The sequence below is a fragment of the Amaranthus tricolor genome, chromosome 13 (genome assembly GCF_026212465.1).
Source record: "Amaranthus tricolor cultivar Red isolate AtriRed21 chromosome 13, ASM2621246v1, whole genome shotgun sequence".
In the NCBI taxonomy this organism is placed as follows: Eukaryota; Viridiplantae; Streptophyta; class Magnoliopsida; order Caryophyllales; family Amaranthaceae; genus Amaranthus; species Amaranthus tricolor.
In genome coordinates, this window is record NC_080059.1 from 7,556,481 (window position 1) to 7,620,310 (window position 63,830).

Below are 63,830 nucleotides of genomic sequence, written 5' to 3' on the forward strand. Positions count from 1 at the left end.
TATTTATTTACTTTATGTTAAACACCAAAACCATTTAGTCTAATGACCTACTTATTGCTTGATCTAATGATCTTTTGGGAGGAAATGGCCTAGTTTTTATGCCATTCAACATGCACACAAATTTTATTTAGGTGAATTATATTTTTTTTTGTCATAATTTACCTCTTAAAGTCGTATAAAAGTTATGAAAAGTGACCTTTTAATCATATTTTAGACCATTAATAATTTTTTTAATTAGTTATTATAGTGGCGGTGCCGGTAAGTATACCAATTTAGCACAACAATAATTGTATTATGAATTTTAAGAATTCTTATAATTAAAATCCTAAATTTGCCACTGCATGCAAAACTACCTTAAGTAGGTTATACAGTGTATTTGTTCGGATAGGAAATATTTTTCATAAAAAAGTAGATTGTGTTTAGTTTGAAAAATTCTAATAGAATTGATATTGTTTTTATATGGATGAAAACTTCTTTTTTACTTTAGATATTTTTACAATCTTCAATTCAACCAATCTATTATGAAAATGAAGGAAATAAATTTTAACAAGAATATATATTTTTTTTTAAACCAATACACCCTTAACTCCTAATTAAGTACCCAAATTTTGTAAGTGGCTTCTTTTAATGTTGCTATATGTAACTCAAAGTCTCAAAAAGTTTATCATAATTAAGTGTTAAATATAGTTTTTAATACAATATAAATTGGAATTCTCTTATGTGATCAATTGGTGTTATTAATATTATCAAAATTTGATATTAAAAACTCAACTATTTTTTATCCACTCCAAATATACCCAACTATCAATTAATTTAAATAAGTTTAATAATTAAGGTTATTAGTTTCAAGTAAAAATGAGGTGAAAATCAAGAGAAATAAGGTGAAAATCAAAAAAAGAGTAAAAGCGTTAAGAAGTTATATTTAATGGAAAATTAAAAGAAATATGCTGATAATATGAAAATATAAGTCAAACACATGGATGAAAATCAAAGAAATAATATAGGTCATGGCAAAAAATTAAAATGGCAAATACAATAAAACGACATAAATAGAAAAATAAGACCAATTCTTTAGGATAGAATTCATAAATGTAACTTTATTATTTTACTACTATGTGAATTTGCAAAAATAAATAAATAAATAACAATAAATAAAAGTGGCATACATGGACCAAAGTAGCAAGTAGCAACCCTTGCTTTACCTTTTTTTGTTTTTTTTTTTTTCAAGTTTATTGATAATGTTATTCCTTATTTTGTAATGCAATCTTAAGGTCGCATCATATCTTGGGGTACGTGTATCTAATTTTGTTCCCTTTAATTTTTAATTATTTTTGGTAATATTTTCTAAGTAATTAAATTTATTTATAAAATGGAGTACACCATATTATAGCTTATTCTCTGTTTTTTTCAGGAGTATTAGGTTATTAGTGACTAGAATGTATCAAATGAAAGATGTGATCCTACTTTCTAATAGGGTTACACCACCTTATTTTGTTGTACGTGATGGTGTGCTAATTTATGGAATAATAAATATACCATCATTGCATTTGATAAATACAATGCAAATTATAATACTACACAAATTTGCTATTCTTAATGCATAAAAAATAAATTTGCTATTCTTATTAATGCATAAAAAAAAAAAACAATATAATGCCTTTACTAAAAAAAAGTAAATTTTGAGTCTACTAATATTAGATATAAATCCAACGATTCAATATAATTGAATCTCTTTCAAGCCCTTCAATTATTTTAGAGGGTTATCAAATTGAAAAAATGTAGATTTGTAAAAGTTTTTTGTAAAAAATGTTTGGTTTTATGATAAATTAATAATAGAATATTAGGGTAGTAAGAATTTTCTTGTTGTAAATATTTTCTACTTTATTTGTTGGCTCTCTCATTCTTGAAAATATCCAATTCTGTCTTTTTAGCATTATAAATTTCCATTAAGCTAAAAAAAGAAAAAAATATATCTTTTGCAATTCAAATAAAAAATAATTAAAAAAAAAATATTTTCTTAAAATCATGCTACACACCTTTAAATATTTCAAGTTTATTAGATAAATACCATCTTAATTTTATATGTGGATCGATTTCTTGACATGAAAATTATGTATATATTAATATACATACAAGTATTGATGAGTCAAGCATAATATTCTACTATATCATATATAGATTCATTGATTTGCCAAAGTAAAAAATTCATTAGTGTCAATGTAGGCTATAATTATGTAAAACCCTAATTAACTAATTCAAAAAGCATAAGTTATTAGAAAATTGATTAAAGAAAATAGCAATTAATTAATTTATATTATACAGAAAAAAAAAACTTCAAATGGATGTGGCAGGCTCATCTTTAGCAATAAAAACGGCATGAGGTTTAACATTTACTTTTGATGACTGTTTCTCCATTTGTCCCAACTAAATAATTTTTTTATGTATAAGATGACATCAAATGTTAACAATGAAATGTTATTTTAAACCCAAAAGGATATGAAATTTATTTTAAAAAACGACCATATATTTTCCTAATCCACTGGCCGGATATATTGTTTACATAGTAGGTTTAGAGAGGGGATGAACTAGGTGAGAATTAAATTTAAGAAATTTTTTTAAAAAGTAATATTTGCTCTCTAACTAAAGAAAGATTTGATTTTTTAATCCATTAAAATATAAAGTATATGAAAATCAGGTCTTGTCTCAATTAGAGTAAGTCTTAAGTTTGATTTTTATCTAACTTTTCCTTTCGCTCAATCAATTCTATAATTTAAAATAAATTTAAATATGTACAATTAAAAGATATTTAGAAGTACAAAATACTTTAGTTAAAGGACAATTGACGCGCAAATGACAAATCATTATAGGCTCGGGTGGACAAGCCCACGACCATTAGTGGGTTCAAAATTGTACAAGCTTACATAAATAAAGAGTTGACTACATACAAACTTAATGTGTTTCTTTCTAAAAAAACATATGCTAGCAGAAGGAGTAGTCTACTAATATTATATGATAGTCATTATCTCACTAAATCACCGATATGAGATCACATATGAGGATTTCCTCAACACTCCCCCTCACATGGGAGCCCGCTATTTTTAATGAACTTGTAATGGTCTCGAAAAACGTGACTCTGATACCATATCAAAAGACCAACTCAACTAAAAGTTTAAGTTGACAGTTAAAGCCCCATAAAATACTATGTACTCTATTAGCAAAGATACAGGTTTTTATGAAAATTACATATATAGTAAGGGATTTTGAGGTGATCATTACAAAAGAAGTTGTGGCTTGTACGACCAAGTTTAAATGTTTAGGTCGGTTATCCAAAGTAATAGGAAAATTAATAAAGATGTAACTTATCGAATACAAGAGCGGGGTGGCTTAAGTGGAGAGTGGCCACCTGAGTGCTGTGTGATAAGAAGTTTCCGATGAGGCTAAAAAAAAATTCTACTGAGTTGCTATCAGACTTGCATTGTTATTTATGGGATGAAATGTTGACCATTAAGAAGATTTAGAAATAAAAGGTGGAGGTAGTAGAGATGTAATGCTAAGAGGGATCTACGCTCACTTAATGATGGGTAGAATGAGGAACCTGGAGTTTAGAGAGATGTTAGAGGTTGCTCCCTCTATATGCAAAGTTGCGTGGAATTAGATTGAGATGTTTTAGGTTGGGCATGTGCAAAGAAAGATTGTCGACGCTCTCATGAAAAGGGTAGAGAATATCATTGTGAAGGGTAAGAAAGTCGAGAAAAAAACAGAGAATGTGGGAGAAACAAATCAAAACTGACTTGCATGAGTTGCACATCATTGAGGACCTAGCTAGGAATAATTTTAGTTTGAGACGTCGAATTCGTATCCTAGACTATTGATAAATTCTTTTCACTTATCTTTTCTATCTTCTTGTTGTAATATTAATTTATTTTTTGATACTTTTTTCTCTTGTATTTATGTTAGTTATTATTTATATTTTTCAATGGTCAACCCCTAGTCTAGCTATTGTTGTTTTTTACAGTAAGCTTTTCTTATAAGAACACGATGTTACTCATTTAATGTAGGTCTCTATCTATTTGGGGTATAATGAACATATTCTGCTTTGCCTTATCTATGGAGGGGGTACATATACGAAATGTTTGTCTCTTTCCCCATCTAAACCTTGTTTTTGAATGAAATATTGGATTGATGACTATGATTATAACTATAAATTTGATTGATGTTGTAATTTATAAAAATAGTGTATTCTGCCCATAAAAAATTATGGACATAGTCTGAAGAGGAAAAGACGGCGACAACTCATACCTATAAAGAAGAGCGTGACCAAAGAGTCCCCTTATTTTATAAAATTGTATTGTGATGATGATGATGAAATAAAATGGAATAAAAATAGTATTGTGATGAAATAAAATGGAATTCACATCTAGGGTTTGCAATTGCTAGTGCGTAGTTTCTTAATTAGGTGGTATATAACAATTATATATTTATATTCTACATGTTATTACGCTCATAGCATAAGATTTTATTGACTCAAGTTGCATTATATACGCATCACTTATATACATTGCACCTAATTCAATGTGACACGATGTTTCACGTACGAAACTAAATTGTTAATTAGGATTAATCCCATGCAAAATGAAGAAAATATTTGTATTGGATAAATTGATATAGAATTCGAGCACTTCAATCATAGAGAAGCTATCATATGTATTTCATATAAGTTACTTCAATTTCATTTTAGGTTTATTGTTTTGCTATGATATATGAATTTGCTACTAGTAAAATGATATATATTTTTTTCACAAAATTTAAATCAGGTAAGTGAACCAAAAATGATGAAATAAAAGCTAAAATCCTATAAAAACAATAAAAAATTCAAAGATATAATCACGTGTTTAACTTTGGGTTAGATCACTTTAATTTCGTGAGTGGTAAATTTCTTAAACTTATTAACAACCAAATTTCTATGAAAGCATAAAGAGTTAAAAGGAAAATGTTATTTTCTTCCTCTTTTCTTCTTTTCTTCATAAATAAATACAATAGACTTCATATCGTATTACTTCTTATTTCATTCTCTTCTCTTTCTCGCGGTATCATTTCTTTTTTTTCTTACATAAATTATTATCCAAATAAAATGCTAATGAAATTCAATCTTTAGTGTTTAGCCTTTTTATGAGTTAGGTATACTCAATGACATGGATTAAGGTTAAATTAAGTCAATTAAAAATTAATATGCAATCAGACGTGGACAGACAAAAAAGGTACTTATGACGCGTCACATTCAAAGACGAATATTATCGCCTAATCCTTAAACTTCGCCACCCTTTTCATTTTATCGCCACCCCTAATTTAATGAATTGACAAAAATGTCGCTGGACTTAAAAGTTGTATAAAACACTCCAATCTCACTGAATAACACTTTTGTCACTCTAAAAACACTAAATCAAAACTTAAAGTTTGTGGAGCTAAAGCTAAGGAATTCAAAACGCGAACAATCGCGCATTTCACGCGACTGAGCCGCGGTATATTTCGTGCGTTTTGTGTGACTCAGCCGCGGTTGAGTCGCGCGTGACTCGTCTTTCCTATTTTTATTTTTCTTATGAATATTTGCTTTTTATATGTTATTAATTAATTTAATATTATTATTATTATTATTATTAATTATTATTTGAAAATTAATTATAATAATAATAATAATATTAAATTAATAATTAATAACTTATATAATATATTAATTAAATGCTTATTAATTTAATAATATTTATTTCAAATGTTTATTAGTTTATATGTATGAATTATATTATTTAATTTGTTAATAATTTATATTATGAAATGATTAAATTAATATTATTAATGTAATTAAAATTAATTTAATAATCTTTTTAGCGCGGGGAATTCATTAATGTTAATTACGTAATCGTTTCCAATCATGAATTAATATGGTAATTAGTTATTACTTTTTATTCATGTAATTAACTTAACGTAATATTTTATTATTTTAATTTATTATTAATAGTTAATTAAATTAACAAAATTACAGTGAATGGCTGGTAACCAAGGAAGAGGAAAGAGTTTTTTTATAGGCATGTTAAGCGGAAATAGTTCTAGGCCTACCAGACTGAGAGGGGACCCTCATGAAAGGGGGTTATGGGTTCAGCTAGGCGGGCTAGGCAGGAAGAGGCGGCCAAACATAGTTAGGCCCAACGTTCGAGTACGCTGCACCAAGTGCGAACCCATTTTGAGGACCAGATGAGCCTGCAGAGTAATTCGAGGGCTCCAGTGATGAGGATAGTGACTACGAAGGATCTGTTGGTCGGCCAGTTGATTGGACGGTCGTGCGAGGGCATGCCGGTAAGTTTACAAGGGCAGGCCCTAGTACGAATAGCTGCAGATAAACCCTCGTCTCGATCAGTTACGATTACGTTGGGAGTCTGAGCTTTACCAAAAATATCTCTCAATCTCTCCAACACCCACGAATATGACACAGTTGCCTCATCTCGCATCAAACAAAATGCAACCAAGAAGTTGTGATTGGTTGGTGTCATTCCAATTATTTCACAAAGCGGCCACTTTTGTTTGTTTGTTTTGTAAGTTGTATCTATCAACACAACATAGGGCCACGTACGTATCATCTGGATGGATGTAGGATTTGCAACTAATAATCTACTCAATTCTCTTCACTATCCAAGTATGTCCAAACCACGTAATTATGCTCTATGGCCATATAAAGACTATGTTGAAGCAGAGTCCTACCCTCCATCTCTTCTCTCCTAATTGATTGTCTTACATTATAAATTTGATTCATACGAGCAAAAAATCAGGAAAATTTTGTTTAATTGAGGTCATGATAAACGCAGGTTGCATGCCGGTTGCACTAAGCTCTCGTATGTGCTGCGGAATATCTACAGTCAACCTTTTTGCCCTTACATGACCATCTTTGTACACTAAGAACGGGTGGTTGTGTCTTCCTTTTTCACTAGGAAACACCCTCACCATCTAAGGTTTTTCCCCTGGTTTACGACTACTACATACAATCATAAATTTACACCTGCATGTTCTACTTTTAGAACCAGGTCGGGTAACATTATCTAAGTTATGCAAATCACTCCTAATATTCCCATAGCGGTGACATCTTAAGTACAAACTAACTCTAGAACGTCCTTCTTTTTGTTTATATGAAGCACGTGTAAATTCAAAACCAATTCCTATTGCTATCTCATCGGCCCAAGCATGTAATTCATCTACAGAATCAAATTCCCTATCCGTAACAAATCTACCAAAGTAATCTACATTGTCTCCTAATTGCAAATGTAAAATAATTTTTCAATCATTAATAAATAGTATTTAAAATATAAAATAAAACATAGATTAGGTTAATAAATATTATATAAATAAACACTAGTAATAAAAACATTAGATATTAAATAAGCAATAATTTAGTTTAATAATTAAAATTTCAAATAAATTAACAATAACAATACAAAATATTACATAAATAATAATTAGGTAAATAATATATATATATATATATATATATATATATATATATATATATATATATATATATATATATATATAATAAAATAATTTAAATAATAATAAAATATAAAATAATTTAAATAAATTACTACATTATAAATTATAAATTAAATAAATTACTACAACATAAATTATAAATTACTACAATAATTTGAATAAAAAATAAAAAATAATTTAAATAATTTTAAATAATAATAATAATAATTTGAATTATAAAATATAATAATTTACTACAACATATATTAAATAATGATAAAATAAAAAATAATTTAAATAGATAAGAGGAATAAAAATTAAAAAACAAAAAAAAAGAGGAGTCGCGTGCGACCCACCCGCGGCCCGGTCGCGCGTAACTAGTATTCATCAATTTATGTTTTTTTAAAAAAAATTGAATCGATTGAATTACTTACCGAATCGTATTCATGCTCATTTTGGTTCGCAATTGTGAATCGATTTCAAGTTTGAGCTTGTTTTAATTTAGAGAGTGTTTTTAGAGAAATGTTAGAGTTTTTGAGTTTGTAAATTATAAGAGACAGTATTAAAAATTTATTATATAAAAGATAACGATAAAATAAAAAGGGTGACAAAGTTTGATAATACCGTATTATCTTGTTTATGTATGGATGAATTCTTCCTCTCGTCTACCCATAACGCGCTTTTATGGCCCCACTCCATTTTTCCTCACAAAAATTTCATTTCTTTTTTCAAGAAACAAATTCAAATTTAAAATATTCACCAAAATTCTTTTTATATTTTAAATACTTTTATTTATTGTAATAAACAAAAAACTTGAACCTTTTCGTTTGTACTTTTGCTCTGTTTTAGATGTACCTTCCAAATTACAGGCAGTGTATAAAGTCGTGATGAAGAAGACTAAAAACTGAGGAGGGTTCGTTTTCTGTCATGGTTCTCCTTTCTGGGTTTTGATTTTTTGGGAGGATTATGAAGATATGTAGATATTCTGTATGTAACTGTTATGGTTTTGGCTTTAGACTTGTCTTCTCTTTGTCTTCCTTCATTTATAAATATAATCAACAAGTGTTCGTTTGGTGTCTCATCTTCTTGTTCTAAACATGTCTCAGAAAAGAACCCAAGATGATTGTTCTATTTCTGGTACTAGGATTGATTTAGATGGTGATCTTAGTCCTGATGATAAGCGTAGGAAGGGTACTCCTTCTTTTAGAAGGTTTTGATCTTTTCTTGTTCTGGGTTTTGTTTTTGTTGTTTTTTATGTTTGCATGCTTTTGTTTTTTTCTTTTTTGATTGAATTGGTTTGTGGGTTTGACATATAAATGGAAATTGTTGATACCCATATGTATATAGGATGGGCCGAACACTCACTTTTATATGTATGCCGAATCATTTTGACTAGTATTTTTATTTTAGGGTTTAATCAAATGACTTGAGCCATAGCTAGATAGACCTGGACCCAGATTCTCCTCTGCTTACCTGTTCACTCTTTGTTTGATTGTCTTAATTTTGATTGTTTATGCATCTTAGGAGGAAATGAGGTAATGGGCATGGCTCAATGTTGGTACCCTTTTGTAGGTATTGGTTTATTTATGAGGTATTGGTTCGGTTTGGTTTGGTTTTATTTTTGGAATGAATTTTGAAGAAGTTTTAATGAGTTATTGTATTGCTATAAATCATGTTTCTATATGCTATAAGTTGATTTCTGCACGTTGTGTTGACAAACCTATATCTTCTTTGTTGTAAATATCATCATTGTAGGATGGGGGAAATTAGCTGAATGGGTCAAAATGAGAGGATTGGTGCAATTATTCTAATTATTTGCGTAGTCTAAGTGGGTTAAGCCTTTTGAAGGAGGAGATATTTGATTTCTGTATTAGTAATGATGTTTTGTGATAAAGGAGATTTTTTTGGTGTTTATATATGACTTTATTATTGATAGGATATCATTAGGGCATTCACCTTAAGCTAATAGAAGTCTTTTTTTAGTGCATTAGTACTGTAGTTTTCTCTTAATGGGTGTGCTATTGGTATGAATGTGTCTCTTGTGTTAATTAATGTCATGTATGAAGGGTTAATTATAAACAACTTCTCTGTTATCTGTTATCACTAATAAGGTTAATGTTGCGTACATCTAACCCAAACCTCATTCTGGGTGAGAGCCACTTAATGGCATTTGATAATGGAATTTGTTGCAGTAGATGGTTCTTATACGCCAATCCTCATCCAAGTGAAAGATAGAACTTTTGTATAATAGGGAGTGACTTGAATTTTCGGAAATGGAAAATGCAATTTCTTTCTTGGTTTCTGCAAGTAAGATGACGTTGAAATCGGCATGAATCCTTTGCTTATACTTTTGTGACTTTCTAGCTCCTTCAAAAATGCGGCTGTGTAGTTGTAAGAAATAGATGGATGTAGTTTTGTTAGCATGAGTTCTATTAGAAATGGATGGATGTAGTTTCACTGTTAGCTCTACTTGTACTAATGTGTATGTTTTTATCAGACATTCTCTGCTTAAATGTTTTTTGTGATGTCTTTATTGCTTTGTATTTTCTTTGAGACGATTTAGCATATGGCAGATAAAATTTCTGAAATTTGTGTTTTTTTGTTTGGCATTATAGTGTGGTCCTGGAGGTGATGAAACTAAAGAGTTTCCAGAATGCGTTGGAGCCTATGCTTCGTAGAGTTGTAAGTGCCCACAAACTATTCTATGTAATAAGCTCTGTCCAAGTAATGGCATGCTGCTTTTTCTTTGCCGTTTTTCATTAATGAAACTTTATATAAAATTGCAGTTCATAAATATTGTTTTCCTTCTACCCTGTGCAATAATGACAAGTTTTTTCGTCTCAAATTATAGTGGAATGTTAGATGACTTATTAAATCATATGTATTTCTTTACTTATGTGAAGTTATGTGAAGTTGTAGATGATATTTGCTACCAAGGATCAATCGGAAACAATATTTTCATTCACACTAAAAAAGGTTCAGGTTACATCGGACCCTTCAAACCCTGCTTAGGTGGGAGCCGCTTCATGGCATTGGAGTAATAAAATGTTGTTTTTGTTTACTTATCTTTAATGCGTGCTTTGCTAAGTTGGAATAGCATCAAATGTAATGCTAACTAACTAACTATACTAAAGGTGATTCATTCATAGACTGGCTTGGGATTGTGAAAAATGTTAAAATATCTCAAGCATGTAATATGACATTTAGCTTAGCAGTCCGTCTTATGTGAGACCGTCTCACAGTGAGACAACCTCAAAACAAGAAGCCCATAAGCTAAAAGCTTCTATTATTGGGCTATTTAACCCCAAGTATGAGATGTGTCTCATGGTGACACCGTCTTATACAAGAATTTGCGTTAACTTAGAGGTTGGAACAGCCACCATAAATGTAAAATCCGTGTATTGTGGAAAGTTATGGCTACTTAACGATAATTTACCTTCTTTAGGTCAAGGAAGAGGTTGAATCTGCTATAAAGAAACACGTCTTGAGTTTGAAGCGGTGAGAAACTTGTATATCTTGATGACTATAGTAGTGAAAACTATGGCTATGATTTTAATAAAACTGATATGACTTCCGAAGATAGATATCTTAACAGAATTGTTCAATATTTCCCTTAGGAATTCCGATGAAGATGTATTTTCTTGTGAATTACGGAACCTACAACTGAAGTTCTTGAGCGCACTCTCTCTTCCAGTGTTTACCGGAACTCGAATCGAAGGCGAAGATGGCTCAGCAATTAAAGTGGCTTTAATAGATGCTGCTACTGAGGAAGTCGTCCGATATTCTCCTGAATCGTGTGCAAAAGTAGAAGTTGTTGTTCTCGAAGGAGACTTTGATGGTGATGAGGGAGAAAACTGGACTGTAGAAGAATTTAAAAACAACATTGTAAGAGAACGAGAAGGGAAGAAACCGCTTCTTACCGGAGATGTACATTTATATCTGAAAGATGGCACTGGTTCTGTTGGTGAAATATCTTTCACTGATAACTCGAGCTGGACAAGAAGCCGTAGATTCAGATTAGGGGCTAGAGTGATCGGGAATTATGATGGAGCTAGAATTAGAGAAGCAAAGACGGAATCGTTCATTGTCAGGGATCACCGTGGAGAGTGTGAGTACCTCGATTACTTTAAAGTTACTAAATGCCTCTATACATCTGTCTAATGGAACCCGTAAACTGTTCACGCAAAATTAACAATGCAAAACCATAATAAATAGATTTACTACGACCATTTGTTACAATATCATTTTTACATACTTCCTCTGCTTTTTAATAGTTGTTGGTTGCTATATTTCTGTTTTGCACGCTATCCAATTCATAATTCTAATCTTTAATATCTTTAATTTCTATGATAAAAATTCTAAAAAGTTGGTATTATGAAAATATGCATTAAAACAAATCAAACAAAATCCCAAATGACTATGTTTTACATTATACATTTCTGCTTTCATTTTTTCGAGTTTGGGTGTTTAAACTACTTGGATTAAGTTCTTTCAATGCTAACATCGAACAAGAGTAATTGCATTTGGACCTTACTGTCCCTTGTATCTTGCGTGTTCTATACTAGTTCAAACTAGTATAGAGCACAAAAGATCACCCCCGATTTACCTTCGACAGTCATATGTGAATTTCTCTACCGAGATTCAATTTATTATTATATTTATGCTCGTTCAGGTTCTGTGTGATGATGGTTAATACAGGATTGATACTTTTTTTTTTTATATAATCTCGAGATATAAGCAACCATTTTTTATGACCATGCTGTCTGAGAAAAAGCTTCTTCTTGCAGTGTACAAAAAACACCATCCCCCGTCTCTATCCGATAAAGTTTGGCGACTGGAAAAGATTGGAAAAGATGGAGCATTCCACAAAAGATTAACCTTAGAAAGAGTGAGGACAGTAAAGGATTTCCTGATTTTGCTCAATTTGGATCCTGCACGGCTCCGAAATGTAAGAATTTTGGACTTGCGTTGTAGGCATTTTTTTTCTGTCAAATGATGTTTCTACTAAGGGTCAATCAGAAACAATCTCTCTGTTATCATTAACGAGGGTATGGTTGTGCACATTCGACCCCCACAAACCCCACTTATGCGAAAGCCATTTTTTGGCGTTGGGGGTATGCAATGTTAATGCAGTGAATTAATAATTAGAAGGCCAAGTATTCATCATTGTGTTTTTAATTCATTTTCAGATACTTGGCTCTGGTATGTCTGCCAAGATGTGGGAGGTGACTATAGAACATGCTCGAACGTGTGTACTTGATAAAAGAGTCTTCTTGTATTATTCTCCTATATCTCAGCACAGGAATGGCGTGGTCTTCAACGTCGTGGGACTCGTAATGGGGCTTTTTTTAGATAGCCAGTTTGTTCCTGTAGACAATTTGCCCGAAAACGACCAGGCATATTTCCTTTCCTCGTAATCTAAACGTCAAGAAAGATACATTTTTCTTTATTTTATTGTGATATTATCGATTTTGAATGTCATTAACATAATCGTGATCTAAATCCCGTCCAGATTGATTCACAAAGAATCGTCATCGAAGCTTTTCAACATTGGGACGGAGTGATCTCATTTGAAGATATGGAGTCGCTCATTGCCGTCTCTTCACAGACAACAAGCTCTCCGAAGACTGAGACGTCAGATGCAAGGAAGCTTATGACACCGCAGCAAAGTGTAATCGATTATACGCAACCAAGCACATCGTCTCCTGATAGTTTCTCTCCTCTCTATTCATTAGGATGCTTGAGCAGCCCGGATGATTTTCCCCTGCAGGCTATAGATGGCATAGACCTACGATATGACCAGGCTCTTGATATTCCAGTTCAAATTAGTAACTCGCTGTTTTGCCCATCTCTTTCGATGACTCAGTCTTTCCATGACGACAATCATCTAGGGTTCATGGACATTGACTATCCGTCTATTCAATCGGAAAACATGAATCTGGAATCCCATACGGGATTACAGGATGCGTACAGTGGCTTCGTTAGGTCTCATTCTGCAGGTCTTACTACCAGAGGACCAGCTCAAAGAAGGTGGAAAATGCTTTCGAGTATTCTAAGATGGTTTCAGATACGGAGACTGGTGGTCACTAGAAAAGCGCCTTGTGCTCAAATACAAAAAACTTGGTAATGGGTTTCTCTCGAAGCAATGAGGTACTGATGAATGTATATAACACCATTGTATTTTGGCAACTCTCGAGTCCCCGTCATTTTTTATCAGCAAAGCAACACATTTGGAATGTAGATGATAATGAACCGAACCTACTTGGGTTATGGTGGATCCTGTGTGTCGCACTAATGGTTGGTTGGAATGACAAATGATGTGGTGGTCTTAGGCTGGACTTCCTACTTTCGGGTTTATGGGTTTTTTCTGTAAATAGCTCTGTTCCGAAAAAAATAGGCTTTAAGATCGGCTTCCCATCGACAATAAGGTAAAAAGATTAGGATATGTGAATGTTTCGATTATTGAAGTCAAATATCTTTCAAGCTTGTACTTTGTATAGACGCATAAAAGCATTTCTTTGAGTTATAGCGCCCGACTAAACTCTGTTTAAGTCGAGGCTTGCAATCTAATGGGAAAACAATAATAACTCTTGAACTGATCTGGTTTAGTCGAGTCTAGTCTGTTGATCGAACTTTTAGCTTAATTCTTTGTCAGGAAGGATGTGTTTTTATTCAATTTTGTCAGTTTGGGCTTGTGAGCTACATGAGATGTGTTTTCAACTGCTCCATTCTATATGATGTAGTTTAAAGAAATAATAATGTAATTGTTATTTTTTCCTTTGTAGCTCAATCAAGTGGCCCAATATAAAATCTATACATGACTACTGTTATAAAAGAACATTTCTTTGGTGAGATGGTCTTAAAACGAATAGTTGTATTCTCACAATTTATACTAGTTGGATCATTTTATTTATTTATAGGGTACGTCTCATAGTTAAATAAAATGGGTTAAAATAATAATATATATAAAATTAAGAGAATGTAGAAAGTAAAAGCGATTAGTCATATCTAAAAAAATAATAAATTCATTTGGCATACTACAATAAAAAAATGTGGCAAATTAAGTTGCACACATTTTCCTTTCCTGATCCAGCCACATAAAATTGTTAGAAATGGCTGAATACAAGGTCCTTAGATTCGGTAATTTACATCTCCTTTAGAAGCATGGCTGAACTACCAGGAAAACTGGTAGAAGAATCAGCCTTGGGTTTAAGAATCTGGACATCCCTTTCCTTTGGGTTGTCAAGGGCTGTGATAAGAACAAGTTACCTTCCGAGTTCCTTGCCGCACTCAGTCATGAAACAGGAATTGTTGTGCCGCTGTGTATCTAACTAGAGGCACTTGCCCAACGAGCCATAGGCTGCTTCATCACGCACTGTAGGGGGAACTTGAGGGTACCTTTGGGTGCCATTGGTGGGTCTCCCACAATGGAGTTATTAACCAATGAATGCATAAAATGGAGGATATTTGGAAGGTCGGAGTGAGACCGAATAAGGGTCCTGATAGATTCGTGAGACTGAGAATACAAAGAGGGTTATTATCGAAGTTATGTTAAGATTGAATAGTGGAAAAATTGAGAACTCAGTGAGTTTGAGAAAATATGCCGTAAGTGTAGTTAGCAAAGGCGGGAGCTTTGAGATATACTTAAACAAGTTCTTAAGCACATTGCTGAAAATGAAGCAGGAAAAAAAATTTATATTTATTATAAATAAAATATTTGTGTATTTAGCACAGCAGCTTGTGCAATTCAATTAGTTTACATTTAAATTTACATAAAATAACATTTTTGTATACATCAGTTGTTCTAAGAACATCAAAGTATAAAGAATACCATCAGTTGAGGAGCTCCCTCTGATCACGACCTCCTCATGATTAGGAAACTGATCAAAATAGTTGTTGGATTTGAAAAACTAATCGTTATCTCCTCCTTGATAAATAGATAATCATTTCTTCATCCAATTTCCATAAAACTCTACATCTCTTACTCTTTCTAATTACTTTATTTAATTACCAGATTAATGAATCTCTCTAAGTACTCTTTCAATCTCTTGAATTATTCACTTAGTTCTTTAATTATAATACAAAAAGATCCTCATTTATAAAAAAGAAATTCAAAAAATTAACAAATGACCAAGTTTTAATGTTATCATTCACAAATGAAAGTAATTTTTAATTTAAATAAACCATTCATATCATACAAGTCAGACATCAATGAAACAAGATCATGACTATTAATCAAGTGCATTTTTAAAAAACGGGGCCCACAACTAGATTAATTAGTGCAAATTAAAACTTAATAGAAGTAGTTCTTATCATACAAGTCAAACATCAATGAAATAAGATCATTATGAATATTTTACTTCACACTTCATATCATGCTATTAATTTAAAATACATATAATCTAAGAAAATCTTACTATCACCATTCACCACCCCCTAAATTGAACTTCACAGTTCACACATTGCTTTCCATCAAATTATTATAACATTCCCTGACTAAATTTCATGTAATATGTGCTTTGAAGAATTATGGGAATAGAGCATATGTTGTTGATTCAAGTGGAATAAATATCATTTTTATCACCTACTCATTTACTTCTGACAACCTACCATGTAATAAAAAAATATTCATGAAAAATAAATTAAATTTTTTTGTTTTTATTAGAAGTCAAACTTGAGCAACTCAAATTGGGATCCTTTCTTCAATTCTTACAGGCAAGCCACCTTGCATCTTTGCTGTCAACAAAGGCACATATACGGGTTCAAACCCGTCTTCCACCATTGGAACTACCCGAAACCTCTCCAAAACAGCAGCAACTACCCTTTTCATTTGCAAGAAAGCCATCTCTTTACCAAGGCAAATCCTAGGTCCAGCTTGAAAAACCGGGTAAGAATACGGGTCACGAGGCACAAACTTCCACCTTTCCACTTTAGAGCCGTCTTGAACAACTTCGGGATCCTAAACAAATAATTTATAATGTCGATTATATGTTATTAAATGTTAGACTATATAACATATTATGAGACCTCAACCATCAACTTAAACTTTTGATTGAGTTGAATCCTTTAACATGATATTAAAGGCCAGCATGACAAGAGCTCATGAGTTCGAATCTCAACCAACCCTCATTTAAAGTGGCGTGACAAGAGCTCATGAGTTCGAATCTCAACCAACCCTCATTTAAAGTGGAATATTCGGCGCCAGGTATGAGGAGTGCCTATGTTGCATCCACACTTTTAGCCCAATGGGCTCTCGTGTGAGGGGACATGTTAAAGAATATAACATATTCAAGGTATTTCAACCATCCCCTTAAACTTTTGGTTGGATAAGTTTCTTGACATTAAATATTAATAAGTTATTAATGAAAAAAAAGAGTTATAATCAGATCAGCTCTAAAAAAGAGGTGATCATTGTGCTTACCTTATTGAGACTCCTATGTTCAACTTCCAACCACCTCTCAGGCTGGAACTCAAGCCAATGTGGGCCCCAAATCTTCTCTAACCTTCCCATAGCATAAGGGTGGTAAGTAATCCTAGTACCCTTCTTCACATATATCCCACCAGGAAGGATATCATCATCCATAGCCTCTTTAAGATCAGCTGCAACTGGAGGGTAAAGCCTCATAGTCTCACACAATGCAGCATGGATATAAACCATTTCTTTTGTTTCTTCAAAAACTGAAAAATTTTCTGTTATTTTCTTCTGTTTTCCTTTACTATCAATCTCTTTTAGTATCTCTTCTTCAACTGATTTGTTCTTATGAAGTAGCCAAAAGAACCATGTCAAAGCTGCTGATGTAGTATCTCTACCTGCTAAAATAAAACTAATCACAATATCACTCACAAATTTCTCATCCAAATGTCCAGATTTTAAGAACCTTGACAGTAAATCATTTGTTTCAAATAAAACAGTATTCATCATCCTCTCCTGTTTTCTTTGCTTAACAAGATTATTAGCGAATTTTCGAATCTCAACAATACACTTTCTAAGCCTTTTTTCAGACCCTATATTCAGAAATCTACTAATTTTCCAAAGAATTGGGAAGAAGGATTGATATCTTCTAGAACTTATCATTACAGCATCTTCAAATGCTACTGCAAACATAGCTTCTGGTAAAGAAGGTGATAAATATTGAGGATCATACCCAAAAGCTATCTTACAAATATTATCAAAAGCAAATCTTTTGAGTATATCTTGAAGATCAAGAACTGTTCCATTCTTGGCAGCCTTAAAAAGAATTGGTATAAGACGATTTTCGAGCTCGAATTCGACAACATCTTGTACAAATGTTCTTAATGATTTAGTGTTGAATTCATAGCTAGCAATTTGTCTTTGAACTTTCCAAGTCTCACCATCAGAATTGAATATTCCATCACCTAAAAGGTCTCTAAGAACACCCTTTTGAAAAGGTCCTTTTTGGTAGATTGAGAAGCGAGTTTTGAGGATGTGTTCAACGATGATAGGATCAGCGGTCAGGATGCTCTTGACACCCAATGGACGGTGGAGAATGAAGGTGGAAGATGGGGAAGAGATGAGGAGTTTAGTGAGCCATTGAAATACATTATCCTTTTGCTGGTAAACAGCTATGAAATGACCTATTAGAGGATATGCTTTAGGTTGATTATTATCTTTTGTAGGAGCTGTTTGGAAGATGAAGATTTTGACAAAATAGAGTAGAAGAATTGATACAAGGATAAGTAGTGATGAATGTAAGAACTGAAAAAGATCAAACATGGCTTCTTAGTAAAGGGAAAATACAAATCATGTAACATGTTGCATTAGAATACACATACATTATATATAGTAGTGCTAAAACAATCATGATATCATGGCTGACCTATTATTTGGAAGAAAAGTGACATTAGATTTTGCAGCATAAAATAATAAGGAAGTTCTGAATATTTTCAACCATTAAGAACTCTACCAACTACCCTAAACGGCTATAGAGCATTCCCACTCATATCAAAACTCTTGTAAGAGAGCTTTTAATTAACATGTTATTGTTAAATATATCATCGAACTTATACCCAACAAGACACCCAACAAGACCAGTAGAAACAGAGAGATGACTGCAAACAAGTCCGATAAGTTTTCATCTAAAATCAATTGGTAATAGAAGGAGTAGCTCATCAAGCTTATAGGTAAATCAACTTCTCTCAAATTCTTCGATGTGGATTCCTTCTGTCCCTTAATTTCGATGTGGATTCCTTTTGTCCCTTAGTTTGCTACCAGAGATAAATTGAAAGAGACGGATAATTATGGATATAGTTTTTCCATCAACATGGGACTTACTACACACGCGTAAATCGTGTAGCGTAGCCGTGCAAGTCAACATCGTCATTTAGAAAAAGTATTTTTGGTCAAATTATTAATATACGAAACTATCCATACCTGATAAAGTCACTTTTAATCATTTATACAAAATGGCGAAACCTGAAAAAAAGAAGTGATGTCAATAATATAAAATAAAAAAGTTACAATCACCATCGAATAAATTAAGGCAAATGCCCATGCCGTGTTTTCATATTTTGGAAGCAACGTGTAATGTCATCATTTGACATACTATGAAACAAATCACACTCAAAATAAGTTACACCAGCATCATTCAAAAACTCATCACAAATTTTATTGCGTAAGTCGGTCTTGATAAACTTCATTGCAGAGAACATTCTTTCAATAGTTGCAGCGGATACTAGCAAAATCAACGCCAACTTCAAAAGCTTAAAAAAAGTTGGGCACGACTTATACAAATCAGTACAAACCAACGTTTTAGAGAGATCACCAAGAGTAGCTAAGTTTAAAAATCTCTCATCAGCTAGAAAAATTACCAACAAAAGCATCTAACTCAAAACTAAGACAATCAATGGCCAAATCATCAAAATCATCAGGATAAAGTTTTGCCACATTTTGAGTATGTTCTTTTTTTTACTAGGAGCATTTTTCAAAACAACACTACCAACACTTCTATTTTTTTAGCAAAAAACACTAAGAAAGTAAGAAAATTACCTTTCTTTATGGATGTTTCACTATCATGACCTCAAAAAGGTAATCCAAAAACAAAAGCAATAACATTTATTATGAGTAACTATTTACACCAGCAATATATATAAATACATTCAAACGATTCTTATAATCAATCTTACCTTGCTCCGATTGTTTATGTAGAGCAACTTGTATGGATTGATTTTGCATCATAAGATCTTCACATCTTTTTAAACATTTATTACGAGTACTATTTACGCCATCAATATGTGTATCAAATCTTTTAATATTATTCCAAGTCCTAAAACCAACACTGGCGGATGCCTCTCCTCCTTGGAAACTAGAAGTTCAATTTCACTTGCAAATAAATAACAACACAAACAATAACAAGCATCATTTTTAGGACTATATTCTAACCAATTAGAATACTAAAGATACCACTCTTCTTTAAAACGACATGTCGATCCATGCTTTATTTGCAGATAAAATTTTTCATGATGTTGATATGAAACTCTTTGAATATAAGCGTTTCTTATCTCATCATGATCATTTACATTATAATATGATATTGGGTTTCATGATGCTTGATGTTCAGTTTGTTGAGTTTCAGCAAGTGAACTTGGTGAAATTTCAGACCTTGAACTAGAAGAAAAATGTGATTCGGAAGCAAGTCTTTTAAAATACCTATCCATTTGCAACTCTACAATACACAACCATGAATCATTAGTAATGATTCATAACTATATATTAATCACTATTAATAATCCTAATTTCAACATCAAATTCAAATTCAAAAACCCAATTCATGCCAAAAATTTTACCCAATTCAAAAAATCCCCAAAATTAACAACCCTAACCGTGTATTTGCAAATAAAAAGGTAATATGATTAATTTCAGTATCATTCCAACCTTATAAATTACTACAAAATAATTTTATTAATTTCAGTATCAAGATCAAATGACAATTGCAAATAAAAAAGAAAAAATAACCTTAAAGAAGAAGAGAAATGGTCCAATTAATGATGGAAATTGGAGAGAAGGGCAGAGGGACCGCCGGTGGCTAGTGCCGCATACGGCAGTCGGGCGTGGGCAGTGCAGCAATAGACAATGGTGGTGCCGACAGGAGACAGCAGCAGTGGGGTTTCGGGATTGGAATGAAAGTCGAATGTAACTGATGACCTTTTCTTTGGGAATTGGGGGGTATTATTAGGTGGGTAAAAACGAAAAATAGAAAAAAAAAAATAATTACACCAAATACATTTCTACGCAATTCAATGCGCTTGTTGTATAGTTTATATCTAGAGTTTTTTTTTTTTTTTTTTAGAGAAGAGGAAAATTAAGAATCGGATAAAATCAAATTAGAATAGAAAGCAGCCAAATTGGGGCATCCAACACCCAACCTCATCGCAAAGGCTAGACATAGCCCATCTAGCTAGTCTATGAGCCACATCATTACAATCTCGAAAGCAAAAGAGAGAAGAACAAGAACTAAAGACCTTGATAAAATGAATACAATTTTCAACAAGGGTTTGAACATGAAAACCCCTTCTGATGCTGCCATTCAAAGCATCAATAATATTTTTGCAATCTCCTTCAAAGATGACACAACTAAAAATTTGATATTATGAAAAACGGGACGAGATAAATAAAATAAGATTTCACATGACTATTTTTTTCTTGTATAATAGCCGAAATATGTAAATTACCATAGAATAGTGAATAGTGCAAAACTGTGTTTGGTGCAAGTATATGAAACGGAGAAAGTATTTAAATATTCCCTCCATTTCTTTTCAAACGTCTCGTTTGCTTTTTGCACGTTTGCCAATGCACTCATATAATATTTAATATCTCTAAGTATGAATGAAAAAATTACAAAAAATACGTATTAATACACCTTATGTTGAGATGAATCAAACAAGATCTCATTTAACTATGTTTTAATTCATAAATTAAGAATAATTACAAATTAAGAGTGGCTGATGAATAGTACTCAAAAAGTAAACAGGATGTTTGAAAAGAAAAAGAGATAGTATATTATTTGATTTTATTTTGGATTTGAGTAATATCAATTGACTTAAGATGAAATTAGATAGTTGTCAATAAAAAATTTCTCCAGATCTAGAGTAGATGAGCTTTAGTTATTGTGTCGGATCATAAGGACACAAAATGCTTATACAAGAAAAACTATCTATGTAACTTCAAAGATAGTCACTTCAAGAAGTCAAGATGGATATATAGACTTTTATAAACTTATACATAGATATGGGCACAAACTTTAAAATATCGACTATTGAGTAGAAAGAATAAGAAAATGATCTTGTATGTACTTTTCTCTGGGTGGATAAATTTTTTTTTTTGATTCAATTCAAAGGGACACCAATCACCATTGAAATATTTCAATTTGTGGTTGAAATGTATTAGGTGTCAATTCAATCCATAAGGGCATTGAGCATTATGTACAAGATGAAGATCGAAGAGTATTTTAGATTGTGTGGAGATCTAAGTTATATACTCTAAATTGGAGAGAATTATTTTGAATATTTAGAGAATAATAAGTATAAAGTAAATATAACATGTACTATGAAAATAGTGGGATAAATTAGTGTCAAAACTTAAGTCCAAAAGAAAAGGCAAACAAAAGCAACGAATACTTAAAACAAAGATTAGCGACGACTCGTCACTTATCCTTAGAAAGCGAATGTTGGACAGAACTCAAAGCCGACTCGTCGTCGAGGAAAAGTTAGCTCAACATTTTGGCGATGACTCATCGTTTTCTTCTAGAAGAAATATTTTGCGTCTTTTAGTTGGTTTGTTGATGATTTTGCTTATGTAAAGTTGTGTTCTTTCATGATTTCTGACCGTTGATCAGTTATTTGTTTGGATAAATGATATTAGAAGTGTGCTAATCACTATTTAAAATAGTGGAATTTGCAATGGATAAAGTTAAGTTGCACATAATCTCATTCTCCCAATTGTACATTCATCTTTCATTTTTCTAATGGGCGAAATAATGCTATTAGGAAAACATTCTATGTGTCTCGATTTGGTATCGAGTTTCTGAAGACTTTTTAGTCTAAATGATCTTCGATATTGTGTTGGATTTGTAAGTGCAAGTGTCGATTTCAGTTTCACACGTTTCTTTTCTTAGTGTTTTAATAGGTTGTTCTTTCTTATACATCTTTATTAAGTTTGGTGCTTGTATCATTCTCTTCAAATGTAAAAAATATTTACAACATTTTGCCATTCAAACCTATTTTGGGTTGAGCCATTTTGCATTCATATCCCTTCAACTTAAATATTTATGCAAATTGTTTTTGTACTATTCATTTTGAGCACTATTTTTGGTTTTCTTTAATTTTTCGGATACTAGGTGATTAATACTTGATAAAGATATTAACCTTTTGGTGATAATGGTTTGATAAGTGTTGACTTTTTAGTGATAATGATTTTACTTGTGGTTGTTTGAACGTACATGTTGATTATTCAGAGTTGTTATTATTTTGGTTATTTAGGTTATAAACATTTTTGCAGTAAGTAGTTAGCCAAGGTGGGAGCTTTGAGTCGAACTTAAACAAGTTCTTAAACACATTGTAGAAAAATAAAGCAGAAAAGAAATTATTTATTATTAATAAAGTATTTGTGTATCTAACACAACAGCTTGTATAATACGATAAGTTTACATTTACATCTGGATAAATAATAACTTTTTTTGTATACATTAGCTATTCTAAGAACATTAAATTATAAAAATTAAAGAGGGCTGCTTCTAAATACTCGAGTTGAGGGGCCCCTTCAATCGCGCCCTCCACGTGATAATAAAATTGGTGAACCTTCTTTTCCACCCTCCCCAGATTCTACCTTAGACGGGACTCATTGGGATGATAATAATGAAGCTCTAGAAAACTTCACATTTTACAAGTTTTGCTGTCACCACACATTTCAGCCTGCAGGGAAAGAAGTTAATATAGGTATGCAGTAAATCCTTCTGATACATCTGGAAAAATCAATACAAAAGAAGCTTCTCGACATTCGACAAGTACGATCACTGCCAGATTTACCTTCTTTTTTCTTGATTCGAGTATCTCTTCCATAGGCGGCCGACCTGAAATCACAGGAATATTTGCTAATCAGTGCACAGAAATACCGACCTAGTATTGAAGTTCTCGAAATTGATTAATGTCGATAAAGCTGTACGTTGAGTGAATTCAGTAGGTAGTATCTGTTACCTGTTATCTGAAGGCGATATTTTGCCCACACACCATAAACTGCGTCTGCTATACTCGAAATCTGAACAATAGATAGTTCCTAAGTAACATTAACTCAACATATAGGAATGCCCAGAGTGAGAACAGATGACACAGAGAGATTACCGGCTCATATTTGGTAATTGCGTAAACCCATCCCAAACCAACAGCTTCATACAGTTTCCTGAAAGCCTACAATAAATTTTATACGTGCGATCATATTTTAGTTCAAGAGATATGGTACACCGATGCAACGATAAATGTAGTGTTGCTATCTTTGAAGTATGCAAATCAGAAAAACTAGTCATAGATGATACGATAAGAATGGAGAAAAACCTCAACATCGGTTACTACTGTTCCATCAGCGAGAATTGCATGTATTCTTCCCATGACCTATGAATAATAGCAAAAAAAAAAAAAAAAAAAAAAAAAAAACCAATGTGTCAAGCTGAGAACACGAAGTTGCAACAGCGATAATTCATAGGGTATTAAAGGTCATACGACATTGGTTTGAAAAATCAGTGCAAACTTCATCTTATTCAGTTAAGATGATACTCTTTCCTTATATCAGTAGTCACAGATACATGATTTATATTACATGCCACATGACTTCATATGAAATATATATGTTGATCACAAGAAGATTCATTCATATAATAAATTAATAAGAGATTTGGAGTTGAGAAACCATTTCAACTCAATTATTCGGAAATGCTTGATTTATACTAGCATTGAAAATCCAATAATCACCGATTTTCATCTTGGAAATTGCAATCCTGTTTTTCTTAGGCGATTGCAATGTTCAAGTGATTCTAAGTTGTTCAACCAAAACAATATTTGTTGCTTACTTTCGGTCCCAAGCCCATATAAAGGTTTTGACAACCAACTCAATAAGACATTGTCACTTTCCATGATTATGAACAAAAAATCAATTCTCATGGAGGCATCCTCTACTAAGCGATGTGCTAGACTTCTTAGGCCTAGGTGTAGTGAAAAGTATGCAAAGTTTGCTAGGTAATCGTCTGAAAATGGCACGCCACATTGTCCAAGTGTGGTGTCAAATGAGTAAGGGTAGGTTACTTCTACTAGGCCGTCACCCAAAAAAAGCATGTCACATGGCCGGAGTGTGGTGCCAGATGAGTAAAGGCACATAGAGCATACGCATAGGAGATTGAAAAGAGCCCAAGGTACTAGGTTAAGATTGAGATCCTAGAACATTGGTAGCTTACTTGCAGGTTTTTAGAGTTAGTAGATACCATGAAAATAAGGAATGACATTTTATGCATATAAGAGACGAAATGGTTTAGAGATAGGGTCAAAACGATAATAGGGGAAAGACAAGATTATAAATTGTGGTGCTCAGGACATGATAGAAACCGAAATAGAGTTGGAGTAATTATAGAACGACAAACATCTAAGGATGTGATAGAGGTATGCAGACAGAACGCTGGGATTATAAAAGTGAATATGGTACATGGTAAAGATATTTTGAACATCATAAGTGCCTATGCACCGCAAGGGGGAATAGAATAATCAATTAAGAGAAAATATTGGGAGGATCTCGATGATATGGTGCAAAACATACCGATAAATGAGAAGCTCTATATTGGAGGAGATCATATCTGAATGGGCACATAGGGATAAGTCGTAGTGACTACGAACGCGTCCATGAAGGTTTTGGCTGTGACACTAAGAATGTAGAAGGAAAGTCCATTTTGGATTTTAGTTACTAACAAATGGTTTAAGAAGAGAGATAGTCATTGATGACTTTTAAACTAGAATAAACGCAACCCAAATTGACTACTTCTTGATAGGGATGATAGATAAAAGTAGTTGCCTAAATTGTAAGGTTATTCCAGGAGAGTGTAGCCACCCAATACAAACTTCTTATCCTAGTGTTCGTTTTCAAGCAAGACAAAAGGTATAGAGAGCCAAATAGGAACGTAGGATTAGGTTGTGGAGATTAAGAGACGATAATGTTAGAACTTTTGCTAGAAAGTTGTTAAAGAGGCAGCTTAGGAGATGACATTGGATTCGGAGGATACTTGGGCAATGATTAAATACTGCATCACCCAAATAGCTAAGGACATTATAAGGGAATCAGGAGGTAACATCGTGGTAAAGAAGGATACCACATGGTGAAATGTGGAGGTCAAGACAGTGATTAAAGAAAAGAAGAAATGTTCCTTTCATTAGAACAATGCTTAAATGAAGAAAACTTAGCTAAGTATAAGACAATTAAAGACAAGACAAAAATAGCCATTCATGAGGTATAATTAAAGGCTTTTTTAGAATGTTTGACAAACTAAATTCAAAAAAAGGAGAAAAAAATTTGTATGAGATCAAAAAGGAGGCATGCAAAAACTAATGATATAGGTGTAGTAAGTGTATTAAGGACAAAGATAAGGATAAGGATAAGGATAAGAATATCCAAGTTCAAGATGAGAACATCAAGTATCAATGGAATTAGTATTTTGACAAGCTATTTAATGTAGAACAAGGAGATGTGTTTGGAGACACAACAATAATTCCCTTTGAAGAAAATATGGAGATAGAGGGAGCTCTGAAGAAAATGAAGCTAAAGAAAGTTGGTGAAGATAGTATACCCATTGAGATATGAAGATACTTAGAGTTATTTGGAGTAACTTGGCTAACTGATCTATTCAATAAGATTTGGAGGACAAACAAAATGCCTGATGACTGGAGAAGAAGTTCTAGTGCCCATTTACAAGAACAAGGAAAATATCCAAGATTGTTCCAACTACCGAGGAATCAAAATCATGAGTTATACTATGAAGTTATGAGAAAGAGTGACAGAGATAAGTATGAGTAGATGTATTAGCATATTAGAGGACCTATTTGGATTTATGTCAAGATAATCTACAATACAATAGAAGGAATTCATCTAATGAGACAAATGATGAAGTACTATAAGGCCAGAAAAAGAGACTTGCATATGGTTTCTATTGACTTGGAAAAAGCATATGACAAGTTAGCAAGAAAAGTACCTTAGTGGGAATGACATAGAAGGTATTCCCAATAAATATGTTAATATATTACAAGATATGTATCGAGAGGTGAAAACAAATGTTAGGACATGAGGAGGATCAGATTTTCCAATCACAATTGGCCTTCATCAAGGCTCGACCCATAGTCCTTTTCTTTTTACATCGGTACTAGATGAAATAACTCGATCGATACAAGGAGACGTGTCTTAGTGCATGTTGTTTATTGATGACTTTGTTTGTGTAGATGAGATTAGAGGGAGTAATTACTAAGTTAGAATGATAGGGACTACGGCCGGAGACACAAGGGTTTAAATTAAGCTTGAGTAAAATAGAGTACATGAAGTTCAATATTAACACAAATGAGTAAACGAGAGACACTATAAAGTTGGAAGAGAAAGAAATCGCTCCAAGTGGATGCTTCAAATACCTTGGGTCCATTTTTTAGAGTAGCGAGATAAAATTAAGTGTAGGTGGAAAAAATGGGAAAGCGGTTCTTGGATTATTATGTGATTAAGGTGTGGTCTAAATAAAACTAAAGAGAAAATTTTATCGAACGACTATTAGACTAGTGCTACTATATGGTTCAGAATGTTGAGCTTTTAGAAAAGATTATAGCAGGAAGATGGAGTAACAGAAATGCAAATGCTTCGAGCCTTCGATGGTTGAGTGGGCATACCTTGAGAGATCGAATTCAAAACGAAGGTATACGAAAAGGTTTAGGAGTAGCAAATATTGAAGAAAAGATGAAAGATAATCGCTTAAGATGATTTGAGCATGTGCAAAGACGGAATATTAGCTAATCCGTAAAAAATATGGATAGTTGGAACTTATCGGACTTAAAGACAAGGCGAGAAAGATCGACTTGGAGGGTGGGAGTGGAAGGTAATATGAATGATTTAGACTTATGGAATGAGATGGCTAAAAATCAAAATGAATGAAGAAGAGTTCATATGTAAGATCATTGGAACTAATATTTTGGTTCATGTAGCCAAATCTAACCTTTCAGGATTATGGCTTTGAAATTGTTGTTGCTGTATGATTTTTCTGTTGAGGTTAAGATGGCACTTTCAAGCCAAAACTGTCATGAAACATACCTACTCTACACAAAAATAAAAGTCATTTTATCCCAACTTGTATATTTGGTTTGTATAATAATTAAGGAGCGCAAGGAAAAGAAGGGAAGGGTAAGGAAAGGAGGGGGGAGAATAATAGGGAAAGTCTCCCTTGGTCCCTTATTTGTTTGAGAAAAAGGAAGGGAGAGCAAGAGAAATAAAATTTCCCTCCAAAACCATTTGGGAGATTTAGTTATCAACAATGTGGAGGTTTGATTATTAAGGGACTTGATCACTTCAAATCCCTTCCTTTTAATTCTCCTCCCTCTAAATTTGATATCCAAACAAAGGAAATTATGTCCCTTGAAATTCCTCCCCTTTCTTTCCCTATTATTCTTATTGATTACAAGGTAGGCTACGAAAAGGAGATAGCTACATAAGAATCAAATTCAAAATCTTCCTTAAAAAGTGCTACTTGCTCACCAACTGACAAGACCTATTTCTCTAATTATATCTATTGCAAACCAAATGTGATAACTCTATTCACACAAAGTAAAACAATTTTGGGAACAGATTATATAATGCAAATTCAAATGAAACCATTGTAATATGAGACAAAAGACAATTACAGTAGTGTAATCAAGGCCTTGATTATCCTCAGGTGAGTAATCCTCTGAGCTTATATCAACAAATTTGATTGCTCCATAATCATTATCCCTCTCCCTCAACATCTTTACCTAATCATCCAAAAAAACCCAACAACTCAAATAAATTTCCAATTTAATCAAATAACATCCCCACAAAACACAAAACACAAAAAAAATAAAAATAAAAATAAATAAATAAATTAGAATATACATAATACCTCCCTCATACAAAGCGGGCAATCTCCATCATACAACATTTTGATCTTCCAATTTTGATCATCATCAATTTGTTTCTTTTCTTGAGTATCCTTCTTGGGTTTTATAGGATCCAATGTTGTTCCTTGAATAGCACGAAATGTACCATGTCTAAACCCTTCAAATTTACACAAATCAAGGATTATTACAAGTAATTACCACGCATTTATTGGAATTTGTTGTAAAAATTGGTTTAAAAGTCCGAGAGGAGAGATTTGTACCAGGTTTGGCTTGATGAAGAGGGTGCAATGAACGATGGAAATGGGTGAGAGATTTGGAAGTGGCAAAAACTGATGTTGCTGAGAGGAAGCTATGGTATGTTCGTCTTCCAATGGAAATTGCTGGTCTTAAAGCCATTGCTTTTTTTGTGTGTGTTCGATTCTTTGGTGGGAAAATCTGGTTTTGCAAGGGAAGGTTTGTCAAGGTGTTTTTATCATTGTCACAAACTCATAGTACTTCTCTACGCGTAACGTGGCGAGAGTTGATCCGTATAATTTTTTAAATTTTAATTAAAACTAGTCTAACACAATTGATAAATAAATGAAATGGAATGAATCCTTTTATAGCTAATTAGAAATTCACAAATTGTTAAATGAGACGATTTTATTGAAAGACATATCTTATATATAGGTTAAATAGCTCATTATATATATGTATATATATATATATATATTATGAGAATATAAAACCGTGTTACAAATACAATCTAAACACTTTTTCATCTTTAACACTTTTTCATCTTTGTGGAAATTAATAAAAAATGCATTTTCACTACAGTAAAGAACATGGTATAATAATCAAATAAAACCAAATAAAGTAAAACTCAAAAAAACATAGTTATGAAATTCATGTTGTGTCGAGTCATCTTGGATTGTGTCGAAGCGGATCATATGCTTGGCAGGTCGTGCAATGATGATCTTGGTATCATTCTGAGTTGTATATATCAACCTCAAACAATAAATTGTGATACAACATAAGTATATGTGTCGTGTCACAATTAGTTATATACAAGTGGACTTGGCAGCCTACTTTTGTAGGTCATGTGTCATATCGTACTAATCTCACAAAATGGTGAATTCGTGACTAGCAGTTGGCTAGTCTTCGCAAAATTGATTGTATTTCGTGTCAGGTCATGAGTAGGCATGCAGTACCTGCCCGTCTCCGTGATTATTAAGAAATTGAGAAGGCAATTTTAGTTTTGTCACTGGGGACTAAGGATGGCAATGGGTATTGGATCCGACCCGGATCCGTATTCGGATTCTTAAAAAGGCACCCGTCGGATTCGGGTTGAATCCAAATCCGTTTAAATTTCACGGATCTGGATTTGGATCTAAGAAAAATACCCAGACTCAGACCCGCGGATTTGGAGGACCCATTTTATTTTTATATATTAATTTTATTAAATATATATAATTTTCTAATTCTAATTTTCCCTCCAAGACCCAGTACTCCCCCTATAAGCCCAGGCACACGTGAATCAAGTGCACTTGCTATATTTTCTAATTCTAATTTGCAATAAAGATATATTTATAGACTAATGATGATAATTTATTATCATTAGTCTAAAAATATAGCTTTATTGCAAATTTGCAATCTCAACACCATTTAAAAATACAAAAAAAAAATAAAAACAAATCATACCTGTTTTGGACCCGAATCCGATATTGGATCCGCAGTATCCACGGATCTGGATGTGGGTCTTGCGAAACTAGACCCGCGGATCTTTGTCCCAATCTGGATACTGTACTTGAAAACGGATCTGGATCCGTGTCCATCTGAACCCAGTCCACGACCCGTTGCCAGGACTAGAGACTTGGTGTTCTATTCGCATTTCCTCCTGTTTTTTCTTTTTTTTTATTTTTGCTTTTACTTTTTTCCACCATTTCTAATCCTGTTTCAACATTGATTTTCAGTTTTCATCACAATTAACTCACTAGCTATATTTTCTGGACGACAGAGGAGAGAAAGTATGTTTGCGCAGTCCAGGCGGGTTTTTCATATCGACCTTGGGGAGCGTGAGAAAGCTGTCAGTTTCCCTCCCTGTTTTTGTTATTGAATATGATTTGTTGATGATTTTGAATGAATATCAATCGAATTTATTATATTTTGAGATTAGTTAGGTCTAGTAAGGTACTGCCTTTTGTATTTAGCTTTTATTTGTAGTTAAATCATTTAATTTAATGAAGCTAGAAGTGATATGTGTTAGCTTATGGTTGGATTTGGCTACCCCTATATGATGGATTTGTATGCTTGGGTTTTAAAGTGAAAAATTCTGGATTGATAATAGTGATTGATTGCCATGATTTGTAATCGATAACAAGACACGTGAATTTTACTTATGATTGATGGCAAATAGTTGTTTGATCTTCAATATGAGCTTTTGTAAATTCTGAATCATTATCCTGGAGCAATTTATTTTCTGTGTGCAAATAGATGAAGTTTGGGAGAAGAAAAAAAAATGATTTGCTTTTAGCATCATAGTGTTTTGGAGGAGTAAATATTTGCCCCTAGTAACTTACCCTTGTATATTGTATTGACAGGTGCTGATTTTCTGAATACAATGATCTATTTGAGTTTTCAACTAAAAAGTGTTAAAGGGAGAATTTGACCAATTGTTACTGTTGCTTTGATAGTCTGTTTCCCCTCAATACCTTATTTATAGGGGAGGGCAGGAGGGGGATATAGGTAGTGGATGGTTGGGGAAAAGGTACTATCCCTTGTCTTCTTATGAACATACCATTGTCTCTGAAGATGAATTACTTTTATGATTTGTCATTTGCCAAAAAAGTACATCAACACATCAATGGTTTCACAAATGTCTTTCCACGAGTATACCCTTTTTGCATTATAGATAGCTGAACTGAATTATTGTTATGCGTATTTCAGTTGAACTAGGTGTGGTGCTACGTTTCTAGAAGTTTGATTTGATTTATGATAAATTTATGCTTCATTAGGTGTAAGATTGTGATGGTTTTTGTTTGCTAGCCCCCTTCTGTACATGTCCAGTTATACTGGTTTGCTTTCGATGGTTTTCAATCTTTGTTGTCCAGAACTGAAGTTGATTTACACTCTGAACTTAAAATTCCACTTAACTGATGTGCAATCATGTATCTAAGTGGCAGTGCCTTATTGAGTATATGTAATTCTGCATGATAAAGGGCCTGATAATGCTGGTGATGCGGGGGGCTTTTAAAACTATTCAGTTATTGTTATCTTTGGTTATTAAATAAAATTCTGTGTATACTGGTAAATAGAATTTTATTTGTGACAGGGTTTTTATTGACCCCTTTAAGAAAAATAAAAATCATCAAAACCCTAAAATAGATTTGCGAATGTATCTTCTAGTTTAGACTAACTTAGAGTTCTACATCATATACTTGCTTACTTGGCCAAAGCTAGTGGTGAAAAATCTTTAAGAAAAACAGAAAATGTAAACAATAAACATAACTTCAGCCAACTCAAATACTTTGTAAAAGTTAAATACTTTTTGTGCATAGTGTGTGCACATCATAGACTCAGGCATCAACTTCATACTTATAACTTCATTGTGTTTCTAATATTGTGGTTGCATAATTGAAATTGAACCATTCTATAAATTTGGCTACTTATAACCCTTTTGCACATTCAGGGAAAATAAATTCAAACTAATCCTTAAACTTAAAACTACAGTTAGGCTTTTACTCTTATCATATGTCATATCTATAATCGGATAATCACCTGACTGACCCCAACTTGAGTAATAACTAAAATCGGAACTAGTCAATTATATATTCTGATAATCTTAAATGGAGCATTTAGTTTGAAACAACCCTTCAGAGTATGCACCCTCAGCTCCAAAATGTTTCTGCTTCTAGAATTCACTAACGTTGACCTTTTTCTTGTGTAATAGTATGTTTTATTACATTCTAATGTGAGATCTTAATTATTTTTGAAATATTTATTTTGAAAGTATCAGCTCTGAAGAGTATATAGTAGTACTTGATCAAATATTGGTCTTGGACGCGTTGAGGCAAGTGTGATAAACACTTGGTGATGGAGGTAGTAACAGAAAATTTTAAAAGGTGGCTTTCTGAATATGATGTATACTCTAGTGCCTTACTGGTGGAGTTTTAAATAATATTTAGTTGGCATTTTTTTAGCCTATCACTTCCATCATTGGAGGTTTTTTCTTTGGAGGGCGGGGTTTAACTTTTCTTTTTCCTTCAAATCATACTTAACTGTCAATGCTTTATGAGATAGTTTGGTAGGTGATATTAGGTTATTCTATTTAGTAATTTGGTCTCTTTGAAGACAGTTTTCTGTTAGAAAGTTGTTCATAAGCCACAGCTAGAGGGATTTTTATAATTATTTGAAAGGATGGAATGTATGTTGCATTCTTATTCTGATGAGGTTTTTTTATGCTTTCAACAGTTATTGGAAAAGGATTCAACATTGAGTCAATTCAAATCATATAAGCAGGGTGCAAAACGAATTAAAAGAGTGGGTGATGTTCTCACTGTCATTGTTGTGGCTGGTATGCATCTGCTTTCTTTCTGTGACTTGAGATGTGTTGTAATTTTCCTAAATTTCTTTCATGTTCTCCATCTGGGTAACCAACAATGGCTTCTGCAGTACTGCCTTCTAATTGATGTACTTTCTTATTGGTTGACTATGAATTATGATAAATGTTGCAAGCTCTAAGGTTATGTTGTTCTTTTTGTCCACCTAATTCAAAAGATCCCCCCATTTCTTCAAGTCATAGCTACACATACGAGTTCTCTGAATTATAGCGGTAAAGTTAGAAAGTAGAGAACACCTTGATGATAATAAGCTTGCAATTTACGAGAACAATAACAAAAATACCAAAGCCTAATCCCAACCATGTGGGATTGCAGATTAAGATCAGGAGTATCAAAAAATGCCATTAGCGCTTGCGTTTTTTTTCAACTCAAAGTTCTTTTGCTTTTTATTATTCCCATATCTGTATGAATTTCCAAAATTATTGTTGTCTGAGAGTTTTCTCTTGTATTGTGCTGTCCTAAAAAGAGTTCTGGTTAGTAAGAAGAAAACTAAAGAACAAAAGAATAAAAAGAAGGAAAAAAGTAGTAGTGAAATATGAGGGAAAACACTAGTGTTTGAGAGGAAAAACATAACTAGCAACAACTACAAAGAGTGTAGGCAAAATGTCAAAAGCAACGAGAAACACAACTGTAATGGTGGAAACCTTTGATAGAACAATATTACTTATGTGTAACTCAACAACTAAAATCTTAAATACAACTGTTATAGCTCTCAAGCTCTCTTTAGTGTTTGATCTCTTTCCCTTGCAAGTTTGAAGCAATCGACTTTTTACAAGCTCTTGTATCAGCTACCATCAAGTTTCTTCAATGGCGCTGTCTTACTTGAAGATTACTTCCCCTTCTTGATGGCTCGCTATTCTCACTCTTTCTATAGTGGTTCTCTTAGAGAACTTCTCACTCCACCAATATCACCCAAGGTCTAAGGAATCAATTCCTCAAAAGTACGAATCTTAAATGCATGCGTAGTGCAGAAAACAAGTATCATAGACAAATGTCCGTTCCTGCTAAAGCCACTTGTTAATGCATCATTGCACGTAGGCTTCTCGTCCACATTCCCACTGCTTTTGCCTATGCTCGTGCCAAATGCTCATCCGAGCATAGTCTTGGTCATTCGATTACATGCTTGCTCGTCCAAGCACTGCTCTTCCTCTTTTGCCTACTGCTCTCCCATCTGTCCTGGCTTGCTCATCATTTGTTCGTTCTATTTTAGGTGGTTTGGGTCTTGAGCTTTCATAAATGTGAAAATATTAAGCTGCGGAGTATTTTTTTTGGGAGTATTAAGATCAAATTTATATGCTCATTTTTCATAGGCTTTTGGCACTAGCCCAGGCTGCTAAATTCAATTTCCTTCTTACCAACTGAATTGAATTTACTGTTGGTAGTATGACCTGCTTCATCTTGCACTTGTAAGTCAATTCAATGGTGTCCATCTTCTATTGTCTTTCTTGCAGGCTGTTGCTACGAGATCTATGTTAGGGCTTCAACACGAGCGGAAGCTAGGAGTCAGGAATAATCTACTAGCAGAAATGCATACCTACTATGAGTTTTTGTTACGTCAACTGCAATGATGGATGGTTCAATCTGGTTGGCAGTACTCTGTCCTGAATAAGTAGCCCAATTATGTGAATGAGTGCTTGTAGCATATAGACTATAGAGTTTATTAAATTGGAGAATTTGTGGAATATTATCTTTTCTTAACCATTGAACTCTCCTTTCCTAATACATTTGCCAAACTTTATACAGTATCAGTTGCTGCTAGAAAATGTGAGGCTCGAAATATTGCAGTTTGTAGATTTGCTGCGTGTTTAAGATACTTTGTAATGTGTATCTGAATGTGCGAGTTGTGGATGCCTATTATACGCTACATTTTTTCTGGGTCTGATGTAGATTTAATAGATGCAAACTTTGCCTGTTTGACGGGAAGATAGTAGGCAGAACATTACGCTACGGAGAAGAGCAAACATAACTGTATGCAAACAAGATTTTTGAAAACTAAAATGTCTGCCCTCATAGATGTCTTCCTCTATTGGCTTTTCACTGTATACCATGAAAAGGACCTTCAGAAAAACACTTCTTTATATCCTCCAACCTGGGGACGTGCCGAGGTAAATGAGACTAATACCAACACAACTAGATTTTAACAGCTAGGGAGCAATCAAATGTGTCGTCCAAGGCTCGATTGCATGAATATTGGGTTAGGTAATAGGTTGGTCCTCGGTCAGGACTCAAAACACATAGAAATTGTGCTCCGGACAAGCATACACAACCTTTTCAACGGCTCAAAAATGTTAGAAGTTGATAAATGCTGTGGTTGTGAGTGATTGAGGAAGTTGAAAGAGTTTAAACTAAAAAGTATTTGAAGAAGTATTGAATATGTGTGAGGGAGTTTGAAGGAGTAGAGAGGGCTAAAAAGTACTAAATCTTGGAAACACAATAGTAAAAGACTGATAGACATTATAATAAGATAGGCGACAAACAATTAATTTTTGCCTTAAAATAATCGTTCAGCCGCTGTAAGCTACAACTGTAAGTTGAAGGTTTGTTAACGGTAAAGGTGTAAAATGGTGCTTAAAAAATGAGTAAGAGATTTAGTTTTCATAAATTGTGCTATGTCAATTCCATCTTAGTGGAACTTTTACCTTCAAATGTGTGTTTTTAGTTTATCCTTGGGAACTTTGTGAAATAGTTTTTCTACTTAAATTACATTTTCCATTAATGTTTCTACCATTTTGTACTAATAATCAAACGGACGGTAAAAATTGATTTATCTATTTGTAAGTAATGCTCATAAGTTCTTTGAAGAAATATCTGACTGGCATTTATCCTCATGAACTCGTTTGCTTGGTCCCAATTTAATTTATTTATTTGGACCAATTTAAATTTGATGTAATCATTTACCCATCTTTCAGTAAAGAACTTGGGTACGAATTGTGAACTACTACCTCAGTTCTTCTGTTTTAGTTTGTTGGTTATTGTCAAGGAACCAACTCAACCAACAATAGGTTACAGGTTCAAATCTCAACCACCCCTCATTTAAAATGAAATATTTAGCGTCAGGTATGAAGAGGGTCTATGCTGCATCCACATTTCTAGTCCAAAGGACTCTCATTTGAGGGGAGGTGCTAGAGTATATAACATATCATGAGACCAACCATCAGCTTAAGCTTTTGGTTGAGTTGGTTCCTTGACAATTACACTTTGATCAAAAAGCTCTCACGGTTTTGATCAAAATTTAATCAACAAACAGAAATGGAGGGAGTACAACAATTGTACGTTTGACTTGGGGGTCTGTAGAAAATTATAAACTTCTCAAACAAAGTACCAACTTGGTGACAGGCTATCAACTGAGCAGATTAGCACCCACGTTTGATTTTCTTTCATACTTCTCATTATTCATTTCTTCCTTTTCAAACACAATCATGGCAGAAAGCTTTCTAATGGAAGCAGCTATGGCAGTGCTAACAGCAGTTCTGTCCCGTGCAGCAGAAGATGTGAAATTTGCGTGGAGTTCTAAATTCAAGAATTATCTGAAAGTGCTTGACAATAACTTGAAAAGAATTCATATGCTTTTATGTGGAGCAGCAAATAAGAGAATTTATAATCCTTTACTTGATGATTGGCTTAGCAAAGTAAAAAATGTGGCCTATGAAGCTGACGATTTGTTTGACGAGCTTGTGTATGAAGCTCTTAAGCGAAAGCTGATGCTTAACAATCAATCCCGGTTCACGAAAAATATCCGTACCTTCTTCACCCTGCATAGAAATCCAGTTGTGCTTTACATACAAAGGAGTCAAAAAGTGAGGTACTTGATGTGTTGTATAGAAGATGTTTATAGAGATGCTCAAGTGCTGGGCATCAAACCAGTTGAATTAGCTGCAGGATCCAGCAGAGGTGTGCCTGTACTGGAAGATATACAACTTCAGGTACAGCAGGAATTAGTCAATAGTCGTGGGCTTATTGGGAGAGATCAAGATGAGGCCAATATTGTGAAGATGTTGTGCCATCCTGAGAATGCTGATAGAGATGTAAATGTGATAGGCATAGTGGGAATGGCAGGTAATTTTCTTGCAAACATCAATTTGTAGATTTTTAGCGTTCGAATTACTTTTATCTGGAAAGTTGACTAATAATTTAGGACTTTTGGTTACGGGATACTACTTACATTATCTTTGTCTATAATGGATGTGGATCATTTATAATCAAGGGGGCCATCTTCTATATGATGGTTCTTAATTGAACTTGTCTGTTATCCCTCCATTAAAGTCAGCACTTTGTATTGCTTGATTCTTTTACGTTTTATACACACCGGAAATGTCAGGACATTTCACGCATTTGGATACCAAAAGAGGAGGGAATTGAAGGGGGGAAGTTCCTTACATTTTGTACTAAACAAATCTTTCCAACGTTGGAAGGAAAACTCGATAATCTTCCCTCCCTCGTCTTCCCTTCCGTTCCTTTTCTTTTCTTCCTCAAATGTTATCCAATGTCCAAAGCGCAAACTCACCCTAAGGCTACCTGCATGATATTAAAAGTGCTTGTGCAATGGGTCTAGGGCTTGTTGGTGGTCTTGATCTGGCGCTTCATTAAGACGGATCACATCAGACTGAAGTATCTTGCTCTCTGTTTTCGCAAAATCTTGCCCATTTTTGTTTGGATCGGCATGTATCCGGCCCATAGCACAGGCATCAAATTCATCAGAGTAATCACCAATCATCTCCTGCATCTTCTTTGATAGTAATAGTGACTTTATAGTCCATATTGCTTTCTTATTTGGTCTCTTTAAATTTTTTTCGAACAAAGTCGATAATAATAAGGTTATTCCCTATTCAGTATAGGTCATTTTTTTAATCAACAGCCTGAAGTTGAAATGGATGATCTTGAGACATTGAATACAAAGGACATTGATATTTTAGCTATGACTATTAGAATATTGACCTCTCTACTTCGCACTCCTTTAGAAGTCTAAAGACTAGCGTACAGTAAAGATCATTCTACATTTATAATCCAGATCACCCTACAGTTTAAATCATCTAATGCTCGTGATTACAAAAATCTTGCAGGGCTTGGAAAGACGGCTTTATTCAAGAGAGCATTTGACAGAGATGATGTCAGAAAGCATTTTGAGAAACGAATATGGGTATGTGTATCCCATGATTTTGAAGTGAAGGGAATTTTAGATAAGATGATCAAACTTCTAGATGATGAAACATCTAAGAAATCAAGTTATCAAGCAACAGTAGCCAAACTTGAAATGGAATTGAGAGGGAAAAGATATTTACTGGTGCTAGATGATGTTTGGGATACAATATTAACAGTATGGGAGTCTTTGGGTAGTGTATTGCTGGATATTGGCGGGTCTAATGGGACAGTAGTTTTAGCTACCTCTCATAGTTCCCAGGTGATAGCAGGAATGAAGATTAATAGCGAGGATCAAGCTTTGACTACACGGAATAGACCTCTTATTTATCTATTAAAGGGTCCAACCGCTGTTGACAGTTGGTCCCTATTCCCGAAAAGACTAAAGCATATCATAGATGTGGATAGAGCAGAAAGGATGGTTGCTAAGTGTGGGGGTGTCCGTTTAGCAATAAATGTGCTTGCAGATTTGTTAAGGATCAGTGTTTGGAAGAGTGGAGAGTGATTGAAGAAAGTGAGGTGTGGAAGCTGGAAGATAAAAATGGAATCCTGCCTTCTTTGAGGTTGAACTACAATTATTTGCCATCTGTGGCTATAAAAAATTGTTTTACATATTGTTCTGTTTTTCCCAAGGATACAGTTATCGAAAAAGACTGCTTAATCCAACTTTGGATGGCGCAAGGTTTCTTGCAGCCATATGATAGAATGGAGGAAATTGGCAATGAATACTTCAATATTTTGGTGAACAACTCATTTTTCCAAGACTTGGTACTCGACAAAGAAGGCAAGGTAGCAAGATGTAAGATGCATGATATTGTTCATGCTCTTGCAAAGGTTGTGGCGGGACAAGAGTGTTTGAGACTTTCAGAAAATATCGACAAGATACACATTTCCTCGAGTGTCCGATATATGTCTTGTTGACTGAAAAGGCTCTCCCTTTAAAATTGAAGAAGCTACGATCTTTGATCTCTGATTCTTTACGCATTAGAATCCCCAAAAATCTTCTCACGAGTGCAAATTGCCTGCGGGTTTTGATTTTAGTGGATGCTGGTTTATCTGAACTACCCAACTCAATTGGGTGTTTGAAGCATTTGAGGTATTTAGATATATCTGAAAACGATATCCTGAAGTTACCTCCTACTTTGGGGGAACTCTACAATTTGCAGACGCCAAGACATCTTGAATCATGTTTTCGTTATCTGTCTACATATACCATACTTCCCAAACAACTCTATAAACTTGTCAAGCTAAGGCACATATGCATCAATAATGAGGTTTACGCGGTTCTGCATTTACCATGGTATTAGAAGCTAAATTAGGCACATCAAATAGGCTAGATCATGATGGTAAGTGGGGTGCAAGGATAGCTGATATTAAGTTCCTAAATGATATCACAGGCAGCTTAATTATCAGTCATCTTGAACATGTGCGGAGCAGAGAAGAAGCAAGTCATGTATGTTTCAAGAGCAAAACAAACATTCACCAGTTAGACCTAACATGGTCTTATAATGCTACTTGCATCACCAACTCCAAAGAGGTGCTCGAGGAGTGGCACGACATTACCATCGTGGTTGATGGATATAAGACCCTCGCGACCATCATAACTTAGCAACCTTGTTGAGATGAAAATTTATTACTGCTACAACCTGAAGGAGCTTCCAGCATCTTTTGTGTTCCCTTTTCTCAAGATATTGGTGTTTTGGGGGTGCAACAATCTTACATATCTCCCGGTTTTTGACAGCAGAAATTCTCTCGAGACACTGCAGGTAGGCAGATGCCCTTTGTTGGAAGGTATACCAAACATTGAGCCTTTAACTAATCTATGCAGATTGGAAATACATAACTGCATGAGGATGACTAATGTACCCCAGGGATTAGCTAGCCTTTGTAATCTTACAGAATTGGAGATTGGTCCATTGTGTCAAGATCTCGATTTTTTTCCTTTCCCGGAGGTCACTGGTTCTTGCGCGGTTGCAAAATCCCTTCAGAGTTTGTGCTTTATAGGCTGGCCGAAAGTCGGAAATTTACCTGACGAACTTCAACATTTTACTCAGCTACAAAGATTAACCATAAGCCATTTTGCTCGCGTGAAATTTCTACCAAATTGGTTGGGGAACCTCACATGTTTGCGAACTATAGTTCTTGAGGGTATGGAAAATCTGATATGGTTGCCTTCAAAAAATATGATGCAGAAAGCTACCAAATTTGTGGGTTTCAGCATCAAACCTTATCAGTGCCCAAAGTTGAAAGAAGAATGGATCTCTGGACACAACTGAATGTCCTTCGATCAAGTATGAACACTAAATATAAATAGGACAAATTATAGAGATAAAATATATTCGATTATTCTAAGCAATTAATAGCATTTTACAGAAACCAAGTTTGATTTCTACACTAATTAGATTAGTTTACTATTAATTATAATCGGATCTTATGAGGTCACACGTATAAGTATTGATTGGATAAAACTATGTCAAATAACATAAAATGTTTATTGGTATTATTGTGGTAGTATATTGCAAATTAGAAATATGAAGAGATATTTATTATGTTACTTGGAACATAAGTGATGCATAATTCATCGTGTCATTTTTTCAAGTAATATGCATATGCTCATAAATCATTTTTGTGTCATTTCTTCATCACTTTTGTTTATTCTTTATAACACCATTTCTACATCATAAAAGTAAGAGGAAAAGTAGTTTTCATATTCCGTATTAGTATAGGTGGTGATCCGTTTGGTGCTTGTGGACCAACATTATAGGAACGAACGATATTCAATGTTTTATTATCTCTATTTTGGATATTTCATACTCGGTTACATTACATGGAATTCATGCATCAAAGGTATGATATTCTATTACGTTTGATAATTTATATTATGATATGCATGTGATTCTGTTTAGATTTTAAGAAATAATTTGTTGCAATTCCACTTTATGCGACTATATTCCTACACTTTTGATATAAGGTATTGAAATTATTTTAAATTGTTCTCAGCCTAATGTTTCAATAAATCCATTATTGTTATCATCAACTACTTTATATTCTCTATTTATTTTACTATTTTAATTAGGTTTTCTAGAGTTCTATTTAAATTAGGTTTACCGGGATCTATGAAACTTTTCTTTAACTTACTGATTGTATTCTGTATTCAACTCTCTCCTCAAAGATTCTCTCTCTGCCTGTACACGCAGCTAACACATTGTTAGTGAACCACACAAATCCATATGGGACCTTTATTATTTTCTGTTTATTTTTCTTGCGTTTGTCATAACATTAATAAACAGCACCTAAAGGCATGATGAACAAGGTGACATGTTTTCCAATGAGCAATCATCTAATGCATATTACTGAAATTGAAGAGCGCCTGAAGTGATTCTCCACTCCAGGACATGCTGCATCTAAGCTAAGCTGGTGCAGAACATTTCTGTTTGTGTTGGGAAACCCTTGCAGAAAATGATAAACTGTGAAATGCAGGTACATTTCTGTTTTTGTTTTGATAGATATTCTTGTCATCTCAAAAATTTTCACATTGAAAAATCTAGTAAGCTACCATGCTAAATCTCCCGATCTTCTTGTATGTGCAGACTGACAAACAGCTAGCTGCATTGGATTGCCAAGGCCATTCTTAAATTTCATACAACATTGGCAAGCCACTCTCTTATATTGGTTCATCATAGTGCAAAAAGAAGGTCGCATCAACGTATCACATCCGTATTGTAAAAGTTTATGAGACCGCGAAATCATCAGTGTTGGACATGAAAACCGTTTTCCGACCGTTACCGAAACCATTATCGAAATTGTATTTTTGCACTATGTGGTTCATTGAAGAATATAAAAAGAAATTACTCCTTGAACAATTCGTTCTAGAATATCTTGAAACCATTATTTATAGGGAAAATTTCAGCTCCACAAGCAATCTACAGCTTTGGTGAAGAAAGGAGTTTGATTTCATTCACTTGCTATGTGTTCTGTAAGTGCATCATTTCTTATGGGCATGTAATGTAATACAAAAAATGACGAGAAAATAGGGGTATTTGTGTAACAAAATTACCCATATGAAGGGTAGGGTCTTTGTATCATGCTTTCCTTGTATCACATATGGGTGTATGCTGTGATAAGTCAACTTGATATGAATGATATGAATAAGTCAACTTGATAGAAGTACTTTTTGTATATTATAGTATTTGCACCATTTTGACATTTAGTTTAAACTTTGTTTATGATATGAATGATGGAATAAGTCAACTTGATAGAAGTACTTTTTGTTTCTTTGAATTTGTTATATAATGCAGTTGAAGTGAGATTTTTTAGATATTGAGTAGTATGAGCAAATGGGCAGAGGGAGATAAAAGGGGATAGGGCTGGCCAGACACGACATGCCTGTTGCACGACACGACACAACACAATACGATACTGTTTACGGCACGATTTGATACGACATGATAGGCATCACATGACGGCTCAACATGACACAATTTTCATGGTTAAATCTCATTTTCGGGTGGACAAGCACAACATAACATTGTTCACGTCACAATTTGACACGGTATAATTTGACACGAGACATTACAAACAAGCATAAGTGGCCTAGCACGACACAATTTTCATAATGCATTACCATAAGAAGATATAAATCACTCTTATCTATACTCCAGCCCATATATACCTGCTTTTTCTTGTAATAAAGCCATCATTAGTGATTAGCTCTAAACCCTGCAACTTTAAACTAGAACCTACAATTTCTGAATCTAGACCTAGTAAGTAGTATAAGTATTCTACGAAATCATTGCAAATCACTTGTTAAATATTTATTATTATGACATTATTAACATACTCAAGGAGTAAATCTTCCTTCACATTTTCCCTCTCCAGATATTTATGTCACAAAATTCTATCTCTTGTTTCACCAACTGAATTTCCCGCCAATTACCACCCAACTAACTTCACTACTTTTTCTCATTTGCTCAAACAACGCCTTCCTCTCCCACAATTGAAGCAAATTCATGCTCAAATTCTTACTCAATCTCTATCCTTTAATCCTCATCTACTTTCCTCTCTTATTCACTCTTATCTTTCTTCTTACAATCTAAAATCTGCAACTTTCTTGTTTGATAATTACCCTTTTTCCCCTCCTCCTACTTTATTATGGAATTTAATCATAAGGGCTCATTCCAAAATTCAAAATTGTGTACAACCCATCAAACTTTTGGGTCTAATGCTGTCAAATGATAGAACTTTGATGGTTTTACCAGATGATTATACATTTACTTTTGTAATCACTTCTTGTTCTCATCATAATTCTTCTGTGTATGGAGAAATAGTTCATGGGCTGATAGTAAAATCCGGGTTTGGATCTGATTTGTTTGTTGGTAATTCATTGATCAAATTCTACTCTGTTTTTATGAAAGTAGACAATGCTCGTAAGGTGTTTGATGAAATGTCTGAGAGAGATGTGTTTTCATGGACTAGTCTTTTGGGTGGATATGCCAAATATGGAGATTTTAAGAAAGCTTATGACATTTTCCATGCTATGCCTATACGTAACGACGTATCATGGGCTGTGATGATTTCGGGTTTTGTTTCGAATGAAAGGTTTATTGAAGCATTGAATTGTTTTCATAGCATGTTGAATGATGGTAGCAATTCGAAACCTAATGAAGCTATTCTTGTTTGCGCTTTATCAGCCTGTGCTAATTTAGGAGCTTTTGATCAAGGAAATTGGATTCATGCTTATATGGAGAGCAACAACATTCCAAAGACTACGAACGTTTGCACAGCTCTCATTGATATGTATGCAAAATGTGGGAGGATAGACTCTGCAATCCAAGTATTCGAGAAAATCCCTAACCGAGATGTTCACAATTTCACGAGTATGATTTCGAGCCTATCAATTCATGGTCTTGGAAAGGATGCCTTGAGGGTCTTCTCGGAGATGTTGGGCGAGGGTGTTAAACCAAACGAGATTACCATGCTTGGAGTTCTGAATGGCTGTAGTCATTCAGGACTAGTAGAGGAAGGAACCTCTATTTTCAATGAGATGAAAATTTCATTGTGCATTGAACCAAAGATTGGACACTACGGGTGCTATGTCGACTTACTAGCTCGTTCCGGTCAGTTGAAGAGAGCATTTGATGTTGTTAAGAGCATGCCTATAGAACCTGATGCTGCTATATGGAGGGCTTTGCTTAGTGGATGTCGAACTCATCGTAACATTGCTCTAGGAGAGAAAATCTTGAATCATGTCCAAGAACAAGTTGATTCGAGTGGCCAAATTATGCTGTCAAGTTTATATGCTTATATGGGAAAATGGGAAAGTGTTGATGCAATGAGGAAACAAATGGGTGGTAGAAGGAATAAATCAGAACTTGGGTGTAGTTGGATTGAGGTAGATGGTGTAATCCACGAGTTTCGTGTAGATGATCAACTACATCCCCGTATCATAGAGATTCGAGAAAAACTCGACGAGATTTTGGACAAGGCAAAGCTAGGAGGGTACACCCCTAATACAACCCAAGTGACCTTTGATTTGAGTGAAGAGGATAAAGAGCAAGCTGTTACTTTACACAGTGAGAAGTTAGCTATCGCGTTTGCATTCGTGAGCACCAAACCTGGGAGTTTAATCAGAATCGTAAAAAACCTTAGGACTTGTGAGGATTGTCACTCGGCTTTGAAGGCTATTTCTCGTGTATTTAACCGCGAAATCATTGTTCGAGATCGTTCTCGTTTCCACGCCTTTAGACATGGGAAATGCTCTTGTAATGACTATTGGTAGTCAATGCAGTAGTCTAAATTGCAGACACAAAAAATCACTTTCAAGCCTTTTGGGGCATTGTGGAGGGGCATACAGCATACTCATTACAAACAAGGTCTTTTTTATACACTCTAGACCCAAAGATGAAATGAAGCAAATTGCGGATGTTTTGACCAGCATGAAGACATGAACATTATAGAGCCACGCCCATCAGGTAAAAGCAAAGATTCCATTTATGATTGCATGTGCATGGTCATCAATTTCATATCATGCTTATACCCTTAATGATTGCAATATTAGTCAGCTGATATTATTTATGTTGTTAAACATATTCCTAGAGTATAGGGTCAAATTTTAAATGATACAAAGATATGGTTTGTAATGGGAATAAGATTAGTGGCCCACATTTAGGATTTTTGTTTATCTTTGTGGGCTCTAAAAGGCATCATGTATTATGCACCTAATTGTTCATGCTTACAAAGTGATTAAATGAGCTGGTTGTGGTTGTCCTTTCTAAAGTGATCCATTTTTTGTTAACACATAGCAGAAAGTGAAAGTAATCCTTTGCTTTGATAGTTTTAAATACCCTCGGAAAATTGAAAGTGGAAGAGAGAGGATTTACGGCTTCAACTTAGTAATTCCGTTTTGAATTTAAGGGCGAATTTAGAATGCTAATTCAGGGACAACAGAAATATTCATATTTACAGTGTACTGAACTAACTCGTCAAAGTCATTTTTCAGTGTTATATGTTACACAACTCAATATTTATAAGCCTCTGATTTTGATGGCTATACTTAAATAGAGTAAAATACGGTAACGGTCGTGATTGCGGTAACGGAACGGTGATGCGGGAACTGGAGTGATGCGTTTATCGTAACCTCTAAATATCGATCATAACCAAAAGATATACTTGATACAGCCCAAAATGCGGTTTTTTTTACACCTTTATAACGCAGAAAATATCGATTCGTCATTTCTAATAACCTTTACAACACAGCTGATGCGATGTAGCCTTGTTTTTAGACGATAATTCTAATGTCAAAAATGCAGTATGTATGATAATTGCTAATATTATTAAGAATCTTCTGTATTATCTTAGTTATTTTCTACCCACTTTTAGATCTTGGTTATAGAAAACATTAGAACCAAGTTATTCTGATTTCTGATTCAGATTTAGTGCATATCTTTATATTCCAAACCTAGAGTTGCATCTAGTATAAGCTATAGTGTCATTTCTAAAATAAAGTATAAGCTATATAGTGACTATGGAATGCTGAGAATGAAGAATAATATTGATTTATTTTTCCCACTATATATATTAATATTCTTATAAAAGAACCCTTTTGTTTTCCTGGTATTAGAATTTATCCCTAAAGTAGATTGTATGTGCGATTCCCTCTTCAAAAGTGAAAAGTATATTACTTTCAACAAAAACAAAGATGAAGAAAGAAGAAAGCTTGAACATAAGGCTGCTTAAGCCTTCTTTTATTCCACAAAGGAGAAAGAACTTTCGACTTTTAAGTTTACATTAAGGTCAAAAAAATTCAGACGGGCTAACAAGTTCATGTCACAATTCGAGTAAATGAAATTCATAAACCAATGAAGCAATCAAGCGAACTTAGATGACAAGAAAAGTGTCCATAAATATTATAACCAAAACAAAAATAGACAGATTAATAATAGAAATCACAAAATGATTAAACATGGCTCACTAACAATGTGTTAGCTATCTCCACCAGGACAGAGAGAACATATATTAATAATATGACGGAGAACAATAGATACAGATTTATGAAGATTGATGGGTTATGAATAATACCCACAAATAACATAATTTTCTGATTTTCCTAGACATAAACTAATTAGGTTTAGACTCATTTCAAGCATAAATCTAGAGACTCTTGCCTCCGGACAACTTTAAAGGGAGAGTAAGAAGAATTAGCTCATATTATCACATAAAATTTAGAAAAGTTTCAACAACTTGAGATAAGAGAAATTATAATTCTAAAATAGAAATCTTAATGGCATACATGCAACTATTGACTACTTATTCTCTATTATTGATTGCATTTTTGTTCTTGGACATGGACACCTAGTCTACTAACTTGCTTGTTTAAGTTTATGGCATAATTTTATATTACTTGAAGTACACATTTTGGAGTTTTTAGTTTTTAAGTACATGATTGACCAAAAAAAAGTGAAAAATGTTATTGATTTTGCTTGCATAACCCAATAATGAAGTATGGAATACCCAAAGACCCTTTCTGCTCATTGTCACAATAAAATTATACAACCACTGATTTTTCTTGTTTTTTATTTTTTTGTTTACTTCTATCTCACTTTTAGATGGTCCATGCTTTAAGCACACCCATTTTGCTAATTTGTGAGAAAGAAGACATAGAGCATTGGTTGTGAGTTGTGACACACAAGAGTAGTGGCTTTGAGTATGTACAAGAAAATCAGTATTACACTGCCCCTAAAATTAAGTGCTTTAGATTTTAATTCACGTTAATTTATGTTATTTTTGCTTTAATTTAATTAAGTTGCCATGTAATTTAAACAAACAGAGCCTTAAATTTTAGGAAATTATATTAGAAATAATACAATCTTTTACTTATTTTCCTATAATAATACTAACTTTTGATTAACCATAAATAATACCAATTTAAAGGGTCTTTTTCTTAAAACTCCCTGACATGTTAAAAATGAAATTATAGGAGATTATATGACCAAACTAATTGGTAAATTAGATGATAAACCAAAGTTTGAATTATTCTAGGAAAAAACACTCCTAAGTTGGTGTTATTTATGATTAATTAAGAATTAGTATTAGTGTAGAGAAACTAACAAAAAATTATCATATTTACGATAATTTTTCCTAAAATTTATTGTGTATTTTTACTCTACGCATGGCGATAGATAGTAGACAAAAGACTATACTTTGCATCCCTATCCAACAATCTTAGTTTATCTCATCTTTATTTTTAAGAAAAATATCAAAAAAAAATAAATAAATAAATTAGCCCCATAGTTTTTGAAAAATTGTTGGGATAAAAAGCCTATTAATTTTGAGAAAGAGGAATTATGTTGATACAACAATGTCAATTGCATTTCCTTTGTCATCTATGTACAATTTCAGCATGACTTGGATGATCATCATCTTGAACATATGCTCTTCATCTACCAAACCTCCCTAAATTTATGATCTTTTCATGTCTTCTATAAGGAGGCTTTTTCCTTGATTTCTCCCCTAATTGAAATGTGAATTTATTGATATTATCATCAGCTTGCAGCTTCAGAAATGCTGTGTAAAGAGGGTTGCCATGTTTTTGGCTTAGCTGCTCCTCCATTTGATGCTGATGCTATTTTAGATCGATGCCCATGTCTACTACCCTGTAAATTTTAGAACATATGAGAAAATATTCAAGTTTTGAAAAACTAAAATTGACCCAACAAATTACTGGATCATGATATGATCATATGAATGAGTATAAAATGTAATTTCTTGATTGAAGATTATGAACAGGGGAAACAGAACATGGGTTTATGGTTTTTGGGTGTTAATTGAAATTACTCCTATATTTGAGGGTCAAGCTACAACATGAATAAAGAACAAAAATAATTTTATAACCCAATTAGTATTAATCTTTAGCTTAATCAAAAACTAATTGAACAAAACTACCCTCAACTTTTGCATAATCATCCAAGGAGAGTTTTATAGACCTTATTCCTCTAATCCTCCCTTTAAAGAGAGTATGGGTATGGTTTGTCTGTAATCTTCCCCCGCCCAGACTCTTTTCTCGAGCGGAATATTGGATTGATGATGATGATCCAAGGGGAGTTTTCTTAAAATGTGAATGAACAAGTATTTGCCTTTTGCAAGAACTAGGAAAAAAAAAAAGAAAAATTGTCGAAAATGATCAACTTTTCACTGAATGATCTCCACTCCTCTCCTTTCATACTGGGTATGTTCAATAGGTGGGATTATAGCCGTCGGATGAGCGAAAAATTAAATTATTTTTGAAGAAAAAAAGAAACAAAAATTATTTTTGAGGGTCAAATTACCTGATTTTTATGTTGTTGAGATCTAGCAAAATTTTGAGCCTCTTTAAGACCTTCAGAGTCAGCTAATTCTATACCATTCTTTCTCATTTTTGCTTGTTTCTTTGCTACCAATCCCTTCATAACTTCTGCAATACAAACCAACCCAACAAAAGCATCACTAAACCATGTTAGTTCACCTTAATTCCTGTACACTAATCTAACAAATACAACAGAAAGAAGCAGGTAAAAAGATAAAAAGGGTGATGGAGTGACAAACCTTTGCTGCTGATGAGCCTGTAAACATGACCTAGTGTCAAAGTATCAGTCGGACGGAGCAATTTAACTCGAGTAATCCGCACCGTATTCCGCCCATCTCCTGTGCTTGTGCTGCTGTTTTTGTCGTTCTGGGTGTTTTTGGTGGTGTTGCTTCTAGTGTTGCTGTTTTTCTGGGTGTTTTTGTTGATGGTGGTGTTTTTGTGGGTGTTAGGATCAGAATGAGGCTCTATTTTAGGGGAAGTGTGGCAGACAGTGGTAGTAATGAGAAGAGCAACATAATAACCAGGGTTGATTTTCATGATTTCACTAGCAGGAACAGGCCAATACATCTGATCTACTTTACCATTTGGGTGTTGGACTACTAGTGTTGCTGCATCTATGGCTTGGCAATTCCCCATTTCTTTCTCTGTTTTTCTTTTTCTTTTTCTTTTTCTCTCTCTTGTTTCTTACAAGTGTTTGTGTGTTTTTAAAGACCAAAATACAAGGAGGTCAGGCAGGCAGAACCAGGCAAAGGTTGGAAGGCAGCCTAATACTTCTAGTTCAACAGTTTTTCAGACTAAACTACCCTGTTCTTCCTCACCTCTCCCTATCTCACCTTTATAGTCAAGTACCCACTATAGATTAAAAGCGGGCCGGTCGGGCTGGATGGGTCGGGTGGGCCTTAAGCCCTAAATAATACAGATTTTTTAAGGCATGAAACAGTGTCGTTCCTGATAATTTTTGAGCCCTTATATAAGTAAAATTTCGTTTTTTTTTCTCCAATTATGTAGTTCAATAGTTATGCGCTTAACTAAGAAATCTAATATTGTAAGTTCAATATATTCTAAATGCTACTTAATTTTTATTATATAAATTAAGTCAATTTAATTTGAGTCTCTTCATGATCTGGGTTTTAGGCGGTTGCACCTTGAAATTCCCTTTAAAAAGGCATTGACATGAGCCCGAATTATGTAGCTTGTTTGGCTCGACATTACTATGAGATATGGTGTATTTTGCAAATAGTTATTTGCTGAAACTATTGATTGATTTAACTAGTTGAAATTATTTTTTTTATTTGACAAATTAAAAAGCTAACTAAAATCAATTTAAAAAGTTATTTATTAGATGCTACTATCACTTTAACCCGTAACTCGTAACGCGCCTTTTTGGGTCAACCAGTTACCATCTCTAGGGTCTAGCACCCACCAGGAGTATTTAGTAGTAATTCAGAAATTAATGCATGCTCAGGCTTAGCTATTTGTATTACTCCCTATTTTACTAATTACAAGACTTCACCCATGTGTTAATAATAATATTCACTGTGCCTGAACTCTGAGCAAGTATGACACCATCATATGGTTTTTCTTTTTTGATAAAAAAATTAGTTCTATGTGACTCTAAGATAGTAGGAGTAGCAAAGAAAAAATTGGATATTTTTTTAATAAAAATAATATTTGATAATAAATTAAGAGAAAATAAATATTTGAATAAAGTTAAAATATATTGATAAGATTAAAAATAAAAATAATCGCAAAATAATTAAGAAAAATTATTTTGAATAATCTCATTTATTGCGCATCTATTGAGAATAATCCTTACTATTGCCCAATATTTGTATGTTTTTTTGTTGATAGTTCGTATTTCTAATTTTTAATCAGCTACTGTTGGTACTTACTAGTCGTTAGCCAATAAAAATGTGTCAAGGGTTAATATCAGCAAAAAATATACAAATGTTGAACTATTTAAAAATAATTAATAATTGAGATTATTTATAATAAATAGATAAAAAATGAGATTATTTATAATAATTTTTCCAAATGAATAAGATAGAAAAAAATAGAAAAATAATGTTAGATGAGAGAGGGGAGGGAATAGTAGTATAACCTTTGATGTTTATGGTATATTTACAGGTATGCCCGTCCATGTGAGTGAGATCAATGAGCTGTAAAATAATTAATTAGTGACAGAAAGTTAAGATCAGATCATCTGGAATGTTTAATCAGAGTTGAAAACTTGCTATTTAGAGTAACTAATACTGGTTAAATGTGTACTTAATCACTAAACCAACTTCATTACATGGAAAGATTTTTTGCCTGCCGAGGAAGATTAAAGGAAAAGGAAAAGGAAAAGCTGGTGCCCATTGGGTTAAACCGTAAAAGCAAAACTTTGAGTCTGTTACCATCCTTTATTTTATTTTATTTTCTTAAAAATTTGCTATAAATTTCAATGTCTTATGTTAAACTACTTACGTTTTCATTTGTTCTTTTTATTTATTTTTTACGTAAATTTCAATGTAAATTTAAAATTTAAATAATTTTAATTTTGAATTTTAAAAATTCTAAAAAATTCATATTTAGAAAATATATATCGAGATATTTTATTAAGATCCCACATAAATATGTTTTTTCATATAGATTAATGGTAAATCATAGTCAAAGTTTTATACTAAAATTTGTAAAGTCAGTTGAGAAAGCATATGGAGTAATGAATTTGTTATAACTTTTATCTCAAATATATGTTTATATTTTGGTTGTTTGTTAAACAGCTGATAGTTGATACTTAATAAAGTTGTAGATTTTGAGCACTCTAAGGAAATTAATTTGTTTAAAATTATTTGATTCATAATATGTTTCAACCATTTAAATCATCAAGCATTAGCATTAGATGGTTTATTTAATCCTCAAATTATCTATTTGTACCTAAGTTGGTTAAAAGCGTCCAACAAACAACACTGCCAAACACTCCATTATCTTTTCTTGTTCATCTATTAAATATATAAATGAAAATTAAAAAACTAAATTAAATTATGATAAAAAAAATAAAAAATAATGTGTCAAGCTTGTGGCACAGACAATACTGGTTTTCTCTGAACGAATTGACATGCTCTATCTTATCTTATTGGGTGAAAAAAATATTCATTCATAAATTTATTTTTTTTTGGTTTTTTTTTTTTTATTTTTACTTTTACATGGGAATGAATAAAGTTTAGTTAGTCACATTACTCTTCTTCTTTCACGTTATTTCTTGGGTGGAGTCACACAATTTAGTCTTTTTCAGTTAGATAATATGTATTGTGTCACACTCTCTTCCTCGCCTCAAAACGTAAAATAAGTTGGGCAAAACCTAACCATGATATAAGTCCATGCTTCAATTGCAAATTTGGCACTAGAAAGACATCATAATGTCGTGAGCATCTAATGATAACGGGTATTTTAAATAGACTTGATGAATAAATTCGACCTTGTAATTAAATTCGATTTAACCTTACTTATAAAATGTATTTATAATTATCCAAAAACCAAAATTGACACAAGACTCAATTTTAAACCGATCAAAAACTTTTGACCCGAATGAACTCCTCTACCTACAACATAAAACCTTTACTCCCTCTGTCCAAAAGAAAAGGCATCAAGTTCAAATGAAGTGATCAAAATAAAAATTGTGGGTAAAAACGGATTAAAGTAGTATATTCTATAGAAAATTAGAAGAAATGTGTGGATGAAAATTTTTAAAAAGTGATAATTATGTCCAAAGTAAAATATGATGAATTTAATGGGACAAATAAAAAATAAAATTATTGTCAAAAAATAAAAGGTCAATTTCAATTTAAGGGTATATTTATGTTTTTTTTTAAAAGGAATATTTATGTTTATCCCTTCTTTGTTTATCTTCTTACTATCCATAAGATCAGTCTTCCTTGATAGAAACACTTTTATATTCTTTTAATTTAATCAAGATAATTATTATCATCGCCCCGCTATGTCTTGCCGATAGAATTTAGTAAGATAATATAAGATATATGATTGTCCAATATATATTAGAAATCATATTTTTATATATGAGAAATTAAGTTAGAATCAGCATATAGTATAAGTCTTGGTGATTTTGCATCTTTAAATGTTCATTAAATTATTTTTCGAATATTAAAATATTTAAGTATGAATATAATTTATGAGCGTTTACTATAAAACCTTAATGTGTTCAGATTATATGTTTGAATTATATTGTTAGAGTATATAACATATTTTTAAGCCTAAGTTTATATATAAAAAAAATTCAATATCATCACTAAGTATGAAAAGGATATTAGGTTGAATTAACTATAACCTCATGACTTCTGATTGTTTTCCTTATCTTTTATAGATTTCATTTAATAATTATGATGATTTGTGACATATTTTTTAATTTAATTATATATTTATTTTGTTATTAGAGTTTTTCCAAAAAAAAAAAAATCATAAAAAACGGTACAAATTAAAAATCATGAATTAGTCTAGTAATTCTTTTCAAAATTTTACAAATATAAAAGATTAATTTTTTTTCTACATTATATTTAGTGATTCTCTAATATATACTCCAAATAAACAAAATATATATGTAAAAATGATACTAAGAAGGTAGTAGTTTTATTAAAGGACGGTTTACAAGCATAAGTCAACACCACTTAAATATGTTGTTGATGTGGAACTCATTTAATAACATAATTGACATAATCATCACATAATTTAACATGTTAGAAACAAATAAACAACAAATATGTGCCTCATAATTTCATCTTTAATATTGAAAGGACGGCAAAGGGGCACCCAAAAAAAAAAGAGATGAGATAATGCATACTTCATTTGTCTCTCTCAATATATATTTAATACTTTTTGAATGAAATTAAATAAAAATAAATAAATTTAGTTAGAGAATAAGACGAAATATAAGTAGATGACATAAATAAAATGTTAAAACAAAGAGATAATAAATTTATGATTCACATTAAAAAAGAATTAGACCATTACTAAAATAAATAACGAATAATGTGTGAACAAATTAAAATAAAGGACATATAAAGTGATAGTGAAGAGGCACCGAGGCAAATTATCCCAAGCTACAATTTGTGGCCTTTTGTAGCTAGGAGACGCTGGATGTTTGTTATACGGCTGATAGCTTAGCTAGCTAATAACTGATAGCTTTTTATTGATTGGTGTAGTTGATCTCTAATTAGACAATCTGAATTTAAACCTATTTATAAAAATAAATTATTTTAATCGTGCAATTTACCAAATACAAATTCTTGACTATTTGAAACCATTGTTAAATTAAGCAAAAATCTTTCAATAAACTATTCAAAATATTCCTTTTAATTTTTAAAAACTAATAAATGTTGGATAATGATTTATTTTTAGGAAGAAGAAAAAAAATATGAAGCGTGAAAAATAGTGAATAAAGAGGGACCTACCTGGAGTCACAGAGAGTACCACACCACTCAACTTCCTCAAAGTGTGTAGCTCGTCATAAGTGCGTGTCGCATGTGAGTGATCTCTTGTGCCTTCACACGCTCACAATTATTCAATCTAATCTTGTTTTTACCTTTATGTCACAACATGAGGAAATAACTTAATGACAAATAAATATATTTTTTTCTTATTTTAATCAAATATCCGATTTGGTTTTTAAGTATTTAACGATGCATTATTTTATTTCTAAAAATCTTTAATTGTGTTTGTTTGAAAATTATAAAAAGTTAATATCAACTTATAGATTAAAAATAAAACACAAACTAATAGTGATTAGTCAACATCAACAATAAACAAATGAAAATTTTGAATAGAATGGAATAGGCTATTTGTTGTTGGTGAGTCAAATTCCGCTATTTATTAATGTCTAGTTATAATGAGGTGTTTACTCAATAGGAAGATGAAGCAATGTCTCAAACACGATATTAGGATTCTTTGTACTTTCGATATTTCTCCTCGAGAGGTTTAGATACACATCAATAAAAAAAAGGAGAAACTGAGTATTTAGTAGGGTATGTGGTAGGGCAATCTCCTTTAGTGTAGTAAATATAGGTTTTAATATAAGAAAAAAAGTTGTATAAATTTTACTGAGATATTATAAGTAGAATCATGTCTAAAAATGGTATTATGACAAACTAGGTAACATAGATAATAATAATAATAATAATAATAATAATAATAATAATATATATATATAGCAAAATCTAGGTGCCGAGGTGCTGGATTTGATGTTAAGAAATTCAATATTGGTTGTAGGTAGAGAAATGAACTAAATAAAAATAAAAATATGACAAACTCTAATGTATGAAAATTGTTTCCAGTTACTTTAATTATTATTCATATATTTTTCTTTCTTTTAGTATTATGAACACATTTTTGGTTTGGTTTTTAGCCTAATTTAAATATTTTTTTCTCGGTCTATCTTATATTAATAATAATATGTATGAAGTGTAACATGCTAGTGGTGTAGTGGACTAGTAAGTAAAGAGTTTGTATTGTGAATTGTGATGAATAAAGGATACGATCATATGAATTATATTAGTATTGCGTAGAGTAAGGAGCGATGCATGTTAAGATATGAGATGTCATCAGCTGCTGACCAGTACAAGACAAGCAGGTTTTAGCATATATAGAATTAGTTTTATAGATAGTTGTTTTTTTTCTGTTGGATAGTTTGTTAGGATATAACAAACTTGTGACTGTTTTCTTCCTTCTCATGGGTTTACTTCTATATATAAAGGAGTCCATCCTTTTCTTTGTGATGTGTAAATATTAATTCAATCAATGTATTCATTTGTTTTTCTTTCTCTTTAGCATTTTAACAATGCATAATTAAATTAATATTCTCTTAAATTAACATTCTCTGAATCTATATCATATACTTCACCTATTTTAAACAGCTTACATCTAAATTCAAAATTAAGGAATCTAATTTAAGATTTCTCGGATATTTTAAGACAGTGTGTATATGACATGAATTCGATATTTATTTACAAAAATCTAATGAATTTTTTACAAGACATGTAGGACCTATTTTGTAAGCCACAATATTTTGATAATCATTATTAAGTACGTTTCCTTGTAAAATTTGCAAGTTAAAAGGAAATTGCAAGTAGAATTAGATCGAGAAAAATATATCAAGTCACATAGTTTGTTCAAAAGAAATTTCTAGGATTCGTTACTGTTACTTCCTTCATTCTCTAATACTAATTAAGGTACAAAATATAATAATTATTACTTAATTTTTAAATTTTAATTAATTTTTAACCACTCTGTTGTAAATGTGGTAGCTAAAACCCTTTAGATTTTTGTTTGTCAAAAGATGAATTTAATAAAAATATTATAAATGATATTTTTATTATTTTAATCTTCTTAAGTGTTTTTCGTATGGAGAAATTGGAATATTAGGCTCTTAAAGCTTTTTAAAAGTTTGACCATTACAAATAAATTATTGTTTGTTATAACCAAAAAAATAATATTTAAATATAACAAAATTTATATGAAAGTAACTATAAATATTTTGAATGTCTAAATATTCATATAAAATATTTTTTACAAGTATTTCTTGATGTAGAATCTCTAACAATAATATGGACATTAATACACTAATAAAACTTGTTTATCTTTATGAAATAAAATCATGTGTTTCTTAATTTTTATATTGGGGCGGCTGAAGGCGAACACCTCTCTCACTCTATTCCAAATACGATCCTAGTGATATGATCTTTACATTAACAAAAAGATAAAAATAAAATATCATTTAATAACTTCACTTAAAAGAATTTGAAATATCAAAATGAGCGCGTGCAAAAAAATTGAACACTTCTTTCTTCGTCCCATTAAATTTGAAGTATTTTTTATTGTTGTGCAATAGCGAAAGAAAAGTCGATGAACAATAATGAAACAATAAGAAATTCAATGCAAACAATAAGAAAATGACACGAGAGATTTAACGTGGTTCACTATCAATGTGATAGCTATGTCCATCGGCACCGAGATCAAAGATTTTCGCTATGATTGCAAAAATTTTACAAGATGAATTACAATCACACTCACAAATTTTAATGGCTCTCTTGTGATCTCTCTCAATTTGTGAATCATAATTCCCTAGTACTAACAAGAGGGGGTATATATAATAAAACTATCTTGAAAGACAACTTGGGGCCTAAGTATCCACAAATAACCGACCACAAATAAAGGTAACCGTCCCAAAAGACACCTCCCGTGAAAAGAAACCGCCATTTCGCGAGTCGTGTAAAACTATGCGAGCCGCGAAATAGATACAGAACGCACTCCGCGCCCCGCGGACTGAGGCAGCAGCCTCTCTGCACCCCGCGGAGTTCTACGCACCCGCTGGACTGCCTCTTTGACCCATACTCATCTACTTCAATGGTGCTTGCTAATTTGAGTTACCGTTAACAATATTTATTTTGGATCCGTGACACTTAATTTGCATTATTTCTATTTTTGGACAATGGTCTTCCACTTTCTTTTAATTTGATCATACATTTTAACTCTCTTTTTATTTCATCCACACAATTACTTCTTCTTTTTATTTTTATCACTTTTTTAAAAATCTCCATCTTTCTCTTTAATTCAATTTTATCAGAACGGATGAGTATATTGAATAAATAAAAGTACAAGCTAAGAAATTGAGACTAGAGAGAGTTCTTTCATTGTTATTATTGCAGAACTTGAGTTTTAACTTTTAGTAAATGTGTAAAAAAACAAACATGAATAGGTCTAAATGTAGAGCGTATCATATATAGATTCATAGTTATATAGGCATCATATCCAATGGGTATTATCAATTATCCACAGTATAATCACTTTTTTTAGAGTAAATAAATTGAAAAGTAAGATTTTTGCAATCAAAGTCTATTAAAACAAAGTCAAACATTGCAAATGGAGTATCATAAATGAGTTAAAATTTAGGTATAACTTCTGCAATAAATTTGATTGCATTATTATTATATCAATGTACGTATAAATCACTTTGTTAAAGAAACGAGGAAGACTTTTACACACTAAAGTCAAACATTATAGTTTAATGTCAAATTCCATTTAATTAAATTAATGATTATATTTGAAATATTTTATACACGGACAGAAAAATTTTAAGCACGTAATTTTTATAAATATAAAAAGTTAAAATATATTATTCATGCATGTTAGTGAAGAAAATTATAATGATACATTTTTTAATTTTTTTTTTTAGTGTTTTTATCAATATCAAGACTTGAATTATACTTGAAAAATGTGTAAAAAAAGTCAATATAACTAATGTTGTGAAAAATAGGGAATATTTACCAATTATTTTTTTATTATATTGATAATTTTAAATTTAACCTAAAAAATTTATATTTATATGTCATCATCATTCTACCCGGTGTATCCCGCTCATAGAAAAACTATGGACAGGGTATGGGGAGGGAAGGACGGCGGCAACTCATACCCATAAAGGAGAGTGCGGCCAAAAGAGTGTCCCAGCTCGAAAAAGATAAAGAAACGTAACTATACGGAAAAGATAAATTAAATGCTTACAAATAAAATAAATAAGTAGAACTAACTACAAAATAAAAGAAAAAAAAATAATAAAAAAAGTAATAATTACATTTATGTGTAATTAAGGTATTTTAATTTTTAATGGAACTGATCAGTAAATATTTGTTTCTTTTCACTTATTTATATTAAATGAGATTAATATTTTCTATAATAAACTTAATTTTACTAAACTAAATTTTTTTAGTACTTCTAATTTTAAAAAATATAAACAGGAAGTTCCTTCATCAACCTCAATCAAAACACTTACGTTGAATTTTTTTATTTCTTTTTTGAGGATACGCTTACGTTGAATTGATCCCACATTTTATTCTATTAATGTATTAGTTCCTTCATAAACCTCTACTTTTTTTATAAGAGAAACCTGATATAAATATAGATGGGAAGTAGAAAACCCTAATTTCATTTCTAATATCCAATTTAATATACTAAAAAGTATGACCTCTTAAAACTTACTTGAATTTTATTAAGAAAAAGAGATTTTGAGGCGAATAAGTATGATTATTAAATTTATTAAGAGATATTCCTATTAAAATTACACTAACTTTTCATTATCATTTTCACTATTTAGTATCGATTATCAAACAGATTGTAGAAGTAAAAAAGGAAAGGGATGAAATGAGGATTAACCGATTAAGTACGATTAAAATTTAAACATATGGGTGTCATTTGATAGCAATGCACAATCAACTTTGTTAATAGTGGAGGACAATAGCAACATCGGACATTGTTGTTTTGTGCTTCATAGGACGACACGACGTCGTTATCCACTGTTTCTTGGTCTTGAGGAATTTACTTTTTAGTTTTGTGTTTGTAAGCCATGTTAAAATTTTTTTCTATTGACAATCTCCCACTAAACATTATAAAGGGCTGCTTTCATGGTTTTCTACTACTTTCTATTTACTTTTTTCTCTCTTGTCTCTTCTTTTTTCAATTAAACTCATGTTCTTTTAAATTGTTCTCATCCTAACGACAATGATGTTATTTATAACATGCATGGCTTAGTTTTTGTCTTTGGGCATGTGTTTCGAATTTTGGTTCTTATGGATGTATGAGGTTTTAGTTGATTCTAATTTAAATGATAACCTCAGTATTTTGCATAAGGCAGAATTTAAATGGGTTTTTTTTTTTTTCTGAAAGATATAGACAAACTATATATGTTTCTCTTAAGGAGGGAGTACAGAGAATGCGCACAGTCAAGAAATCCCCAACTGATACTTGCATCCAGTAGGGGTCAAACCCCAAACCTTTTACTCAACACAGATGCTCTATCCAATAGATTAGTCGATTCTAATCTATTGGAATCAAAATTCTAACATTGAATGAACGTATGAGGTATTATGATCATGCTAACTATTCATTTAACTTTTATATTAGATTTATTTATTGGGTCATTGCGTGCAAATGTTTCGATTGATAAAGGAAATCCAAAATTTACACGAAAAGTCATACATATGGTGATTCCATACGTACCATAGCATACCAATCGTACCCATTAAATTACGCTAAATAGCAGGGTTCAAGGGTAGAAGAATAATATATATGCGATAGTCATATCCTCTCCAAATAGAGGGTATGAGTAATATAGTCAAAGAGACACTAAAAAAAGAGAGCCATGCACCAACAGCAATAAGTAGTGTCGAGTGTGCAAAAAGAAAGAACCCGTTGGAGCCAACACATAAACAAGCTATAGGCACAAAATGTAAAGAAACAAATTTAAAAATATATATTATATAAGTACACACCAGTGCGAAAGTTGTATGTACATACGCTAAAGGATAATGTCTAAGAAACAAATACATCGTTTCCTACTATTTCTATTTGTAGTCTCTGAGAAGTGTTGTTTCTGCAAAACTAAATTATTTGTTTCTCCCAAATTCTCTTTGATCTACCTCGACTTCTTCTATCCTTTACTATGAGACTTTTCATCATCCTCAAGTGTGTCATCAGTGGATTTTGTAGAAATAAATATTTTCTATATATTCTCTAGTATATTAGATGATCTTATTCTCTATAATTATGTATAATATCATAGGGATATTGTTATTTCCTTTCTTAATTTCCTAGGTTTGATGTATAAATTGGAGGATTATTTTACTCATGAATCAAGATAGAATTAAAACCCTAATTTTCGCTGTCATATTTTCAGATTTTCTCTTCACATGTCTGAACCATCGTAATTTGTTTTCACACATTTTTTCTAATAATGGGGAAACACTTAGACTTTTTATCAACTCTTGATTCTTATTCTATCCTTCTTTGTGTGTCTGCACATCCATCTCAGTAGCCATGTGTATTTCCATTACTTTCATCCTACGTTAAATCATCAACTTCTTAGTAGGCCAGCATTATATCTCACACAATATAGCATGGCTAATAACAGCACAGTAGAATTCTTTTTTCGGTCTAGTTGAGAATATCACATATCACCAAATCCCTGCTCTCCATTTTAACAGGTCACTTCTGTATCTTATAACATCTTCACCCATCTTCACCATTCTTCAAACTTTGTAAATAGAGTTGGAAAACATATGCAATACACACACAACCAAGATTAACTCTCTTCTATGAAGAGATTTGTAAGAGTCTAATGTATTTAACATTACCCTTGTTAATGATAAAATAAACAAAGAGGTTGTTTCTGATTGACTCTTAATAACAAACATCATGTGCAACATCACATAAGTAAGAAGTGCACGTGATTTGATTTGTCATTTTACGTTAATCTTAGGGTTGTAAATAAATTACTATATTAGAAAATATCAATTCACTTCAACAAAACATGCTTTTAGTGGGATATATTTAGTAACATATAATTTAAATGTCACACTTTAAATTTCTAATAATATATTTAGAGTGGATTTAGTGACATTTACGAAACCTTTAGTAGCATAATTGAAAATCATACTAAAACTTTTTGCGGCATAAAATGTAGTGAAATTTCTCATAAATGTTACTATATAAACTATAGTAACAATTATATATGTCACTAAAGGCTAAATAAAGTGTCACTACATCACTTTATAGTGTAACTTAAAAAAAAGACCAATAATTATTACACTAAAAATATAAATCATCAACATTTTTTTTAATGTCACTAAATCCTATATCGTAAAAAGTTAATTTTATTGTAGTGATTATTAATAGCTCTAATTGTTTTTTAATTTTCAACTTAATTTAATTACAGAAAATATATTTACTGCTTATATATAGATTTAAGGTTACATATATATCTTGTATTCAATTGATTTAATTAATTATTAGTAACTTGCCGCATATCACTACAATAAATTTAATTTTTTGCCATATTGGATTTAGTGGCATTAAAAAAAGACACTATTTTATATTTTAAGTGTAATAATTATTGGTTTTTATTTTAAGTTCCACTATAAAGTAATTTAGCGATACTTTATATGGTCTTTAGTAGGCATGGCCACGGTCCGGGTTGGTCCGGTTCCGTTCCGGTTCCATCCGGTTTCGGTTCTACCCGGTTCCGGTTCCGGGCGGTTCCAAACGGTTCATTGGCGGTTCATGAGGCGGTTCCGGCGGTTCATGAGGCGGTTCCGGCGGTTCCAACTCACGGGACGGGCGGGTCGGACCATCGGTTCCATTTTTATTTTTTCTTTGAATATTTATATTATAAAAAAATACTATAATATCGCGGACGTACCTTTGATGATTACTTGATTATTAGCGAAATTCATTGCATGTCAAGTTGTCATCGTTATTGAAATATTTACTAAAAAGAATGAAAAAAATAAATTAATAAGAAACGAATCAATGATAATGTCGATAAAGATGATTAATAAAAAAAGAGGGAAAAAATGGACTTGAACCTAGTACCCAAAGGAATACTAAGCTGCCTACGTATCCTGAAGGAATCAAAGCCCACGTAGTTCTTTGTCATACCTTTTATTTATAGTTGTTGAATGTTGATTTATCGTTGTCAGATTGATCCTATTCGTCTTCATCATCATCATCTGGTTGGTTAGATGCTTCCGCTGACTCTCCTCCTGACGATGATGCAGATGTATCCATCATCATCCATGGCTCATCATCGTCGTCTTGATCATCATCATTCCTTAGTCCTTGTGTTCGAATCTCCGCTTGATCCCAATCTTTCTTGCAAACACATATTTGAATACTATGTGGAGCAAGACGAGATCTCTTTTCGTCCAAAACTCTTCTACCTGCACTAAAAGTAGACTCCGACGCAATTGTTGACGCAATTGTGTTCGAATCATCATTATGTATGTATAAAAAACTTAAAAAGTATTTAGCTCTGGCGAAATTGTATGAAACTAAGGGCTTTACTCCTTGACTTTCACAAATTTGACAAGTGCATAAGAAAATATCTGGATTCTCGGTTGGTTCTTTTGTGAAATACGACCACACATGTGAAACAGCTCTACCACTAGGAGGTGGCATTGCCGGAAAAGGTTGTCTTACTGGTTCATCTTCATCTAAATAAATAATTTAAAATTATAAAACTATAATTAAATAAATAAATAATTTAAAATTTAATTAATTTGAAGAATAAAATTATAAAACTAACCGATAGTTTGAAAATTGACTCGTTTACCACGAGCTTGTCTTTGTTGTTGTTGTTCTCCTTGTTCTTCATGTGATCTTGTTGATGACTGTCGAGATATATGTATCCCAATAGGGGTCGTTGGTTCCTCTTCTTGTTCTTCTTCTTGTATTTCTCTTTCCACTTCTTCTGCATAATTTTGTAATTCTGGGTCGTACCCTTTTGGATAATTTGGTTCATAATTATAATTACTAATGGAAGGTGTTGTTGATACCGACGGAGTAGAAGTGGCCTTTCTTTTGGAGGAGCTGGAACCTCCCAATGATTTTGCCACTTTAGTAACTTTTTTTGAGGCTTTTTTCAAAAATGAAGACATGATTTGATAATATTGAAATAATAATAGAATTAAGAAATAAATAAATAATTAATAGACTAATTATGTAATTAACTAAATTAAGAAATAATTAAAAGACTAATTATGTAATTAAGAGAATAATTG

General features: G+C 32.5%; 8 protein-coding genes across 13 annotated transcripts; 5 read left to right on the forward strand and 3 right to left on the reverse strand.

Moving 5' to 3' along the window:
• The first annotated feature begins 8,307 nt into the window (after nucleotides 1–8,307).
• Nucleotides 8,308–14,302, forward strand: LOC130798660 (calmodulin-binding protein 60 A-like). Of its 3 annotated transcripts, XM_057661743.1 has the most exons (8): nucleotides 8,308–8,499; nucleotides 8,619–8,722; nucleotides 10,128–10,194; nucleotides 10,958–11,010; nucleotides 11,130–11,620; nucleotides 12,300–12,460; nucleotides 12,702–12,908; nucleotides 13,025–14,302. In XM_057661743.1, the coding sequence occupies exons 1-8, from the start codon at nucleotides 8,479–8,481 to the stop codon at nucleotides 13,637–13,639; spliced, it is 1,719 nt and encodes a 572-aa protein (XP_057517726.1). In that variant the 5' UTR covers nucleotides 8,308–8,478; the 3' UTR covers nucleotides 13,640–14,302. The 3 variants fall into 3 exon arrangements, with proteins under 3 accessions (XP_057517726.1, XP_057517727.1, XP_057517728.1); XM_057661744.1 differs by lacking the exon at nucleotides 8,619–8,722 and having other exon boundaries at nucleotides 8,309–8,499; XM_057661745.1 differs by lacking the exon at nucleotides 8,619–8,722 and having other exon boundaries at nucleotides 8,320–8,425.
• Nucleotides 14,303–15,722: 1,420 nt separating this feature from the next.
• On the reverse strand, nucleotides 15,723–20,817 carry LOC130798661 (cytochrome P450 94A2-like). Of its 4 annotated transcripts, none has more exons than XM_057661749.1 (3): nucleotides 20,486–20,817; nucleotides 16,934–18,946; nucleotides 15,723–16,471 (listed from the first exon to the last, which is right to left on the reverse strand). In XM_057661749.1, the coding sequence occupies exons 2-3, from the start codon at nucleotides 18,245–18,247 to the stop codon at nucleotides 16,196–16,198; spliced, it is 1,590 nt and encodes a 529-aa protein (XP_057517732.1). In that variant the 5' UTR covers nucleotides 18,248–18,946; nucleotides 20,486–20,817; the 3' UTR covers nucleotides 15,723–16,195. The 4 variants fall into 4 exon arrangements, with proteins under 4 accessions (XP_057517732.1, XP_057517731.1, XP_057517730.1 ...); XM_057661748.1 differs by having other exon boundaries at nucleotides 16,934–19,835; XM_057661747.1 differs by having other exon boundaries at nucleotides 16,934–19,852.
• Nucleotides 20,818–23,083: 2,266 nt separating this feature from the next.
• Nucleotides 23,084–29,185, reverse strand: LOC130798662 (uncharacterized protein At5g50100, chloroplastic). The gene is made up of 8 exons (XM_057661750.1): nucleotides 28,923–29,185; nucleotides 28,665–28,819; nucleotides 28,429–28,536; nucleotides 24,076–24,132; nucleotides 23,866–23,931; nucleotides 23,722–23,782; nucleotides 23,554–23,597; nucleotides 23,084–23,439 (listed from the first exon to the last, which is right to left on the reverse strand). Exons 1-8 carry the CDS (start codon nucleotides 29,056–29,058, stop codon nucleotides 23,401–23,403), a joined length of 666 nt encoding a protein of 221 aa, XP_057517733.1. The 5' UTR covers nucleotides 29,059–29,185; the 3' UTR covers nucleotides 23,084–23,400.
• Nucleotides 29,186–29,918: 733 nt separating this feature from the next.
• LOC130798765 (succinate dehydrogenase subunit 7A, mitochondrial-like) lies at nucleotides 29,919–35,126 on the forward strand. Its single transcript, XM_057661862.1, has 5 exons — nucleotides 29,919–29,928; nucleotides 30,378–30,517; nucleotides 30,608–30,727; nucleotides 33,112–33,214; nucleotides 34,712–35,126. The coding sequence occupies exons 1-5, from the start codon at nucleotides 29,919–29,921 to the stop codon at nucleotides 34,771–34,773; spliced, it is 435 nt and encodes a 144-aa protein (XP_057517845.1). The 3' UTR covers nucleotides 34,774–35,126.
• Nucleotides 35,127–35,310: 184 nt separating this feature from the next.
• LOC130798663 (putative disease resistance protein RGA4) lies at nucleotides 35,311–38,909 on the forward strand. The gene is made up of 2 exons (XM_057661751.1): nucleotides 35,311–37,316; nucleotides 38,321–38,909. The coding sequence occupies exons 1-2, from the start codon at nucleotides 36,680–36,682 to the stop codon at nucleotides 38,899–38,901; spliced, it is 1,218 nt and encodes a 405-aa protein (XP_057517734.1). The 5' UTR covers nucleotides 35,311–36,679; the 3' UTR covers nucleotides 38,902–38,909.
• A 159-nt stretch (nucleotides 38,910–39,068) lies between these two features.
• LOC130798766 (uncharacterized) lies at nucleotides 39,069–40,672 on the forward strand. Its single transcript, XM_057661863.1, has 3 exons — nucleotides 39,069–39,230; nucleotides 39,326–39,696; nucleotides 40,006–40,672. The coding sequence occupies exons 1-3, from the start codon at nucleotides 39,069–39,071 to the stop codon at nucleotides 40,670–40,672; spliced, it is 1,200 nt and encodes a 399-aa protein (XP_057517846.1).
• Nucleotides 40,673–42,920: 2,248 nt separating this feature from the next.
• Nucleotides 42,921–45,671, forward strand: LOC130798664 (pentatricopeptide repeat-containing protein At3g62890-like). The gene has a single exon (XM_057661752.1). It carries the CDS (start codon nucleotides 43,219–43,221, stop codon nucleotides 45,172–45,174), a length of 1,956 nt encoding a protein of 651 aa, XP_057517735.1. The 5' UTR covers nucleotides 42,921–43,218; the 3' UTR covers nucleotides 45,175–45,671.
• A 2,525-nt stretch (nucleotides 45,672–48,196) lies between these two features.
• Nucleotides 48,197–50,106, reverse strand: LOC130798665 (uncharacterized). Its single transcript, XM_057661753.1, has 3 exons — nucleotides 49,476–50,106; nucleotides 49,220–49,344; nucleotides 48,197–48,547 (listed from the first exon to the last, which is right to left on the reverse strand). Exons 1-3 carry the CDS (start codon nucleotides 49,870–49,872, stop codon nucleotides 48,437–48,439), a joined length of 633 nt encoding a protein of 210 aa, XP_057517736.1. The 5' UTR covers nucleotides 49,873–50,106; the 3' UTR covers nucleotides 48,197–48,436.
• Nucleotides 50,107–63,830: the final 13,724 nt, after the last annotated feature.

Excerpts from the sequence above, each read along its gene's own strand:
- LOC130798662 (XM_057661750.1), bottom strand. The coding sequence starts at position 29,058 with ATGGCTTTAAGACCAGCAATTTCCATTGGAAGACGAACATACCATAGC. Across the intron at positions 28,820-28,922 it reads TCTTCATCAAGCCAAACCTG|GGTTTAGACATGGTACATTT; the intron begins GTACAAATCTCT and ends GTAAATTTGAAG. Across the intron at positions 23,932-24,075 it reads CAGTAGTAACCGATGTTGAG|GCTTTCAGGAAACTGTATGA; the intron begins GTTTTTCTCCAT and ends AATTTATTGTAG.
- LOC130798765 (XM_057661862.1), top strand. Across the intron at positions 30,518-30,607 it reads TTGCCAGGACTAGAGACTTG|TTTTCAGTTTTCATCACAAT; the intron begins GTGTTCTATTCG and ends TTTCAACATTGA. Across the intron at positions 30,728-33,111 it reads TTGGGGAGCGTGAGAAAGCT|TTATTGGAAAAGGATTCAAC; the intron begins GTCAGTTTCCCT and ends TGCTTTCAACAG.
- LOC130798660 (XM_057661743.1), top strand. The coding sequence starts at position 8,479 with ATGAAGATATGTAGATATTCT. Across the intron at positions 8,500-8,618 it reads TGAAGATATGTAGATATTCT|AAAAGAACCCAAGATGATTG; the intron begins GTATGTAACTGT and ends AACATGTCTCAG. Across the intron at positions 11,621-12,299 it reads CAGGGATCACCGTGGAGAGT|TGTACAAAAAACACCATCCC; the intron begins GTGAGTACCTCG and ends TTCTTCTTGCAG.
- LOC130798664 (XM_057661752.1), top strand. The coding sequence starts at position 43,219 with ATGACATTATTAACATACTCAAGGAGTAAATCTTCCTTCACATTTTCC.
- LOC130798663 (XM_057661751.1), top strand. The coding sequence starts at position 36,680 with ATGGCAGAAAGCTTTCTAATGGAAGCAGCTATGGCAGTGCTAACAGCA. Across the intron at positions 37,317-38,320 it reads AGGCATAGTGGGAATGGCAG|GGCTTGGAAAGACGGCTTTA; the intron begins GTAATTTTCTTG and ends AAAATCTTGCAG.
- LOC130798661 (XM_057661749.1), bottom strand. The coding sequence starts at position 18,247 with ATGTTTGATCTTTTTCAGTTCTTACATTCATCACTACTTATCCTTGTA. Across the intron at positions 16,472-16,933 it reads AACATAGGAGTCTCAATAAG|GATCCCGAAGTTGTTCAAGA; the intron begins GTAAGCACAATG and ends TTATTTGTTTAG.
- LOC130798665 (XM_057661753.1), bottom strand. The coding sequence starts at position 49,872 with ATGGGGAATTGCCAAGCCATAGATGCAGCAACACTAGTAGTCCAACAC. Across the intron at positions 49,345-49,475 it reads CAGGCTCATCAGCAGCAAAG|AAGTTATGAAGGGATTGGTA; the intron begins GTTTGTCACTCC and ends TTTGTATTGCAG. Across the intron at positions 48,548-49,219 it reads CTCAACAACATAAAAATCAG|GGTAGTAGACATGGGCATCG; the intron begins GTAATTTGACCC and ends TAAAATTTACAG.
- LOC130798766 (XM_057661863.1), top strand. The coding sequence starts at position 39,069 with ATGGCGCAAGGTTTCTTGCAGCCATATGATAGAATGGAGGAAATTGGC. Across the intron at positions 39,231-39,325 it reads TTGTTCATGCTCTTGCAAAG|GCTCTCCCTTTAAAATTGAA; the intron begins GTTGTGGCGGGA and ends TTGACTGAAAAG. Across the intron at positions 39,697-40,005 it reads GCGGTTCTGCATTTACCATG|CAACCTTGTTGAGATGAAAA; the intron begins GTATTAGAAGCT and ends ATCATAACTTAG.